This window comes from Mesoplodon bidens (genome assembly GCF_964165515.1).
Source record: "Mesoplodon bidens genome assembly, chromosome: 14".
Lineage (NCBI taxonomy): Eukaryota > Metazoa > Chordata > Mammalia > Artiodactyla > Ziphiidae > Mesoplodon > Mesoplodon bidens.
This window is the reverse complement of record NC_138170.1, coordinates 50,783,170-50,855,258: the sequence shown is the minus strand read 5'-3', so window position 1 is coordinate 50,855,258 and position 72,089 is coordinate 50,783,170. Positions and strand designations below refer to the sequence as shown.

The window sequence follows — 72,089 nt, the reverse complement described above, 5'->3', positions numbered from 1 at the left end:
CACCCACTTTTGGTTCTTTGTTGGTTTTATTTGGGCCCTGAGCAAATGTGGCCACCTGGGGAGTGATGAGAACATCATAACCTGGATTTGAATCCTGATCTGGCAAGCGACTACCCAGTCCTGTGACCTTGGCTGGGTCTCTTGGGCATTCTCAGCATCACCATCCTCACCAGTATAATGGGAATTCCAAAACTGTCTCCCAAACCATCTGCCTGGGTTGCTAAGAGATCCCCCACATCTGACCATCTTGGTAAAAGCACTTGGCAAGTGAGAAGTTCTATGGCATGGGAGTTATGAGTAAAGCAAGCTTGAGCTTGTACTGGGTCTGGTGATGTAAGGGCAGCGTGGAGGAGTCCAACACATGGTCGTAAGAGTGATGCCTGGTGTTCACATTGCGCTCTGGGGCTGCAGGAACACACAACAGATCACCAAGTGCAGATGATGACCCTTCCAGTCTGAGGACTCAGTCCACAGTGGTGTAGTCAAGGAGGTCTTCTGGGAGGCAGGGGGCTGGAGCTGAATTTTGAAGGCTGAGCAAGACTGGAATAAACTGAGAGTGGGAGGGAAGCTAAATTAGGTAGAGAGCCACTGAGAGCTGGCAAAGAACTTCCTCGGCCATTTCCCATTTAATCTTCATGACCACCCCCATTTTAAATGACTGGCCACTGAGAGATCTGGGCAGCCAGATACTGGCTTGGAACTCCTGACACCAACTGCCTGGTGCACTCTGCCCCACCCGGAGAGCAGAGAACACCAGAGATAAGAGAGGGGAAATCCAGGAGAGCGGGAAGGCGGAAGGTCTCCCAGCAGGGCTCTTCCCTCGGGATTCCTAACGCATATCCTTCTCAAAGGAAGAAAATGCACAAAAGATGCCATTTGGAGGCTGAGAGATCATGGGAGAAATTGAGGAGGGGGTACTGTGTCAGGGGCTGAGGAGAATGCAGTAGTGACAGCCTACCATCCCGGTCACAGTGGGGAGCCTGAGCTGCCCTGACAGGGGAGAAGGGTCTTTCAGGTCCCCAAGTGCTGGTGTGTGGGAGGAAACAATAGCCTCTTCTCTGAGTCCCCAGGGACAAGGAGGAGTGAGATCACATCTGGGGAGGGGGCAGAGACACAGGATGTGAGCGAGCTCCCGGGGGAGGCGGGCCTTGAGAGCGGCAGCCTCCCTCCCTGAAGTCCTCCACGGCCTCTATCCCAGTCTTCCTCCCTCCTCCAGGTTCCTGAGCCATAGTCAGGACTATCTGACCCTTCTAGGATTCTTCAAGGGTCTCGCAGACCCAACTAGACTGTCAGTGCCTCAGTGGCAGCTCCACAGCCTCACACATGTTAAGAGCTCAGGGCCTGGCATAGGGCAGCGCCTTCGTGGGCAGGTGAGGCTCCAGTCCTGCCACTTATCAGCTGTGTGATTTTAAGCTTGTCCCTTAACCTCCTTGAGATTCTCTTGTGCAATGAAGGTAAAAATAGGACCTATCTCACAAGGTCACAGTGAAAATTAAATGAGCTAATCAGAGTACGTGCTTACCAAAAATATCTTCATTTGGTGCACCCCAGGGCAGCTAGCACAGACTCAGTATTTAGTAGTGTATAACTCGATAATTAGTTGATTAGCTATAGCACTGAGGACTGGGATCGGATAGGAGGGAAAGCTCTCTGACATGGACCCATGATTCCAAACGCAGGATGGAGGTTATCTGGGGAATTTCCTTCCTTTGAGGCCTCAGGAACATGGCAGTCCCCAAGTCAGTCTGCCCTGAGCGTCTCACACCCCCATATCCTGGGCAAATCAGGAGCCCCTAGACTCTCCCTGGGATCTTCCCGGGGAGCCTTGGCCCCTGCCTCATGATTGGGGTGGGTCAGGAGACTCCAAGACAGAGCCGCCCTCCTCTGGTTGAAGCTTAGCAGGCAAGCATGGGGACGCTGGCTTCCTGGGAGCAGGGACAAGGGGAAGAGAAAGGAACCCCTAACCCAAGATTGTGCAGAGGCTGTGTGAAGATTAAGTAAGAGGTCATACATCAGTCTCTAAACCAAGGCCTCTGAAATTTTCTGTAAATGACCAACTTTGAAAAAGTCCAGTCAGTCACAGACCAATGCTTTTATAAAGTACAACAAACATGAATTACTAGAAAAAAAATGATCACACTGTTGAATACTGTGGCAATATCAAATGGCTCTAAAAATGTGTGTTTAATCTCAATTTCCGGACTTATCAGCAGCTGGTGACAAATGGTTTATACCAGACAACACACTACACTTGGTGCAGACACTCCATAAACGGTCATTTCCCACTTTTCCTTCATGCAGTCTTACCACCTCCTTGACTGGGTGGGCAAAGGGGTTCTGAGAGCCGCTCACCATGTGTTTAGAAAGCACCATCTCCCCCAGCTTCCCCTGGTCCTCATCTATGGCCATATAGCCTCTGTTTTTCTGGGACGGTCCTAATTATATATATCCTGTCTCGTGGAAATGTGTTCTGACTTTTTTTGATGTCTGCCATACAATAGACATGTTCCTGAAAGGATGAGCAGAAATTCTGTATTTATGCAAAGCAGGATGTTGAGAATTGGGTCCCAAGGCAGAAAGCCCTTCCCAGGGATGAGTGTAGAAACAGAGTGTCCGTCTGTCAGGATATAGTGCAAAGGCTTCCCCTGGGAACTAGAAGTTACTATTTTTTGAGCACCTAAAATACGCCAGACCCTGAGCTCCACCAGCAATCTATCTGTCTTCCCCAGAGATTCTACAAGATAGACATTATTTTGTCTGACTTAACAGGTGACATCTCAACTCTGTGAGTTCCTAGAAGGAGCTATGTAGGTGCTTTACAGCAGCCCAGAGGGTTTCAAAACAGCCCCTCCCAAATGCTGATCCTGAAGGGGCTTCTTAAAAATGCAGATTCTCCAGCCCCACACCCTAGGTTCTGACGCCAGACGCCTGGGTGGCACCCACGATGTCCAAGTGATTCTGAGGATGGGCCTGCTCTGGCATCACTGTTCTCACTGTTGCTTAAGGCCTGGAGGCAACCCGAGAGAGCCCATACGATGCAGTCCTCAAAAGTGAAGACTTTTTGCGCCAAGATGGCAGAGTAGAAAGACACTGAGCTCACCTCCTCTCACAAGCACACCAAAATCACAACTATCTGCAGAACAAACATCGATGAAAAAGACTGGAACCTACCAGGAAAGATCTTCTACAACTAAAGACATAAAGAAGGAACCACAATGAGACGGGTAGGAGGAGGGGTGGACTCGAGATATAATCAAATCCCATACTCCCTCCCCCACTCCGACAGGCAAACCACAAGCTGGGGAATATATTGCAGAGATTGTGAGGCTGGAGTGAAAGTGGCAGGACACAAACGCTAGATAAATGAAGAGGGGGAGCAGCTGCTGGGATGCAATAAAGACTGGCTGGAACCAGCTGAGACAAAGGTGGCTGCAAGAACAGCTGGGTCATTGACTGTTAGCTCATTATACCTTCATTGTAACACTAAAAATCACTTCCCCTTATGCCATGACAGTTCTGAGACAGATCATAAAAGGCCAAAAAGTGGGCAGTGGCCCAATTCCTGGAAAATCCTCACACTTCAGACCCGTCTCATTGTGACATCCAAACCAAAAATGGGGGTGACTACAAGCACCCCAAAGGACTCCCTGTTAGGATGCATGTTAGCTAACTGGGGTAAATTTACACAGGATGGCTTAAGAAAAAAGAAATTAATTTTCTTTTGCAACACTGCAGGGCCCCAATACAAACTAGGGGACCAAGAGATCTGGCCAGAAAATGGGTTACTGAATTAAAATACCATCTTGCAGCTGGACCTATTTTGCAAAAGGGAAGGTAAATGAGGGGAAGTCCCATATGTCCAAACGTTCATGACCCTATTCCAAGATCCAGATCTAAAAAACTCTTCCTGAATGTGCCTGGCTCACAACCCTTCAAAGTGCCTTCTTCCCCCACAGGAGCCCAGTGTTTTAGATGATCCCCTTATGAGTTCACCTCCTTGAGGTCCACAGCCAGGAACTCCTACCACCCCCTCAATTCTGAGGAAGGACAGTCTTCTGGAGTCTCCCCCTAGCGCCGCATCTGGGCTGCTGGAAACCCCACCACCTTATCCAGCCCTGTCCTATAACCTGTTACCAGTGCCATACTACACGAAACAGGGTTACCTACCGGCCTCCTACTATCAAACTCTGTCCCTTAAGGGAAGTGCCAGGAACAGAGTCCACGTCCCTTTTCCTATGGGTGACCTAACTACTTGCAAAGAGAAACCTGGACATTTTTCTGAGGACCCCAGTCGGTTCGTGGAAGAATTCACCAAGCTGACAATGTCTTAAGAACTTACTTGGGGGACCTACAGGTCCTCCTGTTTACCTGCTGCACCTTTGAAGAGAAAAGCCAGATCCCTGTTGCAGCCCAGGCACATGCTGATGAACTGGCAGCCCCAAATTAAAGACATATAACCTACCTTACAGGAGGGGATGCAATCCCCAACCAGGACCCCGACTGGGACTACCAACAGGAAGGTAGAGGGCTTGAACACAAGAACCACATGATAAATTGCCTCACAGAAGGGATGAAAAGGTGTGTTGTTAAGCCTGTTAATTATGACGAAGTCAGAGAATTAACACAGAGAAAAGATGAGAATCCAGCCCTCTTCCAGGGCCATCTGATGAAAGCCTTTAGAGAGTATACCAATATTAATCCTGACACCCCCAAAGGGCAGGTCCTAGTAAATACCGATTTTATCACTCAATCTGCCCCAGACATAAGGAGAAAATTACAGAAGGCAGCTAGGGGACCCTAAACCCCCATGAATCAGCTCATGAACTTCGCCTTTGGAGTATTTAACAATAGAGATAGGGTTGAGGAAGCAGAAAGGATTCAGGGACAACAACAAAAGGCACAATTATTGGTGGCAGCCCTGGCCCCTGCACCACCAGGGTTACCCTCCCTTGTAAAAGCCCAGGGCAGGGGCAGGATCTGGAAAATCTGGATCAGAGCCACTGCCTCACCAAGAAGGGTCCTGTTTTCAATGCAGCCAGGAGGGCCACTGGAAGGACGAATGCCCTCTGTATGGGAAAAGTCCACCAACACCCTGCCTGATAGGCAAACGAGAGGACCACTGGAAGCGGGACCGCCCCCAGTCCTGAAGAGGAATTGGGGCTCCCAAACCGAGGATGGCCAAGAGGATTGAAGAGTTATGGGGCCCGGGACCCTTTGGCTCCCAAAGGACACCCGGTCATTTCCCTGAAGGAGCCTCAGGTAACCCCTGTTGTGGCAAGTAGGAAAGTTACTTCCTCCCCATCCTGTATAGAAATGGGGATCGATGGACAGCCCAAAGCCAAACAATTCACAACCCACCCTCAGCTGCTTACTAGGAAGTTTTACCTTTGCACATCAGTTCCTGCTCATGCCTGAGTGCCCCATCCCCTTGTTGGGAAGGGATCTGCTCACTAAATTCCATATAATAGTTCAATTCAGAGACTCCCTCAGAGAAGACACCCACCAGGAGAAACAATTGCTCTTGGCCATGGAAGCCTGCCTCAGTCACGAGTCAGAGGAGGTCTCCCCTCTACCCCATATTGTTTCTCAAGTAAACCCCTCTGCCTGGGACACTGAAGTTCTGGCAAAGCTACTAATGTGCCCCCAGTTCAGATTTCATTAAAACCCAATGCTGATGACCTGTGGAAAAAACAGTACCCCTTGAGGCCCAAGGCCCAGTGAGGTATCCAGCCTTTAATAACCAAGTTTTTAAAACATGGGCTGTTACTACCCTGCCAGTCTCTGTGTAATACCCCCATTCTGCCCATACAAAGGGAAAGTGGAGAACACAGGTTTGTTCAAGACCTGAGGGCAGTTAATGAGGCAGTGATCTCAGTTCACCCGATGGTCCCTAATCCATACACCATACTGACCTAGGTTCCAGAAAAACGCAAACTGGTTCACAGTGCGAGACCTAAAGGACGCCTTCTTTTGCACTCTCCTACAGCCAGACTCCCAACATCTCTTTGCCTTTGAGTGGACAGATCCAGACACTCATAACACTTCCCAGCTAAACCAGACTGTGCTGCCCCAAGGCTTCAGGGGTAGATGCCACCTGTTTGGAAATGCATTAGCAAAGGAATTAAGAGAATTACAGTTGGTGAATGGGTCTCTCCTACAGTATGTGGATGACTTCCTAATTTCCAGTCCCACTAGGGAAGACAGATAAAAACATCATTCAGGGACTTCTCTGTTGGCACAGTGGTTAAGAATCTGCCTGCCAGTGCAGGGGACATGGGTTCAAGCCCTGGTCCAGGAAGATCCCACATGCCGTGGAGCAACTAAGCCCATGCACCACAACTACTGAGCCTGTGCTCTAGAGCCTGCAAGCCACAACTACCGAGCTCGTGTGCCACAACTACTGAAGCCTGCGTGCCAAGAGCCCATGCTCCACAACAAGAGAAGCCATTGCAATGAGAAGCCCGCACACTGCTACGAAGAATAGCCCCTGCTCACCGCAACTAGAAAAAGCCCGTGCGCAGCAATGAAGACCCAATGCAGCCAAAAATAAATAAATAAAATATAAATACATTTATTAAAAAAAACATCATTCAGATCCTTAGCTTCCTAGGGGAATGAGAATACTGAGTCTCTCCTCACAAGGCCCATATTCCACCCAACAAGTTAAGTACCCGGGACACATGCTCAACCCTGGGACAGGGACTCTAGCCCAGGACCAAAAGGAAGCCTTATGACCCCTCAACTCTCCCAGACTAAGAGGCACCTGAGGGCCTTTTGGGGGATGGCAGGATTTTACAGGATCTGGATACCTGGATTTGGGCTCATAGCAAAGCCTCTCTATGAGGCCCTAAAAGGAGGTGAACACAAACCCCTCAACTGGGATGAAAACTGCCAACAGGTGTTCCCAGCTCTAAAATAAAAATTAGGGACTGCTCCTGTGTTAGGTCTCCCAAACTTAGAAAAACCCTTTACCCTCTATATAGCTGAGAGACAACGGTAGCCCTAGGTGTCCTCACCCAAAAACTGGGGGACCTCCCTAGACCAATAGCTTATTTCTCAAAACAATTTGATCAGGTGGCCACTGGACGGCCAGGATGTCTTAGGGCAGTGGCTACCACTGCTCTGCTGGTAGAAGAAGCCAACAAGTTCACCCTGGGACAATCACTGGAAGTGCTACCTCACCAGGCACAAGGAGTCCTCGGAGCAAAAGGACGCCAGTGGCTGGCAGATGGATGACTCCTTAAATACCAAGCCCTCCTGCAAATCAAAGCTACAATGAGGTATCACCTCACACCAGCGAGAATGGCCATCATTAAAAAGCCTACAAACAATAAATGCTGGAGACAGTGTTGAGAAAAGGGAACCCTCCTACACTGTTGGTAGGAATGTAAATTGCTGCAGCCACTATAGAGAACAGTATGGAGGTTCCTTAAAAAACTCAAAATAGAGTTGCCATATGATCCAGCAATCCCACTCCTGGGGCATATATCTGGAGAAAATGACAATTCAAAAAGATACATGCACCCCTATGTTCATAGCAGCACTATTTACAATAGCTAAGACTTGGAAGCAACCTAAATGTCCATCAACAGATGAACAAATAAAGAAGATGTGGCATACATACACAATGGAATACTACTCAGCCATAAAAAAAGAATGAAATAATGCCATTTTCAGCAACATGGATGGACCTAGAGATTACCATATTAAGTCAGACAAAGACAAATATGATATCCCTTATATGTGAAATCTAAAATACAATACATATGAACTTATTTATAAAACAGACTCACAGACATAGAAAACAAACTTATGGTTACCAAAGGGGAAAGGCAGGGGGCATGGGGGGGCATAAATTAGGAGTTTGGGATTAGCAGATACAAACTACCATATATAAAACAAACAACAAGGTCCTACTGTTGTTAGCACAGGGAACTATATTCAATATCTTATAATAAATCATAATGGAAAAGAATATGAAAAATATACATGTATAAAATGACTATACATATGAATCACTTTGCTGTACACCAGAAACTAACACAACATTGTAAATCAACTAAACTTCAATAAAAATAAATAAATAAACAAACAAACCAAGCCCTCCTACTTGACATCCCATGCATAACTTTTTAAAAATTTTATTTATTTATTTTTGGCTGCATTGGGTCTTTGTTGCTGCGCACGGGTTTTCTCTAGTTGCAGCGAGTGGGGGCTACTCTTCGTTGCAGTGCGCAGGCTCTCACTGCAGTGGCTTCTCTTGTTGTGGAGCACAGGCTCTAGGTGTGTGGACTTCAGTAGTTGCGGCATGTGGGCTCAGTAGCTGTAGCTCGCGGGCCCTAGAGCGCAAGCTCAGTAGTTGTGGCACACGGGCTTAGTTGCCCCGCGGCATATGGGATCTTCCCAGACCAGGGCTTGAACCCGTGTCCCCTGCACTGCCTGGCGGATTCTTTTTTTTTTTTTTTTTTTTTGCGGTACACGGGCCTCTCACTGCTGTGGCCTCTCCCGCTGCAGAACGCAGGCTCCGGACGCGCAGGCCCAGCGGCCATGGCTCACAGGCCCAGGCGCTCCGCGGCATGTGGGATCCTCCCAGACTGGGGCATGAACCCGTGTTCCCTGCATCAGCAGGCGGACTCTCAACCACTGTGCCACCGGGGAAGCCCCTGGAGGATTCTTAACACTGTGCCACCAGGGACGCCCCCCACGTATAACTCTTAAGGTTTGCCAAGTCCTGAACCCAGCTACTCTAATGCCAAACACCCTACCCCAAGGGTTCTTGTTCACTCCTGTGTGGAGACTACTGAACAAGTTTACTAAGTAGGCCCGAACTTAAGGATGAGCCCCTGACCAATCCCAAAGCAGAATGGTTTACCAATGGAAGCAATTTCATACATGAAAGGGTTAGAAAGGCCAGCAATGTCATAGTCTGTGGACAACTGTTGAGTCTGGGGCTCTACCCTCTCACACTTGCACCCGAAAGACAGAGTTGGTTGCCTTGACCAGAGCACTCCAACTAGTAAAGGGATTAAGGATCAATATAGGGCTTCCCTGGTGGCGCAGTGGTTGAGAGTCTGCCTGCCAATGCAGGGGACATGGGTTTGAGCCCTGGTCTGGGAGGATCCCACATGCCGCGGAGCAACTAGCCCCGTGAGCCACAAATACTGAGCCTGCGCGTCTGGAGCCTGTGCTCCGCAACAAGAGGCCGCAATAGTGACAGGCCTGCGCACCGCGATGAGGAGTGGCCCCCACTTGCCGCAACTGGAGAAAGCCCTCACACAGAAATGAAGAGCCAACACAGCCATGAATAAATAAATAAATAAATAAATAAATAAATTTAAAAAAAAAAAGAATCAATATAAATACTGATTCTAAGTATGGATTCCTAGTGCTACATGCCCATGCTGCCATCTGGAAAGAATGGGGGCTACTAATAGCAAAAGGGTCTCCTATAAAACACCAGACAGAAATTCTAGAACTCCTAAAAGAGGTCCAGCTTCCTAAGGAGGTTGCAGTCATTCACTGCAGGGGTCACCAAAGGAGCCACACCTCCCTGTTGAGGGGAAATGTCCTGGCCGACAAGGCCACAAAGACTGCAGCCCAAGAACACCCAATCCTACAAGCTGTAGCTCTCAGACCCGACAGTCCACCCTTCCCAACGGTGCCATCTTATACACCTGAAGAAACTGAGTGGGTTGAACATAGGGGACTGAAAAGAGAACTCTCAGGGTGGCTGACAGAAGATAACAAGCTTCTCATTCCTGGGGCCAAACAATGGAAAATAATTAAGCACTTCCATGAATCCTCCCACTTAGGATGGGACTTCATATTCAAACTAGTACTCAGGTGTTCCTGGGCAAGGGACTGTCGCAAACCGTTAAAAATGTCACCAGGGCTTGTGAGCTTTGTAAAAAGCCATTGCAGAAAGCCACTCCATACCTCCACCCCTCACTCGGCCCGTATAACATCGGGGAACCTATCCAGGGAAAGATTGGCAAGTGGACTTGACCCAAATTCTTTCATGTAGGGGATGGAAATACCTATTGGTATTCATAGACACCTTTACAGGATGGTTAGAAGCTTTCCCTTCTAGAACTGAAAAGACAATAGAAGTATCCAAATTTCTGCTTATAGAGATAATTTCAAGATTCGGGTTACTAAAAAGCCTACAGAGTGATAACGGACCTTCCTTCACTGCCAAGGTAACCCAACAGCTTTCCTTAGCTTTGGGTATTAACTACCGCCTCCACTCTTCCTGGAGGACCCAGTTCTCAGGCAAGGTAAAAAAAAAGCAAGTCATGTTCTAAAAAGAACCCTTGCTAAGCTATGCCAAGAGTCTTCAGGAACCTGGATCTCCCTCCTGCCTGTAGCCCTTCTATGGACCGGGATGTCCCCAAAGGGAATTTTGAAACTTAGCCCATTTGAAATGACCTATGGGAGGCCCTTTTTGACTTCAGACCTCTTGTTTGATAAGGAAATCCCCAAATTGGTTGCCCACATTGTTTAGCTTAAGCCAAGTTCAAAGGGCTCAAGAATATGGAAATGAAGTCTGTTCACCCCCAGGAAAGAAAGGTCGAGGTCTCCATCCAGTCAGGGGACTTTGTCCTACTAAAATCTTGGAAGGAAGAGTCCCCTGAGGACCAGCTACAATCACAATGGAAGGGACCATATCAAGGGTTACTAAGTATCCCAACTACTGGCAAGCTATGGGGAGTTACTAGTTAGGGTACCTCTGTCTAGAATGAAACCTGTACCTTATAAGTCCCAACAGGAACCAGAAGAGACCTACTCCTGTGAGCCAGTGGAAGACCTCAGATATCAGTTCGAGAACAGATAAGTGACTTCACGTGGCTGTCATGTGGCTTCACGTGGGTTGGCCTAGTCATCCTGTGTTTCTGAATATCATGCTCTTATTCTGCTGCTTTTCAGAACCCCCTCCCCCTGGTAAACATCTTCTTTTCCCCTGCTGGGTCTGAAAGGAAAAATATAGTAATATAATGTCAAAAGCCATAATATTCCTATTAGGACTTCTGACGATGGTCTCGGCTCACAGGGAATGGGAAAACAATGCTTTAGTAAACATATCTAAAATAATCACCCGGGGAGAAAAACTAGTTAAGTGTTGGGTCTGCCATAAAAATCCTGGCTTACAACAATTTTACAGGTACAAATAGGTACATACCACAAGAGCTATACCACAGACTCACAGATTTCAAAAACAAACCTATGGTTACCAAAGGGGAAATGTAGGGGGGAGGGATAAATTAGGAGCTTGGGATGAACATACACACATTACTATATATAAAATAGATAACCAACATGGACCTACGGTATAGCACAGGGAACTCTACTCAATATTCTGTAATAACTTATATGGGTAAAGAATCTGAAAAAGAATGAATATATGTATAACAATCACTTTGCTGTATACCTGAAACTAACACAACACTGTAAATCAACTATACTCCAATAAAATTAAAAAACAAACAAACAAAAACCAAGAGCTTTATCAATTCAAACACATGGAAACAACCCCCTCACACACACACACGCACACACCCTAATACGAGCTCAATGGGCAATACCCCCGTCAGGCCTGATACCTTGCCTATGTTTAACTCTTTTTAAAAATGTGACATAACTTTTCCATTAATCATGGCTACTTTTGTCATCCAGAAAACCAGTCATGCTTCCAATGCCACATCTCTAATGGTTCTCTTGGCTATGGTGAGCCTCTTGGAATAATCCCTGGCCGCCAGATGGTAAAATTACCACAGTGTTTTGGAACCCAGACCCAAACTGCATTCTCATGAATGCCTCCATTCTGTGTGCTTATAATGAAGCCCAGGTCCAAGGTGCCTATGGGATAGGGAGGGAATGGACTAAAAATTGGGCTAAAAATTGATGGGATCTATGCAAGTGCTGGGTAAAACCCTCTTACACCACCATCTCATCCAAGCCGAGGGCATGGAATACTCCCAGACTTAACTATTTTGAATACACTAATGGGCCCTTGACCCGCATTGTTTTCCTAACTTGTCCCTTCCATGGATCTGATGGCTGCTTCCTTGCTAAATTCTTCTGTTCCCAGATCTCTTATTGCACCTTCAGGATATGTCTGGATATGTGGCACTCCCCCAAATGAGGGCCCAAATACAAGGGCACCCCAGATAAAATTTGGCCCCTGTGTAAATGCTTATCCTTATATCGATAATGTGTGGCACGAGGGGGTCTATACATTAGGACATTTGGCCCCATTCATAGTCACAGTACATAATAATACTCAATATCATCCCAGGAGGGTCACTGGATTAATAATGGTGGGAAAAGGACTGCCAGGGGGATTGGCATCTCCATGGGAAGGCTTTGCCTACCATGAGGTAACTCTAGAAAATCTAACCAACACTTTTGAGAGCCTAGCCCTGACCCCTGGAAATGCCCTAAATAGACTTTCAGCTTCTTTAAAGTCACAGGCCAATGTGGTTATGGACAATAGATTGGCCTTGGATTACTTGCTGGCCGAGCAGGGTGGTGTCTGTGCAGTCATAAACCAAACCTGCTGTACCTATCTCAGTAATTCAGGCCTGATCGAGGTGGATATCAAAAAGATTCATGAACAAGCATCATGGTTACACTGCTACAACCAGGGGTCAGATCCTAATGCCATCTGGTCCACCATTAAGGGCGCCTTCCCTAGCCTTACTTGGTTCCCGTCCCTCCTGGGCCCAGTAACGACCATATTCCTACTCCTCCTCTTTGGACCCTGCCTCTTTAACCTCTTGGTAAAGTTCATGTCTTCCAGGTTACAACAGCTCCACATCAAAATGATGGCTGTGCAGGGATTCCAACCCATACCACCTTCTGACTTCAAACAAGAAGCTGTCCTGTCCCTGGGACCCCTAGACCAGGCATCCGGAGATTTTTACTCCCTGACAGGCAGGGTCAACACCCCTGCCCAGCCCTGAAGCAGCTACAGAAGACGACCCATCGCCCTTCTGCTTCCCACAAGAATATGGGAGTAAAATCTCTGAGAGGGAAATGAGACAGGAGGGAAAGTGGCAGGACACAAACACTAGATAAATGAAGAGATGCGCAGCTGTTGGGATTCAATAAAGACCGGTTGGAACCAGCTGAAACCAACCAAGTTGAGAAGAGTCCGGTCATTGACCTAATTTAGCTCATTATACCTTTATTGTAACACTAAAAATCACTCCCCCTTTTGCCACGACAGTTCTGAGATGAACCATAAAAGGCCAAAAAGTGGGCAGTGGCCCAATTCCTGGGAAATCTCCACCTTTCCCTGAAATAACAAGAATATTCCTCCCACTAGTATGAAATTAGCCAGCCCATAAAAAAAACACGACGACCCTATGCCCTGAGGCCACTCTCGCTTTCTGAGCCAGTCCACATTCTGCCTGTGGAATGTGTATCCCTCTAAAGAAACTGGCTTTTGCTTTTCTCTGGCTCGCTCTTGACTTCTTTCCTTCGTGAAGCCAAGGACCGTCACTTGGCGGTCCATCCTAAGGACTCCTTCAGGTCCCAGGATGTGACATTTCCCTCTCCTGCAACAGTTCTTCCACAGGAATGATAGTTCTGAGCCCCATGTTGGGCTCCCCAGCCCGGGGGGGGCGGGGTCCGGCACCAGGAAGACAAGTCCCCAGAGCGTTTGGCTTTGAAGGCCAGTGGGGCTTGATTGCAGGAGCCCCACAGGACTGGGGAAAATGGAGACTTCACTTTTATTTTTTAATTTTTTTGCGGTACGCGGGCCTCTCACTGCTGTGGCCTCTCCCGTTGCGGAGCACAGGCTCCGGACGCGCAGGTTCAGCGGCCATGGCGCACGGGCCCAGCCGCTCCGCGGCACGTGGGATCCTCCCGGACCGGGGCACGAACCCGTGTGCCCTGCATTGGCAGGCAGACTCTCAACCACTGCGTCACCGGGGAAGCCCGAGACTTCACTTTTAAAAGGCACACACCAAATGTCACATTCACCGGGACCGAGACAAAAGCAGCCATTTGATAGGAGCCTGAGCGAGACCTACCTGCTGGTCTTGGAGAGTCTCCTGGAGAGGCGGAGGGCAGCTGCAGCACGTACAGGAGAGCTCCTTCTACCGCACGAAGCCCGTGCTGGCGGACGCCATTTTGGAGGCTCCTCCTCCTCGCTCGTTAGCGCCCTGACCTTGCCCCGCCCAGCAGCCTGCAGGTGCCAGTGCTGAGAGCCTCAGGCTAAATAAGTAACTGGGCGGGGCCACAGCCCCACCCATCAGCAGACAGGCTGCCTGAAGCCAACCGTACTAAGTGAAGTAATTCAGACAAACATCATATGATATCACTTATATGTGGAAGCTAAAAAGTGATACAAATGGGGCTTCCCTGGTGGCGCAGTGGTTGAGAGTCCGCCTGCTGATGCAGAGAACACGGGTTCATGCCCCGGTCTGGGAGGATCCCACATGCCGCGGAGCGCCTGGGCCTGTGAGCCATGGCCGCTGGGCCTGCGCGTCCGGAGCCTGCGTTCTGCAGCGGGAGAGGCCACAGCAGTGAGAGACCCGCGTACTGGCCGCTGGGCCTGCGCGTCCGGAGCCTGCGTTCTGCAGCGGGAGAGGCCACAGCAGTGAGAGACCCGCGTACCAAAAAAAAAAAAAAAAAAAAAAAAAAAAAAAAAAAGTGATACAAATGAACTTATTTACGAAACAGAAACAGGCTCACAGACTTAGAAAACAAACTATGGTTACCAAAGGGGAAAGGTCGGCGGGGGGAATAAATTAAGAGTTTGGGATTAGCAGATACATACTACTATCTATAAAATAAATAAACAACAAGGACCTACTGTACAGCACAGGGAACTGTACTCAATACTCTGTAATAGCCTATATGAAAAGAATCTGAAAAAAATAAACATATGTATATGTATAATGCTGTACACCTAAGACATTGTAAATCAACTATACTCCAATATAAAATAAAAACTTAAAAACAAAACACTCCCTGAGCTCACAGCCGCCCCTAGACATGGCCCTCCAGAGGGCCAAAACCCAGCTCCATCCTCCACCAGTGGGCAGGCACTGGCCCCTCCCACAAGGAAGCCCACACAGCCTCTAGACCAGGTTCACCCCCCAGGGGGCAAGATACCAGAAGCAAGAGAACTATGATCCAGCAGCCTATGGAATGAGTCCACCAACACAGGCCAGGCCCTGTCCTGGGATCAGCTGGGCCCCAACCTTGCCCACTATCAGGCCAACACAACCTTCAGGACACCCCAGATCCCATACCCAGTTGTGTCAGGAATCGGCCCCACCACCATCAATCATCTGAAACGGGCTCTAGGATCCGTGGGCCCTGCAGCCAGGCTCCAGGGAGCAGCTCTGCATGCCAGTAGTCTGGCATTAACCCCAGGATCTGGCTTCATCTGCCAGTGGTGGGGCAACAGCCCCAGAGTCTTTGGGACCCTGACTGCACCCACCAGTGGGCTAGCACCAGCCTCAGGCCCCCTAGGGTTCTGTTACCAGCTACCTTGTGACCAGGCCCCACTAAACAGCAGCCAGCAGCATCCACACAAGGCAGGGCCTGGCAACTAACCAGACTAGAGGCCAACCAAGCCTACCAGACCACCCACATGGTCAGCCCGCCACAAGAGAAGGACCCACGCAGCCTTCTTAGGGGGAACCCCAAGAGCATATACCTTGGGTGACAAGAGGGGAGTGCATTGCTGAGACACATAGGATGTCTCTTACAGAGGGCCACTTCTCCAAGGTCGAGAAACATAACAAACCTACCACATACATAAAAATACAAATAGCAACTTAGACAAAATGAGGCAGCAGAGGACTATGTTCCAGATGAAGGAACAAGATGAAACCTCAGAAGAACTAGGTGAAGTGGAGACAGGCAATCTACCCAAGGAAGAGTTCAGAGTAATGATTGTAAAGAGGATCAGAGAACTCGTGGGGGGAAAGGGAGGCACAGAGCAAGAAGTTAGAAGTCTTTACAAAGAGTTAGAAAATATAAAGAACAACCAAACAGGGATGAAGAATACAAATGGAAATCAAAAGCTTTACAGAGAAGCAAAAGCTAAAAGAATTCAGCACCACCAAACCAGCTTTACAACACATGCTAAAGAACTTCTCTAGGCAAAAAAGAAAAGGCCACAACGAGAAACAAGAAAATTACAAAGTGAAAAACTCACCAGTAAAGGCAAACATACAGTAAAGTTAGGAAGTCATTCACACACAAAGTTAGTAGGGAGGTTAAAAATGAACTTTTTAACAATGTAGGAACATATTTATGTTAAGGAACAAGGCAGGTAATAAAATTGTATGTATAGGTTTACCTTAACTGTGTAACAACTAAAAGGAAAACAGAAGGACAAACACAAAATATTGGTGCCAATGAGCTCCACATGGAGGGATTATATGTGATTTCATCTTCTTCTTTATAGTTTTCTCTATGGAACACATATACCTTTATAAGTAGAAAAGCAATAAGCACTGTTTTTAAAAGAGAAAGTCATCCATCCTCTACACCACCACACCCACAGGGGTCAACTTTGACATTCTGGGGTGAAGCAGGAACTGCTGGGGTTTTGTTTTCTCCTCTCTAAGGGCAGGAAGTAACTATTTCCCATTGGGTTTCCTGCTGGAGTTGGAGGCTGAGAAAAACTCTGGCTGAAGACTCAAGATAGGTATAAAAATAGAAGACATGCAGGCCTTTTGCGAGTGGCTTCTGCTTACCTCTCTGTCCCCCTACCTCTCCACCACCTGCTTGGGGAGTCTTTTCTAGAAAGCACCATCATTACTCTTGCCTCAAGGACTTGGGCCCCTGTTGCCTCCACAATCTGGAAGGCTCTTCCCTAAACTCACCCCCCCCACTTAACTACCACCCTCCAGGCATCATCTTAGGTGTCCTTGTTCTCTGAAGTGCTGCCCTGACCCCAGTAGCACCCCAAACACCCTGCCCTCCCCTACTGACAGATGTGTCACTTTTGACTGTCATCATGGCTTACTTCTACTCTTTCCCACTGACCTTTAACTCCATGAGTGTTGGGACCCTGTATCCCCCAGACTGCTGTAAGTACCTGCCTCTCCCGGAGCCCCTTGGAACAAAGTGGCCCCAGATAGTTCTTTCTGCATAAAGGTGTTATGGTTCATGCCATGTGCTCAGCAAACCTACCTCCCTGACCTGCTCCAGTGGATTAGACCAGGGGGTGGGACCCCAGCCAAAGGCAACCACAGAGGCTGGTGGGAGGGAGGCTGGTCTCCCCTCTGATGGTTTGCTCAGAGATTCTGCACAGTATGTGACTCTACAAGGGATGGTGGCTAGCTGGCCAACCAGATAGCTTCCTGGGAAGAGAGTCGTTGGCACGGGAGCATTTCCCTCAAAGCCACTGACTTTCATTCATGCTCGACAGCCCAGTCTGGAACCCCTGGCGGCAGAGCCCGCTTCATCTTCCCATGCCTCAGAACTGAAGGGATCTCCATCTGTCTCTTCCACAAAAACTGGAGCCTGTGTCACAGGAGAGGGCAGCCAGCCATGCTGTCACTCTCTCTCCCTCTGGCTGCTCATGGGCCACCCTGTGGCCACTCCTCTGGGTGCCCCTCCTTCTCGAGCTGGGCAGAGTTCCGGGGGTTGCTCCTTGTTCCAGGGGCCTGGCCCAGCTGGCCACGTGCAGGGAATGGCTGGCATGCTTGCTGGACCAAACCCAGACTGGCAGGTTTGCAATTGCTTGATGATTTCGGGGCTCTGCTGTCCTGTCCCCCCAGCCTCCACCCTGCCCGGGGCACTGGGGCCGAGGAAAATGTGACCCCCCTTCCCTCCCACACACTCTCTCTTGACAGAGCTAGGGGAGGCATTTGGCCCATAGGCTCACTCTGGTGCGGTGGAATGAGCTGCACCAGGGAGATGGGTAAAAAATAGAAACATGTTGCTGAGGCTGTAGGAAGCGTGCTGGGAGCAGGGGTCCCGAGAAGACGAGAAGGAGAGGCTTCCAGGGTCTAGGAGGGGTGACCTGCTCGTCTGCAGGCAGCATCCTTCCCAGGCCAGCCCTTAGTAGGTTGGACGTTGTGCTAGGTTGGTCTTGTCCCTCCCCACCACCTCCCCACCCTTTCAACACTTTCTCCTCACTTCCCCTCCCCCTCTTTGGGAAACCAGTGCCCTCCTGGTTCTGGAAACCACATGTTCCCGACTCTGAAGGATAACTCAGATTTAAAATATTCTCATCCCACATCAGAGCGTGTGTCACTGTGCTGTGGCTGCCCCAAAGCCTCATGTCCAGATTAGTGGCTGACACACTCATCCACACTGAGGAACTGGGGTGGCCGGGGCAGAGGGTGAGGAACACGGATGGATTAAAAAGAGAAGCCCCTGGGAAACAAGGCTCCATCAAAGAAATGAACCTCTTAGACTGGGATGGACCCATTTGGCCAGGGATGCCAAATGTGGGCTTGCCGTCTCCACCAACGCAGGACTTCCTTGCTCAAGGCAGGAAGGTGGGGAGGGAAGTCTAATGGTCAGTGTGACACAGGCTGCCCCCCTCCCCCTGACCTTGGAAGATAAGCTGCCTTCTCACAACAGAGGGGGAAAGAGCACTGGGCTGGGAGTCCAGGGCACTCTCAGTTCTGATCCCTGAATGAGCGTTGGGACTTTGGACAAGTCACCCACCTGGCCTCAGTTTCCCTACTGGTAAAATGGGAATAATCCTACCTACATCTCAGGGCTGTTGTGTGCACCACTGAGATAAAAGACCTGAAAGATGCAGGCAAGTTAGACGCAGGACACCGTGAGGAGGTGGAAGAATAGTGAACAGGGCATGTAAAGATGAGTCTGGCTGTGTGGCCTCGGGCAAGTTGCTGCCCCTCTCTGTGCACTGAGAGAGTTGACCAGCCAATCTCAACTGCAGTTTGGCTCCTCTCATCTTCATTTATGAAGAATAACACCTTTATCTTCACCCTTCTTAAGGGATCCTTTCCCAGGAGATGCTGCCAGCAGTTTCCATGGTGTCCCTCATGACACCTCAGAGCCACTGGCCAGGGCCTTGTTCTGGACACCAACCTTTCTGAGGACGTTTTGTTGGGGGAGCCCAGGGCAGAGTGAGGGAGACAGGCCCTACCCTTGTCCTGCCTGGGAATGATCTGCTGCTTCCCTTCTCTCCACACCCTCTGGCTCCCTGGGTGGGTTCTCCTGCCTGGTCTCTGTGATCCCCTGACAGCCAGCTCCCCCCCACACACACAAGCTGGCCCTCAGGGGTCACTTCTGGCCAAGCCTGGTCTTGGGTCCTGAGCCAAACTCCTATAGTCTGGGGCTCTCCAGTGGGTTCTGGGAGAAGCAACTAGAAACTCAGTTCTAGGAAAGCTGCCTCCTCACCAGACTGAGGCCTGGCCTGCGGGGATGTGTTGTCAGGGAAGGGTCTGGCCGTGGACCTGCTCTGGGGACAAGCATGACTCACAGCCATCCAGTTCAGGAAGACCACACTCTCCGGAAAGGAAGGCGACTCATAGCCGATGATGCAAATGTGTGATTTTCTCTCTCTTCACCTTCCCCCATCAACCCTGGGTCTTGATTTCCTCTCGCTCTCAACAGCAACACAGTGACTGAGAAAGGAGTAACGTAAAATGCTGGTGACGGCCCTCGGTTGTCCCGTGGGCCCTGGGGCTAAGAGGGGCTTCCCAGGTCACATCCCTATCCCCGGCCTCTAGGCCTGGCCACACTCGACCCATCAGAACAGCCACCCTGTCAGCTCAGACCCCAAGGTCCTCAAACCTCCCCCTCTAGGCCTGACCTCCTCATTTGGAGGTGAGGGCTTGGACCAGAGGAGAGAGGGCAGCCTGGTGAGACTGAGGGGGCACCCTGATGCCCAATGAGCTACACAGTGCTGGACGGGGTGGGGGATGAGGGCTGAGAAGGACCCCTCTGTCTGCCACCCACCCCCAGGCCCCTTCCTCCTTCAGGCTTTTCTCCCACCCCAGCTCACCTGCCTTAGGTACTCTCTGTATCTGCTAACTGACCCCATCTCCCTTGTGTGTGTCTCTGGACCTTTGTCACTTTGTCCCTGTTTTCTCTCTGTCTCTGGCTCCCTGTTCTCCTCTGTCTTTGCCTGTCCCCATCTCTCCCGATGGCTTCACAATGTTCTCTGCTGTCTCTCCCACAGTGTCTCTCTGTCCTGTTGTGTCTCCCTCCGACCATTTCTCTGACCCCCCTTCCCTTCCCCAGCCCTCCCATCTGCATTCATTGCTATGGGCTTTATAACCCACTTGGCAGCAATCTTATGAAAAAGAAGAAAAAGGAAAGAAGAGGCACCAGTTGGTTTTCTTCAGTGCAATGAAACCCTGATGACCTTAGAATTTGGCTACAGGGCCTGCCCACCTCCCTGCTACGGCTTTCCCTCACTTCCTCCTGGACCACCTGTGCTGGAGGAACATCCTTGTGCACCAGCCTGAGACACCAACTCCAGTGCAGCTCCTACCTGACTGGTCCTTATCAGGCTAGAACAGAAACATGTCAGCCACGATGCATACCCTGAAGGCACAGCCAAGTATAGGGACAGAACAGGACTCCACAGGAGCCAGGCCATGTTTCCAAGTTCCAAGTGGAGTTAAGTGTTCATTATAGACCAAATATTTGTGTTCCCTCCAAATTCATATACTGAAGCCCTAACTCCCTTGCCACAGTATTTGGAGGGGGTGCCTTTGGGAGGTTAGTAGGCTTAGGTGGGGTCATGTGGGTGGGGCCCCATGATGGGACTAGTGCCCTTACAAGAAAAGGAAGAGAGACCAGAGCTCTTTCTCTCTGCCACGTGAGGATAGAGCAAGAAGATAGCTGTCTGCAAGCCAGGGAGATAACCCTCACCAGGAATGGAATCAGCCAGCATCTGAATCTTGGACTTCCCAGCCTCCAGAACTGTGCGAAATAAATGTCTGTTGTTTCTACTAGTCCACAGTATTTTGCTATGGCAGCCAGAGCCTACTAAGACACTGCTTTATCCTGTTGAGCCCTCTCTCGGGAGGCAGCAGCCTGGTCAGGTCTCCAGGACCTACCTAGACCAAGGCCAACCCCACCCTGCATCCTCCACCCTCACCTCAGGCTTCTGCCACAGGTGCTCCTTTAGGGATGTGAATGAGGCCCCTGACCCCAGGGCTGGCCTCCAACCCAGGAGCCTGGAGATCTCTCTGGCTTGACTACAGTGGGCATGGGAGGCCCAGGACTAGCTCCTGGGTCAGCACGTGGATATTGACCCACTCTGCTCCTTTTGTGAGGGAGAGAAACGGGAAAAGGCCCTAGGGCAGTGCAGCCCTGCCCCACCCCTGCCATTCACCCGTCACTGTCTTGCATCCTAGGAGCATCTGTTTGCCTTGTCCGTGCCCCACCAAGGGCTCCTGTCCTCCTGTCTGCCCACATGTCCCCACTCATCACCCACATCCCCCATCCACAGGAGGGAATCACAAGTGGGGAACCCCCTGGAGGGTGGAGTGCAGATTCCTCCCCCTCCCTATCCAAGCCTGGGCCCATGTCATGATGACAGCGGCTGTTGTTTTTTGAACATCTAAAGTGTTCAGGAACCTACAGTTTACAAAGGGCTTCCTCCTGCTGCATTTCACTGAGTCCTCACAACAGGATCGACTCTGTGTATGAATTACAGAGGAGGAAACCAGACTCTGGGGGTTAAATGACCCCCTGCTGATTACACAGTCAACACAGGGTTGACCTCCTGCTCCCAGGGCTGTGACCCAGCTAACTAGCCAGGCTCCTGACACAAAGCCCTTTCTGGCCAAGACAACTCTATTAACCCACAGGCACACCTAGTACGTTCCTGCCTTTGGGTCTTTGTTTGGTCATTCCTCTGCCGGAAATGCTCTTGCCCATCCTTTCTGATCATTTAATCATACTCACCTTTCACAGCCCAGCTCCTGCCCAACTCCACCTGAAAATCTTCCATTACCGTCACAGAACAAGCCTTCCTGGAACCCTATGTTGCACTTGTAATCAGCACCATGGAGGTTAGTTAATAAGTGTGGCAGAGCCTGCTACTTGTCCCTCAACATTCATTTTCCCCTTCTTCCTCAGTAATGGAACCCATGAACTTTAGTAGGGTACACGGCTGCCTAGATGAAAGCCTGTATTTCCCAGTCTCCATATGGTTAGATGTAGTCAGATTCTAGCCAATAGATATAAGCAGGGTGTCCTTTATGACCTTGGGGAAGTATTCATAAAAGGAGAGATGCCTGTTTTCTTCCCTCCTTTCCTACCTCCTGCAGGCTGAAATGTGAACATGATGGCTGGAGCTCGAGCAGCCATTTTGGGCCATAAGTTGGACGCCATGTTTGAGGATGGCAGAGCAACATGATCAAAGGAACCTAAGACCCTGATGGTCATGGAGCTGCACTACAGTCCCTGGTATATTTACTTCCACACTGTTTACCTACAGGGTTAATCAACTTCCATCTTGTTTAAGCCATCGTTATTTTGGGTGTTCTATCACTTTAGCCAAACGCAGTCCTACATGTTGGTACAAAACAACCACCAACAAGTTTTCTTATCGAGCACAGGACAAGACAGGATTTTTTTTTTAACTTTTAATTTTATATTGGAGTATAGTTGATTAACAATGTTGTGTTAGTTTCAGGTATACAGCAAAGTGATTCAGTTATACATATACATGTATCTATTCTTTTTCAAATTCTTTTCCCATTTAGCTTGTTACATAATATTGAGCAGAGTTCCCTGTGCTACACAGTAGGTCCTTTTTGGTTATCTATATTAAAAATAGCAGTGTGTACATGTCAACCCCAACCTCCCTAACTATCCCTTCCCCCCACCCTTCCCCTCTGGTAAGCATAAGTTCATTCTCTAAGTCTGTGAGTCTGTTTCTGTTTTGTAAATAAGTTCATCTGCATCATTTTTTTCAGATTCCACATATAAGCTATATCATATGATATTTCTCTTTCTCTAAGACAGGATTTTTTAATGCTGTTTTTCTGTTTAATTTTCACAGCAACCATAAGCTGAGTGTAAATACCAATTAATTAGAGTTTCATCTCCCAAATGAGTTTTGTTCATCCTATATCATTTGTTCATTCTTACTACATACCAGACACTGGGCGAGGCATTGAGGATTCAGTAGTGAGTAAGACGAACTCCTTTTCTTCAATACATTGACAGTCTAGTGGAGGAAACATACAAGTAAATGAAAATAACAATGCAATGTGATGATGATAATACTGAATCACCATTTTAAGATACCATCATTTGTAAGACATACTGCTTGTACCATCAAGAAAAATAATACTGCCATTAAACGGAGACAGGATGCCTTAATAATTGTCCCATGTGACACACGAACCAGTCACACCAATCTCCCATTACTTTGAAATTTTTTTATTATCTATGCCAAGGAATTTCATAACATCCTCAGCCTTCAGTTGCCTTGCTTCAAATGTGATAAGCCATCTTTTTAGACATATCTCATTAACAAAATATAACACAGCTTCCTCTATTTGTATCTGCCTTTCCTGTCTCATAAAGCACTTGGTTGTTGCTTTGGAAGAAGCATAGAATGGTGATTCCTCTGATGATGAATATTTGTTTCATTAATATCAAATTTATGCCCTGCCACTCTGTTTTGTGTCTTTCCACATACTTAACTTTTTATTCCTTTGCTGAATCATAGCATTCTTGAAGGCAGTTTGAACGGCAGTTAAACTCAAGAAATAAAATTTTAAGAATGCACAAAACTCTACTGAAGAAGGATGGCCAAGTTCATGCTCATGCAAGCAGTGACGATGATGTGGGGCTGCCACCTGAGAAACAGTGATCATAAGATGCTTTTGATTGTAAGCACAGCTCCAACTCAGAGATGTGAAGATGTAGGGTGGGGGTGGGGGAATGTACATCCTCCAGAGGCTGGAAGAGGGGGAAATGAGGAATAACGCTTACTCTGTATGGGGTTTCCTTTCAGGGTGATGAAAGTGTTCTAGAGATAGATAATGATGACGGCTGCATATCTTGTGAATGGACTAAATGCCAGTGGATTGGTGCATTTTTAAATGATTAAAATGATAAGGTTTATGTTATGTGTATTTTACCACAATAAAAAAAAGTATGTCTTAGATTTGATGAAAATGGTAGTTGCTTTTATTTAAAAATTATCAAGTTCCACGCACGGTTCTCAGTAAATTACAGCCATAAGCAACTGCAATCCTGGCAATAACCCTCTACCTTAGCTAATAATAATCACTAACATCGATTGACTATGGACCGGCCAGTGACTCAGGCCCTTACAGGCACCAGTTCACTTTCCCCTCACAACAACCCTATAAAGTTCAGTCACTTCTGCCATAATGTTTGTTTTAAAAATACAAATCTGTTCCCATACGACTGGGATATGAGGGGAAAATGTGAGCGTAATGCAAGTTTCACTTTTGCTCACGTGCGATTTCGTCCATGAGAAACACTAGGTCCGGGGCTGGCAACCACAGCCCTCTGGCCAGTGGCTTGTTTTTGTAAATAAAGCTTTATTGGACCCAGGACACTCATCTGTTTATGTCTGGTCCATGGCTGCCTCCACACCATAACAGTAGAGTTGGATCATTTCAACAGAGACCATACGGCATTGCAAACCTGGAAGTATTTATCATCTGGATTTTTAAGAAAAGTTTGCTGAGCCCTGTGTTCTGTGACCCCAGAAAACTGCACCCAACTGAACCAAGCTACAGAGACAAAGCACACTGTCTCTCCAGTAGGAAAGATGGTCAGTAACCAGATAGCCGCAGCGCAGGGACAGTGGGGACTGTGATGCACAGAGGAGGGCTGAGAGGATCAGGAAAGGCTTCCCGAGGCGCTCAACCACCCTAAATGCCGGGGTTAGATTCCAGAGTCAGGCGAGGGGCAGAGGCCCAGTGGCAGGAGAGCCTCCAGAGTCCTTTGGGTCCCACCTCTGCCCACCTGGGGCTGCATTTCCCTGTGGCCCTGCCCCTGAATGGGGGGGCACCAGTCATCACTCTGGGTCCTGGTTGATCCTCTGAGCCCCCATGCCCAGCCTTCCTTGGAGTCAGCCCTGGGTCCCAGCAGAAAGCAGCCCAATGACAGATGAGACTATTTGGATTTGGAAAGCAAGAGTGTTCCAACCTCTCCTGGCTGCCTCCACCCTCGGCCAGGCTCTAATTTCCCCACATGAGGTAAGCCCCTTTTCTCGTTTCTTTAGACACCAGGAACTGAGACCAAAGAGAAAGACTGCTGCTAAAAGAGACGAGAAATGAGTACTAATTTCCCTCGTGGTCTTAACCTTCTGTGATTCAACTAAGCTCATCCAGTTAGAAAGAAGAATCTCCTGAGCAGCAGCTGAGGGTCCAGCCCTGTGCTGGGCTCTATGCGGGCACTTAGGGGACACCTTGCAGCATCAACATGAGGAAACGTGCAGCAGGGGCAGGGCCCGAGCTGTGGAGTCAGGCAGACCTGGGTTCACATCTTTCCTTTGCCACCTACTTTGTGATCTTGGGCAAGTCATTTGATCTCTCAGAACCTCAGTTCCCTCATCCATAGAATGGGGATCCAGCGTTCCTCTGAGGGTTAGGTGAGATGACCCTTGCCTCCCGGTGAGCCCTGGGAGCCACGTCTTTGCCGGTAGCAGCCCCTCCTCTCCACTCCTGCTTCAGATGGAACTGTTACGCTGAGCAGACACAACTCAGGGCTGAAATTACAAAGCACCTTTATTTTTTTCGCCTTTATTCAATGGGAGAAGTTCTTCTTCCATCCCATGACCTTTCTGTTCATTTCTAGACAACACAGACTCATAAAATGCTGTTTTAATTAAGATACTTGCAATATCCTATTCCCATGAAAGAGCCCATGAATTTAATTCAAAATTACAGTTCCTGGGGCCTCCCTGGTGGCGCAGTGGTTGAGAGTCCGCCTGCCGATGCAGGGGATACGGGTTCGTGCCCCGGTCCGGGAGGATCCCATATGCCGCGGAGCGGCTGGGCCCGTGAGCCATGGCCGCTGAGCCTGCGTATCCGGAGCCTGTACTCCGCAACGGGAGAGGCCACAACAGTGAGAGGCCCGCATACCGCAAAAAAAAAAAAAAAAAAAAAAAAAAATTACAGTTCCTCTCTCCCAGCTAGCTACCTGCCAGCCATCTGAGGAGGGGATTGACTTCCTCTTTCTTCTTTACTTCCTCTCCAGCTCTTTGGCTATTATTTCTGACTCCACTGGGGGTGGGCAGGGGATGAACAAGAAAGAGAGGGAAGGGATCTCGTGGTCCTCTCCAGTTCCGTAGGCTGTGGCTGCCTTAGTTCGCTGGGCAGCCTCTTTAGACAGAGCATCATAGGACCCCACATGGACCTTGTATTTGTTTCCTGCGGACGCGTAACAAATTACCACAAACTGGGTGGCTTAAAACAACAGGAATTTATTCTCTCAGTTCTGGAGGTTAGAAATCTGAAATCAGGTAAATAGCAGCTCCCTTCGAAGGCTCTAGGCAAGAATCCTTCCTTGCCTCTTCCCAGCTGCTGTTGGTTGCCGGCATTCCTTGGCTTGTAGCTGCATCCCTCCAATCTCTGCCTCCATGAGGACATGGCCTTCTCCCCTGTCTCCTGTGTCCTTGTATCTCTGTGTCTCAGAGTCTCACTCTCTTTATAAGGATCATAAGGTCATTGGATTTAGGGCCTGCCCTGCTCCATCATGACTTTGTCTTAACTTGATTACATCTCCGAAGACCCTGTTTCTAAATAAGGTCACATTCACAGGCACTGGGGTTTAGGTCTTGAATGTATCTTTTTTTGGGGGGGAGGGGGGAGCACAATTCAACCCTCTCTGCTCTGTCCCATGGGATACATCCATGCATCCTTTCTCCCAGAAAACTCAGGAACTTTAGGTTAATCTCAACTCAGCCGCCTCTCCTTCAGCTCGTCTATTGATCAGCTGGCTAACCATCTCTAGCCCTTCAGGTTTCTCAGGTGCGAGTCAAGTGCCAGTCCGCTGGCCCCATCATGCAGGGATCCCATCCTCACCTCCCTGAGAAGCTCTGACGAAGCCCTCTTATCGGTTGATATGAGAGGCAGGCACCTTCCACTCCTCTTCCCTGAAAGGGGAGGAACATGGGATTCAATAAACTAATCATTTCCCCCAAATTCTCCTCATTAATCTCCAAGAACCTGACCCTCAACCACAAGAAGAGCTGTAAGATTTGTAAAGTTTTAAAATATCTCTTTTAAATTTGCATTTTGCTGCAGTGACTCTGGGAACTGATACCTATCATCTTCAGATCTCAGCAGACACTTCCATTGCAACATTCCATTTCACCCCCTCCCGAAGCCTGAGGAATTGCAGACCAGACAGCCCTTCACAGAAGACCTCTCCGACTGGCCAGTTAGGCCTTCTGCAGGGGACAGAGGTCTCTAGGCTTGGACCCCAGCCAGGTCCTGCCTGCTCTGGGGCCACCCCTACTATTAGCAGAACCCTAACAGTGTGTCAGAAAAGAAGCCCGGTGGACCTGTTGTATTACTACTTCCTCCATCTGTGACCTTATACAAACTATTCACTGACCTGCATTTTCCTCAGCATAAAATGGAGAGAAAAATACTAATAATACAGTCCCAATCTCTCAGAGCCATTGTCAGAATTAAATGTGTTGAGTGTGATCCCAGTGGATCCAGTGGATTCATTCAGCTCCTGACAACAAGTCGTAATTGCAGCCTCCTGAGCAGCACAGGAATCCAGGGAGGGAGAGTATGGGGGTCTTGCTTTCAGAGAGCTTACCTTCTAGTGGAGCAGCGAATGGGCACAGGACTGAAGACAGAAATAACAGCCCACATCACGTACCAGCCACAGGGAAGATTCAAGGCAGGCCATGGATCCCTAATCAAATCAGCAGCACAGTATGACTCCATAGGAATTTGGAGGAAATACAGAGGGCTGATTTGGGACCGCCTCTTAGAGGGGTAGGCCTTGGGCAGGACCTTGACAGGAAGGAAGATTGGACTGGGGGTGGCGATGGGGAAGAGGCGTAAAATCTCTCCCCATGGTCTACCTGTGAAGAAGGCCCCACAAGCGTGCATGATAAACAGAATTCCCCATATGCCTCACGTGCTTATATACTTTCACAAATTAGCTGGCAAAGTAATGCAGGGACTGGTGCTTTCCAACCTTGGCTGCTCACTAGAATCACCTGGGGGGCTTTAAGAACTACTAATGCCCCAGCCCAACCCCAGAGACTCCCATATAATTGGTTTGGGGGTTGGTCTGGGCACTGGGATTTTAAAAATATCCCAGGAGATTCTAATTTGCAGCCAGGGTTGAGAACCATTGCTAGCCTCTCAAATCTCAGCGGGAATGATATGGTTTCTGTTAAAAAAAAAAAAAATTGCTTAAAGAGAAAGCAACTTTATTTTTAAATGCCAAACTGCCAGCGTTGGGTGGTGGTGGTGTCAGATTTCCGCACTACCTTTGCCTTCCTCCAGCCACTGCCCCCATATTCTTGCAGCTGCTCCAATAAAGCCAAGCTCCTGCTCAAAATGCTTCTTTCCCTTCCTGGAAAATTCTATTCCCAGGAAACTCCCTCCTGACTGTGGCGGCATCTTGTTCTCAGTACTGCGCTGTGCTTGTCAAAGTGCTCGGATCCCCCAACATCAGGCGGTTTTGCTCGGATGTCATCAGATAATACAGAATTTTCCAGAAGGGTGGGAGGAGCCCTTCCTGAGGAGACCACTGCTGCAGCAGAGGACAAGTGCAAAGCGTGCTGGATTTGGGAGCCAGGATCCCCCCCCAACCAAGTTCTGACACTGCCACTAACTGGCTCCTCCCTCTGAGCCTCAACTTCCACCTCTGTGAAATGGGGGTGGCCCCGGTGACCCTGAGGGCCCTCCTCACCCAGGCCCTCTGAGACCTCAGAAGCTGCTTCAAGCTGAATACAGCTGGACCTGAGTGCAGCCACCTCCAGGCTCTGCTTCCTGGGGCCTCAGCCAAGCCCTGGGTTTCCTGCCTGGTGAGCCGCGGGCACAAGGGGCCTTCACAGAGACTCCGCGTGGTTTTCCTGGGGAGCGGGGCAAGGAGGCGGGGAGCCTTGCAGAACTAACACAAGGCTTCTTCTGTGTGCAAGCAGAAGGAGGGTGGACTGAGCAGCCCACAGGGACTCTACCTTGCCTCTGGATTTTTCCGTGGCCTTTTTCAGGACCTTTCATTTGATCATCAAATAACCCCGCAGCAGTAGAAACCAATAAGGACAATTAGCTCCATTTCACACCTGAGGAAGCTGAGGAGCTGAGGTGCAGTGAGGCAAAGTGATGCTGGAGGACGCAGTACATCGGAGCAGTCAAGAGTATCTGCTACACTACCACTTGATCTTTCTAAGCCTCAATTTTCTCACCCAAGAAAGTAAATACTCTTAACTGCTCTGGTAGACCTGCCCATGCTCTGTGGTGAGGGAAGCTCCAGGTCACCTTTGGGCAGGAGGTGGGGCCCAAGAGCCAAGTCAATGCAAAAGCAGGACCCAGAGATCTATGATGGTCCAGGTGGTGTTCTAGAACTTTCTCAACTTCATCTCCTATCATCCTCACAGCTGCCCTGTCAGTCAGGCATCCTTTGCCCCGTTTTGCAGAGAGAGGAGAGGCTGAGGGTACACACACAGCCAGGGGTCAAACTCAGGTTGCAAGTCCTGTTTTTCCACCACCCTCTGCTGCTCCCTTGGAGGTGGGTTTAGCTCAAGAGGCAAGGGCTGATTCTGATTTATCCCCTCCCTCCCTGCAGACAGATGGCCCCAGGCATCTGGGTTTCCAGGAAACCAGGAAACGAAACCGTCGGAGTCTGAGAAACTTGTGCTTTGAGATCATCCCTTTCTTCAGGCCAGCGGGAGTTTTTACAAAGAAATTTTACAGGATTAAAGAGTTACATACTTTTTTAAAAACCTAGAATAACTAGAAGAGAAACAAACTTTCAACAAATCTCTGGAGGGAGAGTGTCTTTTTTATACTTGGAATCATCGATGAAATCGCAAAGGAAAGATTAGCAGGTTTGACTACAGAAAAATTACATTTTCTGCACTTAAAAAAAAGACTGAGAAGGGGCAAGTGGGGAGAAAAATAGCAAATAAGGGAGATAAAGTGTTGTCTCTTTTTATTTATTTATACTCTGCCTCCTTCCTAAAGAGTTTTGAGGAGGGAATATTTTATAAAAAGCACATACAAACTGACAGTTTAAAAATAAACAAAGGGTCTTATATACAAATAGGCAAGGAGCATGAAGAAGCAATTTACATAAAACAAATTATGACTAGTAAACGGATGTGTAGAAAAACGTCCAACCTAGTTAACCGTCAAGGAAATGCAAAGTTAAATAGAAAAAAATTTCAACTAACATCCAGCGCTCATGCATGGGTGATAACAATTACACCTTACAATTCTTAAAGAAAATATAGTGATAGATACTGAGAACTATAAAAATATTTGTTCTCTTCAACAGAGTAATCTTACTACTAGGGACTTATGCCAAAGATTCTAAAATGTGGAAAGAGGTACATGAAGATGCTCACTGCAGAATAAAAAAACAAACCCCAAAAAGCTGAAAGTTGAAACTGACCTAAATGTCCTAAAGGTGAGAAATGCTTAACTAAAGCTTGCCCCATCCACTCAATGAAATGCAATGCAGCTTCTTTTTTTAAATTTTTATTTATTTATTTATTTTTCGCTGTGTCGGGTCTTAGTTGCAACACGTGGCATCTTCATTGCAGCATGTGGGATCTTTCGCTGTGGCGTGTGGGCTTCTCTCTAGTTGTGGCGCACGGGCTCCAGAGCGTGGGCTCTGTAGTTTGCGACACGTGGCCTTTGTTGCCCCCGTGGCATGTGGGATCTTAGTTCCCCAGCCAGGGATCAAAACTGTGTCCCCTGCATTGGGAGAAGGATTCTTTACTACTGGACCACCAGGGAAGCCGACAATGCAGCTTTTATAAAAGAAGTTCATAGAGGCTTATGGTAAATAAAAACGCCTACAACAAAATGTTAAGTTTAAAAAGCAGGATATGGAATTGTAGCATTCATAATATATAATTCATAGTATGAATACAGTTATGTATGCATACAGATATGAGACAGGTGTGCACCCAGCATGTGCAGGGCCTGGGGCAGGGATACAAATGGAGACCACATGCCAAATGACTAAATATTAAATAATTATTATTTATTAAATATTTATTCAATCAATTTAATAATTAATAATGTAATAATTATGGATTAAATAACTATTAAATTAATAATTAGTCATTTAATTTACTATACGTTAAATATTTAAATATTAAAATAAAATTACTTATTACATATTAAACTTAAATAATTCATGCTGACAAATTGTCAAATAAAATGTCAAATATTCTGCTACCTTGTGATAAGCTAAGATGCCTGTGGTAATCCTTAAAGCAACCACTAAGAAAATAATTCAACAACTCCAAACTAGAAATAACCCAAATGTCCGTCAACTAATGAATGGATAAACAATGGAATACTAGTCAGCAATTAAAAAGAAATGAGCTACTGACACACATTATAACATGAATAAACCCCAAAACCTTTATGCTAATTGAAAGAAGCCAAACACAAAAGAACACATATTGCATGATTCCATTTATACTGACATATCCAAAACAGCCAAATCTACAGTGGCTAGCTAGGGTTGGCAGTTTAACAGCAATTAACTGCAAATGGCCCAAGAGCTTTTTGGGGGGTGATAGAAGTGTTCTAACACTAAATTATGATGATGGTTATGGAGATGCACAACTCTATAAATTTACTAAAAATCATTGAATTGCACACTTAAAATGGGTGAAATTTATGGTACATAAATTATACCTCAATAAAGCTATTTTTAAAAATATGCTAAAATTTTAAAAATTGTGCTGCAAATGATACCATCAAGAAAATGAAAAGACCACTCAAAGAACGGGATACAATATGTGCAAATCATATATCTGATAAGGGACTTGTATCCAGACTATATAAAGAACACTTACAATTCAATAATAAAAAAGATAAATAACCCAAAATAAAAATGGGCAAAGGGGGCCTCCCTGGTGGCGCAGTGGTTGAGAGTCCGCCTGCCGATGCAGGGGACACGGGTTCGTGCCCCGGTCTGGGAGGATCCCACATGCCGCGGAGCGGCTGGGCCCGTGAGCCATGGCCTCTGGGCCTGCGCGTCCGGAGCCTGTGCTCCGCAACGGGAGAGGCCACAACAGTGAGAGGCCCGCATACCGCAAAAAGAAAAAAAAAAAAAAATGGGCAAAGGATCAAAGCAGACATTTCTCCAAAGAAGATATGCAACTGGACAATGATCACATGAAAAGATGCTCAGTATCATTAGGTATTAGGGACATGCAAATCAAAACCACAAAGCCACATGAGCTACCACTTCATACCCACTAGGAAGGGTATAATGAAAAAGATGGATAAACAAGTGTTAGCAAAAATGTGGAACCCTCATATACAGCTGGAGAGAATGTAAAATGGTGCAGTCACTTTAGAAAACTGTTTGGCAGTTCCTCAAATTTTTAACATGAAGTTCCCTTATGACCCAGAAATTCCACTTCAGTATAATACTCAAGAGAAATGAAAACATATGTCCACATACAAAGTTGTACATGAATGTTCATAACTGCAGTATTCATAACATCCCCAAAATGGAAACAACCCAAATGTCTGTCAATGGATAAATGAATAAATTAAATGTAGTACACCCATATAGTGGACTATTATTCATCAATAAAAAGGATTGAAGTACTGACTCACTACAACATGGATGAACCTTGAATATATTATGCTAACTGCAAGCAGCCACTCACCAAGGACCAAATATTGATTAGGCAAATCTATAGAGAGGGAAAGTAGCCTAGTAGTTGCCTAGGACTGCGGGGGTTTGGAGGAAAATGGGGAATGAGTACTAATGGGAATAGTGTTTCTTTTGAGGGTAAGTAAAATGTTCTAAAATTGATTGTGGTGATGGTTGCAGAACTTTGTGGACATAGTGAATCCTGTTGAATTGTACACTTCAAGTGGATTATATGGTATGTGAATTATATCTCAGTAGAGGTGTAAAAACAAAACAACAGTGTAGGGCTTCCCTGGTGGCGCAGTGGTCGAGAGTCCGCCTGCCGATGCAGGGGACACGGGTTTGTGCCCCGGTCCGGGAAGATCCCACATGCCGCGGAGTGGCTGCACCCGTGAGCCATGGCCGCTGAGCCTGCGCGTCCGGAGCCTGTGCTCCGCAACGGGAGAGGCCACAACAGTGAGAGGCCCGCGTACCGCAAAAAAACAAAAACAAAACAACAGTGTATGCTACTGTCGCTAATATCACTGCTATGCTCCCAGAATCCTCGTGTCATTGTTTCCTTGGTGTCTCCACAGTTCTTCCCAGAACGGCCCTTTGGCCCTTTTTGCAGCCCTCCCCTCACGCAGTGGCAAAGAGTCAGTAGACAGGTACGAGTCCCAACTCTAGTAGCCTGGCTTGGGAAACTCCCGTATCCTCTTTGGGGTCCAGTTTCCATGACTCTCTATTGATTTGTTTTCTCATTCATTCAACAGACGTTTCACTCATTCATCAGAGCAAACATTTGCTGAGAGCTCACTGTGTCCCAGGCACTGTTCTAGGTGCTAGGGATACAGCTGTGAACCAAAGTTGCTGCCCTCCTGGAGCTGGTGGGAGGAGGGAGTACAAACAAGTACAATTAATTCTGCAAATACATTACAGAAAGCATGTGTGTCTGGCTCCTTGAGGACAGAAACATGCCTGGCTTCTCCTTCTGCTAAGGCTATCTCAGTCTCATACAGGAAGGCACCTATAGGTTGTAACTAGACTTGGTGCTTTAACTGGATAATTCCTTGAATAGATCTGCCCAAATAACACTGTGAGATTTGATTCCCAAAGGAGTGTTCCTATAGTAGGAGGGGAGAGACCTTTAGTCACCAACTCATTCATTCATTCATTCATACAAGTGGTTTGAGCATCTTACAGTGGTTAAATCATTGTGTCTGCCAGTAATAGAAACCTAATTTAGGCAGTTCCGAGAAGATGGCGGAAGAGTAAGACGCGGAGATCACCTTCCTCCCCACGGATACACCAGAAATACAGCTACACGTGGAACAACTCCTACAGAACACCTACTGAATGCTGGCAGAAGACCCCAGACCTCCCAAAAGGCAAGAAACTCCCCACATACCTGGGTAGGGCAAAGCGGAGAGATTCCCGCACAGAGGATCGGTGCTGAGCGGCACTCACCCGCCCGAGAGGCTTGTCTGCTCACCCGCCAGGGCGGGCGGTGCTGGAAGCTGAGGCTCGGGCTTCGGTCAGAGCGCAGGGAAAGGACTGGGGCTGGCTGCGAGAACTCAGCCTGAGGGGGGCTAATGTGCCACGGCTAGCCGGCAGAGAGTCCGGGAAAACTCTGGAGCTGCCGGAGAGGCAAGAGACTTTTTCTTCCCTCTTGGTTTCCTGGTGCGCGAGGAGAGGGGATTGAGAGCGCTGCTTGAAGGGGCTCCACAGACGGGCGCGGGTCGCGACTGAAAGCGCGGAGCCCGGTGACGGGCGTGGGACGCTGGGGCTGCTGCTGCCGCCGCCAGGAAGCCTGTGTGCGAGCGCAGGTCACTGTCCACACCGCCCTTCCGGGAGCCTGTGCAGCCCGCCACTGCCGGGGTCCCGGGATCCAGGGGCGGCTTCCCTGGGAGAACGCACGGCGCGCCTCGGGCTGGTGCAACGTCACGCCGAACTCTGCCGCTGCAGGCTCGCCCCGCACTCCGTGCCCCTCCCTCCCGCCCGGCCTGAGTGAGCCAGAGTCCCCGAAGAGGCTGCTCCTTTAACCCTGTCCTGTCTGAGCGAAGAACAGACGCCCTGCGGCGACCTACACGCAGAGGCGGGGCCAAATCCAAAGCTGAGACCCAGGAGCTGTGAGAACAAAGAAGAGAAAGGGAAACCTCTCCAGCAGCCTCAGAAGCAGCGGATTAAAGCTCCACGATCAACTTGATGTACCCTGCATCTGTGGAATACATGAATAGACAACAAATCATCCCAAATTGAGGAGCCAGGAGTCAGTGCTGTGCCTCTGAGGTGGGAGAGCCAACTTCAGGACACTGGTCCACAAGAGACCTCCCAGCTCCACATAATATCAAACGGCGAAAATCTTCCAGAGATCTCCATCTCAACACCAGCACCCAGCTTCACTCAACGACCAGCAAGCTACAGTGCTGGACACCCTATGCCAAACAACTAGCAAGACAGAAACACAACGCCACCCATTAGCAGAGAGGTGGCCTAAAATCATAAAAAGTCCGCAGACACCCCAAAACACACCACCAGACGTGGACCTGCACACCAGAAAGACAAGATCCAGCCTCATTCACCAGAACACAGGCACTAGTACCTTCCACCAGGAAGCCTACACAACCCACTAAACCAACCTTAGCCACTGGGGACAGACACCAAAAACAACGGGAACTACGAACCTGCAGCCTGCAAAAAGGAGACCCCAAACACAGTAACATAAGCAAAATGAGAAGACAGAAAAACACACAGCAGGAGAAGGAACAAGATAAAAACCCACCAGACCTAACAAATGAAGATGTAATAGGCAGTCTACCTGAAAAAGAATTCAGAATAATGATGGTAAAGATGATCCAAGATTCTATCTCCCAGATCCAAAATCTTGGGAATAGAATAGACAAAATGCAAGAAACAGTTAACAAGGACCTAGAAGAACTAAAGATGAATCAAGCATCGATTAAAAACACAATGCATGAAATAAAAAATACTCTAGATGGGATCAATAGCAGAATAACTGAGGCAGAAGAACGGATAAGTGAGGTGGAAGATAAAATAGTGGAAATAGCTGCTGCAGAGCAAAATAAAGAAAAAAGAATGAAAAGAACAGAGGACAGTCTCAGAGACCTCTGGGACAACATTAAACGCACCAACATTCGAATTATAGGGGTCCCAGAAGAAGAAGAGAAAAAGAAAGGGACTGAGAAAATATTTGAAGAGATTATAGTTGAAAACTTCCCTAATATGGGAAAGGAAATAGTTAATCAAGTCCAGGAGGCACAGAGAGTCCCATACAGAATAAATCCAAGGAGAAATACGCCAAGACACATATTAATCAAACTGACAAAAATTAAACACAAAGAAATCATATTAAAAGCAGCAAGGCAAAAACAACAAATAACACACAAGGGAATCCCCATCAGGATAACAGCTGATCTCTCAGCAGAAACTCTACAAGCCAGAAGGGAGTGGCAGGACATAATTAAAGTGATGAAGGAGAAAAACCTGCAACCAAGATTACTCTACCCAGCAAGGATCTCATTCAGATTTGATGGAGAAATTAAAACCTTTACAGACAAGCAAAAGCTGAGAGAGTTCAGCACCACCAAACCAGCTTTACAACAAATGCTAAAGGAACTTCTCTAGGCAAGAAACACAACAGAAGGAAAAGACCTACAATAACGAACCCAAAACAATTAAGAAAATGGGAATAGGAACATACATATCGATAGTTACCTTAAATGTAAATGGACTAAATGCTCCCACCAAAAGACACAGATTGGCTGAATGGATACAAAAACAAGACCCATATATATGCTGTCTACAAGAGACCCACTTCAGACCTAGAGACACATACAGACTGAAAGTAAGGGGATGGAAAAAGATATTCCATGCAAATGGAAACCAAAAGAAAGCTGGAGTAGCAATTCTCATATCAGACAAAATAGACTTTAAAATAAAGACTACTAGAAGAGACAAAGAAGGACACTACCTAATGATCAAGGGATCGATCCAAGAAGAAGATATAACAATTGTAAATATTTATGCACCAAACATAGGAGCACCTCAATACATAAGGCAAATACTAACAGCCATAAAAGGAGAAATCGACAGTAACACAATCATAGTAGGGGACTTTAACACCCCACTTTCACCAATGGACAGATCTTCCAAAATGAAAATAAATAAGGAAACACAAGCTTTAAATGATACATTAAACAAGATGGACTTAATTGATATTTATAGGACATTCCATCCAAAAACAACAGAATACACATTTTTCTCAAGTGCTCATGGAACATTCTCCAGGATAGATCATATCTTGGGTCACAAATCAAGCCTTGGTAAATTTAAGAAAATTGAAATTGTATCAAGTGTCTTTTCTGACCACAATGCTATGAGACTAGATATCAATTACAGGAAAAGAGCTGTAAAAAATACAAACACATGGAGGCTAAACAATACACTACTTAATAACGAAGTGATCACTGAAGAAATCAAAGAGGAAATTAAAAAATACCTAGAAACAAATGACAATGGAGACACGACGACCCAAAACCTATGGGATGCAGCAAAAGCAGTTCTAAGAGGGAAGTTTATAGCAATACAATCCCACCTTAAGAAACAGGAAACATCTCGAATAAACAACCTAACCTTGCACCTAAAGCAATTAGAGAAAGAAGAACAAAAACACCCCAAAGTTAGCAGAAGGAAAGAAATCATAAAAATCAGGTCAGAAATAAATGAAAAAGAAATGAAGGAAACGATAGCAAAGATCAATAAAACTAAAAGCTGGTTCTTTGAGAAGATAAACAAAATTGATAAACCATTAGCCAGACTCATCAAGAAAAGAAGGGAGAAGACTCAAATCAATAGAATTAGAAATGAAAAAGGAGAAGTAACAACTGACACTGCAGAAATACAAAAGATCATGAGAGATTACTACAAGCAACTCTATGCCCATAAAATGGACAACCTAGAAGAGATGGACAAATTCTTAGAAATGCACAACCTGCCAAGACTGACTCAGGAAGAAATAGAAAATATGAATAGACCAATCACAAGCACTGAAATTGAAACTGTGATTAAAAATCTTCCATCAAACAAAAGCCCAGGACCAGATGGCTTCACAGGCGAATTCTATCAAACATTTAGAGAAGAGCTAACACCCATCCTTCTCAAACTCTTCCAAACAATATCAGAGGAAGGAACACTCCCAAACTCATTCTACGAGGCCACCATCACCTTGATACCAAAACCAGGCAAGGATGTCACAAAGAAAGAAAACTACAGGCCAATATCACTGGTGAACATAGATGCAAAAATCCTCAACAAAATACTAGCAAACAGAATCCAACAGCACATTAAAACAATCATACACCATGATCAAGTGGGGTTTATTCCAGGAATGCAAGGATTCTTCAATATACGCAAATCAATCAATGTGATACACCATATTAACAAGTTGAAGGAGAAAAACCATATGATCATCTCAATAGATGCAGAGAAAGCTTTCGACAAAATTCAACATCCATTTATGATAAAAACCCTGCAGAAAGTAGGCATAGAGGGAACTTTCCTCAACATCATAAAGGCCATATATGACAAACCCACAGCCAACATTGTCCTCAATGGTGAAAAACTGAAACCATTCCCACTAAGATCAGGAACAAGACAAGGATGCCCACTCTCACCACTCTTATTCAACATAGTTTTGGAAGTTTTAGCCACAGCAATCAGAGAAGAAAAGGAAATAAAAGGAATCCAAATTGGAAAAGAAGAAGTAAAGCTGTCACTGTTTGCAGATGACATGATACTATACATAGAGAATCCTAAAGATGCTACCAAAAAACTACTAGAACTAATCAATGAATTTGGTAAAGTAGCAGGATACAAAATTAATGTACAGAAATCTCTGGCATTCCTGTACACTAATGATGAAAAATCTGAAAATGAAATCAAGAAAACACTCCCATTTACCATTGCAACAAAAAGAATAAAATATCTAGGAATAAACCTACCTAAGGAGACAAAAGACCTGTATGCAGAAAATTATAAGACACTGATGAAAGAAATTAAAGATGATACAAATAGATGGAGAGATATACCATGCTCCTGGATTGGAAGAATCAATATTGTGAAAATGACTCTACTACCCAAAGCAATCTACAGATTCAATGCAATCCCTATCAAACTACCACTGGCATTTTTCACAGAACTAGAACAAAAAGTTTCAAAATTTGTTTGGAAAAACAAAAGACCCCGAATAGCCAAAGCAATCTTGAGAACGAAAAACGGAGCTGGAGGAATCAGGCTCCCTGACTTCAGACTATACTACAAAGCTACAGTAATCAAGACAGTGTGGTACTGGCATAAAAACAGAAAGATAGATCAGTGGATCAGGATAGAAAGCCCAGAGATAAACCCACGCACATATGGCCAACTTATCTTTGATAAAGGAGGCAGGAATGTACAGTGGAGAAAGGACAGCCTCTTCAATAAGTGGTGCTGGGAAAACTGGACAGGGACATGTAAAAGTTTGAGATTAGATCATTCCCTAACACCATACACAAAAATAAGCTCAAAATGGATTAAAGACTTAAATGTAAGGCCAGAAACTATCAAACTCTTAGAGGAAAACATAGGTAGAACACTCTATGACATAAATCACAGCAAGATCCTTTTGGACCCACCTCCTAGAGAAATGGAAATAAAAACAAAGATAAACAAATGGGACCTAATGAAACTTCAAAGCTTTTGCACAGCAAAGGAAACCATAAACAAGACCAAAAGACAACCCTCAGAATGGGAGAAAATATTTGCAAATGAAGCGACTGACAAAGGATTAATCTCCAAAATTTATAAACAGCTCATGCAGCTCAATAGCAAAAAAACAAACAACCCAATCCAAAAATGGGCAGAAGACTTAAATAGGCATTTCTCCAAAGAAGATATACAGACTGCCAACAAACACATGAAAGAATGCTCAACATCATTAATCATTAGAGAAATGCAAATCAAAGCTACAATGAGATATCATCTCACACCAGTCAGAATGGCCATCATCAAGAAATCTAGAAACAATAAATGCTGGAGAGGGTGTGGAAAAAAGGGAACACTCTTGCACTGCTGGTGGGAATGTGAATTGGTACAGCCACTATGGAGAACAGTATGGAGGTTCCTTAAAAAACTAAAAATAGAACTACCATATGACCCAGCAATCCCACTACTAGGCATATACCCTGAGAAAACCATAATTCCAAAAGAGACATGTACCAAAATGTTCATTGCAGCTCTATTCACAATAGCCCGGAGCTGGAAACAACCTAAATGTCCATCATCGGACGAATGGATAAAGAAGATGTGGCACATATATACAATGGAATATTACTCAGCCATAAAAAGAAACGAAACTGAGCTATTTGTAATGAGGTGGATAGACCTAGAGTCTGTCATACAGAGTGAAGTAAGTCAGAAAGAGAAAGACAAATACCGTATGCTAACACATATATACGGAATTTAAAAAAAAAAAAAAAAAAGTCATGAAGGACCTAGGGGCAAAACAGGAATAAAGACACAGACCTACTTGAGAATGGACTTGAGGATATGGGGAGGGGGAAGGGTAAGCTGTGACAAAGCGAAAGAGAGGCATGGACATATATACACTACCAAACGTAAGGTAGATAGATAGTGGGAAGCAGCCACAGAGCACAGGGAGATCAGCTCGGTGCTTTGTGACCGCCTGGAGGGGTGGGATGGGGAGGGTGGGAGGGAGGGAGATGCATGAGGGAAGGGATGTGGGAACAGATGTATATGTATGACTGATTCACTTTGTTATAAAGCAGAAACTAATTAAAAAATTAAAAAAAAAAAATCTGCAAAAAAAAAAAAAAAAAAAAAAGAAACCTAATTTAAACTGGCTTAAACATAAAAGGGAATTTGTTGGCTAAAGTAACTAAAAAAGGACAAGGGTGGCTTGATCCTGGTGTGCACACAGCATCATCAAGAACACCTCTCAGCCCAGTTTTCCTCTGATTGGCTCCATTCCTGAGCTAGTGCTCCCTTGGTGGAGGCAAAATGACTGCAGACTGTCCCAGAATCTCATCTTCCAGTTCCAGACCCCAAGGATAGTGAGCTCTTCCTCTCCCGTCCTAAATTCCCTTTCTAAGGCTCCCTCTGCCCTTTTCCACAAAAGTCCTGCCTGGGGCCCTATTGAATTGAGTTCAGGCTTGAACTAATCACTGTAGTCAGCGAGTGAAATGAGCTAATTCCTAGCTCATCAGGGCCTGGGCATTTGCCAAGGGCAGGAGCAGTCAGGCCTGTCCGAAGCACAAGGGCTGAGAGCAGGGGAGGGGGTGGCTCCCAAAGGAGAACTGGGATGCTGTTACCAGAAACTGGAGAACAGATGCTTCATAAACAAACAAAAATAACCCGTGACCCCACATACTTCATATGTAATGAATATAGGACATGGGAGAGAGGTGACAGGGGTTTAGAGAAGATGCTGTGGAAATTCAGAATCAAGGATCACCTCATACAGGAGGTACCATATGAACCTGACTTTGAAGGTTGAGTGGAATTTGTCATATGTATCCATGAGAGAGGGCACTCCAGGCTGGGAGGACTGTGTGACCTAAGGTATGGGGGATGGGGACCATAAATGGGGAAACTGAGTGATTCAGTGTGGCCAGAACACAGGCCCAGGAAGAGGTGGTGTAGCCTATGAGGGAGGAGGTGGAAGCAGGGATCAGATCTTAGGGGGCCTCAGGTGCCAGGAGAAAGAGCTTGGAAGACAGTCTAGAGAAAGCAGGAAACCACTGATCATGGCAATGATATCACCTGGGACATTAACCTGCTCAGATAATTTAACTTAAAAAGGGGAAAACATGGAGAGCAACCAGTTAAGAGACTCCAGATATGGTTTAAGCAAAAAGCAAAGAGAATCTAAATGTCCCATTGACACCTCCAGCCCAACATGTCTGAGACAGAAGCCAGCCAGCTTGGTTTCCCCATGCCACTTCTCTACCTGTGTTTTCTGTCCTGATGAATGGCATCAGCATCCCCATGAGTCATCCCGGACTCCCACCTCTCCCATGTCCCCCACAACAAACTCATCCACGAATCTGGTCCATTTTTCCTCCTGTTTCTTGAATGTACTTGTCTTGTACCTCTGCACCACCTTACTCCTCAGGCCTTCATCATCTGTTGCTTGGATGGCTCCAACAGCCTCTTAACTGGCCTCCCGGCCTCCAGCCTTATCCCCTTTCAATCCTCCATACAGCAGCCAGAGTCATCTATTTAAATTACAGCCAGCTGGGGACTCCCCACTGACCAACCCCTTTCAGGATGTGGTTTCCAGCCTCACATCTTCCTGCACCCCCAGCCATTCTGAGCTGCGTTCAACTCACCAAATGTTGCTGATCTCTTTCCCCTCTGGACACTTGTATGTGCTGCTTCCTCTGCTCTCCCCCGCACTACCCTCCCGCCTCCTCTGTTCCTAGTGTAGGAGCTGGAGGGCTGTTCCTGGTGGGAACGTGTTTAGGAGGCTGGGAGACAAGAGAAAAGAGTAGGGGGAGGGCTGGGAGCTTCCTGTGGTGGACATGTTCCTTGTCTGCCCGGCACTTGCCTCCTCCTGGGAACCGCAGTGCCTCTCCCCACATTTTGTGTGAGCTGCTCCCCACATGCAGGTGTGTGGTCCAATGGGAGCCGCCACCTTACATGGTCTTGCCTCCCTGTCATAGGGATTCACTGTGAGGCGGATGACCCAACCAGGCTGGTCCCCAAAAGTTTTCTAACCAGAGCTATGGAGAAATGGCCTCTTCCCTTTTTGGTTGAGGCTGAAAAGCTAGATTGTGGAGTTCCTTGCTGCCAGGTGCCCCGCCTTGTGGCAAAAGGTGACATTCAGAGAGAAATGGAAATGACAGGCTGAGGGGAGGGTCCTGACAGGGTTCTGGTCACTTCTAAGATCCAGGGCGACTTGTTAACTTGCTGTCCTGTAGAGCAGTGCTTCTCAGACTCTCTGTGGGGAAGGGCCAGATTTTTTTCCCAATCTACTATAAATCACTACACAATAAAAAAAACTTTAAAAAAATACCCTAAACACATTTTTTAAACGCCTCATTTTTTTTTACTGTTGTATTCAACAGACCTAACATTAATTCGTCAATTTGTTATAAAAATTTGTCAACACTTGATCCTAATTTCTGTACTCACCTCATCACGGGCTGTATCAAGCAGCCAGTCAGTGGCACACTCTTTGAGTAGCCCTGCCCCAGAGGCCTTTGTCCACCCTTGCTGGCCCCAGCTCTGCATTCCAGCCTGAAGGAAGGGGGAAACAGAGGAAGTGTAGGGCAAGCAAGTTCTTTTTAAAGAAGTAATGCTGCCCAAGGGGGAAGTGGGGAGGGGGAGGGATGGAGTGGGAGTTTAGGGTTAGCAGATGCAAACTATTATATACAGAATGGATAAACAATAAGGTCCTACTGTATAGCACAAGGAACTATATTCAATATCCTGTGATAACCCCTCATGGAAAAAAATATAAAAAAGAATGCATATATATATGTGTAACTGAATCCTTTTGCTGTACAGCAGAAATTAACACAACATTGTAAATCAACTATACTTCAATTTTTAAAAAAAGAGGTAACATAGAAGTTTCACACATCCCTTTCATTCCATTCCACTGGTGAAAAACATGGTCACACTTAGTTGCAAGGAAGACGGGAAAAGATAGCCTCTAGTTGACTGGACTTGTGCCGTTACTAAGAAGTTCCATTACTAAAAAGAAAAAGGGGAGGACGATTATGGGAGACCACGGCTTTTGCCACATGCTGCTGAGAGCCACTAGGGGGCTGTCCCCAGGGCCTGACCCTATGCTTGGGAGTGTGGGAGGCTTGGCTACCTGGGGACTATATTGGTATCTGCTGCTTTGCAGCAAACCACCCCAAATTTAGTGGCTTAAAATAACAACCATTTTCTGTGGCTGGGTTCAGTTGGTGGCTCTGCCGGTGGTCTTGCCTGGGGTCGCTCATGCAGTTGTTGTCATCTCGTGGTTTGATGAGGGCTGGATGGGCTAAGATGTCCTCACACACACATCCAGCAGTCAGCAATCTTGAAGCTGGGGTTCCTCGGTTCTCCATGTGGCCTCTTCAGCAGGCTAAGCTCAGGCTCACTCACGTCCTGGTCTCTGTTCCAACCACAACCAGAGAGAGGGCAAACCTCATGCACAGGTGTGCTTCAAGCCTCTGCTTGCATCACATTTGCAAACGGGCCATCGGCCAAAATAAGCCATATTGCCAAGCTTGGGTTCAAGGGGAAGAGAGGAAATCACTTCTTGATGGGAAGAGCAGTAAAGTAACGTTGTTGAGAAGCACAGGAGGAATGTTTCATAACATCTTCACAAAGAGCCTTCCATGGTGACCTCAGCTTCCACCTATAAGACAAGGAATGTCTGTCCTTGTTCAGGCTCTTGTGGCCCTAAGAAAAAAAATCCCCCAGTGCCCCAAGGAGTGAGTTCTCTTTTTCAGGGTACATATGGCCTTGCCCTGCATCTGAAGGGCTGCCAGGAACCAAAGCAGTCCCTGGAGGCCGAAGCTCTTCCTCTGTCTCACGGCTGAGCTGCAAGGTCTTCCTCATGACGCCTCTTCCCCCTCTGTCTGCTCCATTCTCCTCTCTGCTGATTGTTTTATTTCTGTTTACTTCCGACACCTGCTCCCTCACAATTTCTGCTTGCCCTGGGCACCAACCTATGGCACCCTTTCACCTTCTGGCCCTGTGGCTAGTTGGCTCAGCCTCTCCATGTTTCCCCCATTCCTGTTCCAGAAATCATCACCTTGACTGGCTGGCTCATATCCTCAATCTGGACCACTTTGTGGTGGGCAGGCCAGCCTATGGATAGGCTGTCTGGAGCTCAGGTGTCCACATTTCCTCCATCACCTGGAGAAGTAGAGGAGGACTATTGTAGGTTGAATGGTGGCCCCCAAAAGATATTCCATGTCCTAATCCTCAGAAGCTGCGAACATGACTTTATTTGGGAAAAGGGTCTTTGTAGACATGATTGAGATGAAATTATCCTGGATTATTCAAATAGGCCCTAAATTTAAAAACAAGTGTCCTTCTAAGGAAAAGACAGACACAGAAGAGGCCATGCAGAGATGGAGGCAGAGGTTGGCATTATTCAACCACAAGCCAGGAAATACCTGGCACCACCAGAAGCTAGAAGACTCAAGGAAGGATTCTCCCCTAGAGCATCTGGAGGGAGTGTGGCCCTGACAATACCTTTTCAGACTTCCAGCCTCCAGAACTATGAGAAAATAAATTTCTGTTATTTTAAGCCACCAAGTTTGTGGTCATTTATTACAGCAGCTCTAGGAAACTAATATAGACACACTGCTCAAAATAGAGTCTTCTGAGCAGCAGGACCCATTGGTAAGGCAATTTCCCGGCACAGACATATAGGTCACATAAGCACATACCTCATTCCCCGACCAGTGAGTGAACACTTCTGCTCTATCCTTCCAAGGCCTGAGACCTGCAAGTCAAGACAGATCATACCCCAGTGTCCTACTCCTCAGCATCCACAAACATGATGCTTTCAAGAGGTCTCAAGAATAAAAGGATGTGAGAGACATATATATATAGACTTACAAATATATTGGAATATTACTATATATATATATACACACACACACGACACACACATTGGAATATTACTCAGCCATAAAAAAGAATGAAATCTTGCCATTTGTGACAACATGGGTGGACCTAGAGGGTATTATGCTAAGTGAAATAAGTCAAACAGAGAAAAACAAATACCGTATGACTTCACTTATGTGTGGAATCTAAAAAACAAATGAACAAATACAACAAAACAGAAACAGATTCATAGATACAGAGAAGAAACAGATGGTTGCCAGAGGGGAGAGGGATGGGGGAAATGAATGAAATAGGTGAGGGAGATTAAGAGGTACAAACTGCCAGTTACAAAATAAATGAGTCACAGGAATGAAATCTATAGCATGGGGAATATAGTCAATGATATTGTAACATCTTTGTATGTTGACAGATGGTAACTAGATTTGTCATCATGATCATTTTGTTATGCATAGAAATATTGAATTACTACATTGTGCACCTGGGACTAACATAGTGTTGTAGGTCAACTTTACTTCAATTAAAAAATTGTTTTCTGGGCTTCCCTGGTGGCTCAGTGGTTGAGAGTCCGCCTGCCGTTGCAGGGGATACGGGTTTGTGCCCTGGTCTGGGAAGATCCCACATGCCACGGAGCGGCTGGGCCCGTGAGCCATGGCCGCTGAGCCTGCGCATCCGGAGCCTGTGCTCCTCAACGCGAGAGGCCACAACAGTGAGAGTCCCGCGTACCGTGAAAAAAAAAAAAAAAAGAAAAAAGAAAAAAGTTTTTTCCATTCCCTCTGAAAAAAAGAGTGAAAGTAAAGCGTAAGATGGAACAGTATTTTAAGAGAGAATTAATTATAAGATCATGGGAAGTGTTTTCTTTGGTTGTCTGTCTCTGAAGGACACAGAGTCCTGTGCCACAGCATCCTTTTAGAGGCAGAGGGAAGAATCCAGGGAAGCAGAAGAGGAGATAGGAAGAGTCACATCCGGATGCCAAGCACATCATATTTCTGTTCACACAAATCAGAGCGTCATGGGAGGTTAGGACAGAAAGGGACTTTCACATTTAGCCCTTTTGCTTTATGGATGAAAAAGCAGAGGTCCGAGAGAAGAGTGACTTACCCAGGGCCACAGCTGTTTGCTCCCCACATCCAATCCTTTCCTTTTCCTGTGCGGCCAGGACTTCACAGTGTGCCCTTGGCAAAGATGACTATTTTTTTAACTGACTTTATTCATGTCTCTACCCGTTGTAAAACGCCTCTTCTACTTCTCTATTCCTGTGCCCTTTCCCTGCTTCCCTGAACAGAGTGGCTCATGAACCCCTTGCTCCTGCCAAGTGCAGCTGAGGAAATAGGAGCGGCCGCTTGGCTGAGCAGACAGGAAAGGATACACCGAAGGGGTGCTGGTCCTCCAGCCTGGCCGGGACCGCAGCATCTCCACCTAACTCTGCACGTTCCTCTGCCTCCAGTGGAGAGCCCTGGGGTCTTCGGTTCCTGGCATTCCTTGCCAGCATGGTTCTAAGTAAGATCCTGACAATAGAGTCACTTGCACAAGATTCGATAAACCAAAGATAGGAGAGCCCACCTTCTCTGAATTGGCATGGACAGGCGTGAGGTTGGCCATGGCCTCCAGGCGAGCTCCTGCAAGCTGCCCACATTGGTGCTGGGGCGATCCCGGCATCTTCTCTGCAGTCCTGGCACTTCCCGATTTTGTGCAGTCTGACGGGAGCTTCCCTGACCAGCCCTCCCATCAGTTAGGTAAGCCTCTAAATCCCCAGTGTTGTGTATTTGGGGTATATAGAGTGGCTTCTGTTTCTCTGACCAAACCCCAACTGGCACAAGTAACGAAGCTGTGTAAAAGGATGTGTGAGGTGGGGGAGGATCCCTTTGGAATGTAAAAGGTCCCTCCTAGAAAGTGAAATTTTTTATATAAAGTGACAAACCGGCTCCTAGGTTTGTTTTTGTTTGTTTGGTAGGAGCCATCGTGGGTGTGTGACCTTGGAACCACGAGGTTAACATCAAAGCTCTCCTCTGAGACGTGTTCCAGGCAGGAGAGCTCCTCTGTTCCGCCCTCGCCCATCACAAGATCCAAGAGAATCACGGTCAACACGGCCAGCTCAAGGGTGAGTCTTCCTTCCCTCCAGGACTGATGACACATAGGGAAAAACCCAGAAGCCACAAGGAAGTCCAGAGCAATCTCTTTGAGTATGGCCATTCTATTTTATACGAGCAAGGAGAAAAACAAGTTTACGTTACCTGATTTCCATGAAGAATGGGAACAAAAGTTAATCAAGTACAACTAATCTTTTAAGACACACTTCCATTGATATTTGGGCTAAATCATAGTACTTCCTGCCTTTTATTGACACTTTTCTATGTACTGCCTGAAGCTGTTTTATATATTATCCTATTTAATCTTCCCAACAATGCCAAAGTGAGGACAGCATTTTCCCAGGTTCATAGAAGCCTGAGGCTCAAACGGGTCAAAACTGCCTGACTCTTGAGCCATCCTCTTTCCCCTGAGTCAGTCGGCTTCTTTTACTAGAAAGGAGGAAGGAAGAACAAGAGGGAAAGAGAAAGGCAGCAGGAAGAGGAAACAAGAGAGACGGACAAAGGGAGAAGTGAGGGGAGACACGTGTATAAGAAGAAAGGAGAGAGAGGAGAGAGAAGGCCCAGAGTTGTGCGAAGGTGGAGAAACTCATCTCCTCACCACCTCTACTCAGACCGTGTGCTTCAGAATGTCACCTCTGCTCTCCACTGTACTTATTAGCCAGGTAGCCACTGTTCACAGCCCTTCAACTGCTCCTTATTCTCAGGCTTTCTGAGCCTCCAGTGTGAATGGAAAAAGCCACAACAATCCACCGGGTAAAGAATTCTTTGGGCTGCCCCATCAGGGCTCAGAATAATGTTACACCAGAGGGTAGATTAAATCAAGCAGAGCAACAGCCCCAGCTTCTGGGCTAATAGGGGATGGGAATCAGGTTTGCCCTTGTGCCATAGGGTGTCTCATGAAGACTGCCTTGGATACTCTTCTGCTTCTCCTTCCAGGCCCTTCTCTAAGCACCCTCAATCCCACCCTGGTATCCTATACCCCCAGCTACCCCTGGGCTTACCATCATGAGATAAAGACATCCTCAACCCCCGGTGACTCAGCGAGCCCGTCCTTGCTCTGTGTCCTGTGAGAAAGCATCTAGGCTGAGGAGGCGGGGCAGTGGCAGGTCTTCCTGGAGCCCTCCAGCCACACCCTGGCCATGGTCCCTTTCTGTGTACATGTAAGGCAAGGCCAGGCCAGGGCTGGGAGGACCAAAGAGGGCACTTGAGAGCTGGTCCATATCTCCTGAGATCTTAGAGTCTCAGAGGTCCTGTGAGCCAGTCCTTTCATTTTATCAGTGGGCAAACTGAGGGTCAGAGAGGTAAGGGGAGGAGCCCAAGGCCACACTGTCTGCACACTGCTCACAGCCCCGACACCCAGCCCAGCGCCCTTCCCTCTGGCAGCTCCCAGGACCCCAGCGGCCAGTGAGCCAGCAAGAGCCTCACATGTGATTACAATTACCGTGGGCTTGGCCTGAGCCCAGCCACACCACAAGCACAGCCAGGCCTGGTCACTGGCCAAGTTTCCATCTCAGTAGAAAAATGAATAGGTTCAAGGGATACATGTTAATCTCAAACACACGAGTGGGAAGGAGTGGGGTGAGAGGGAGAGGCCAGCCAGGATTTCTCGGGCAATGTCAGTCCGCCAATAGCTCCTGAGTCCCCCCCCAGGAGGCAGAATGCCCCTGGCCAACAGAGAAAAAACAGGCTGTGTGCCTGCTAGGGGACCAGGACTGCCCACCTGTTGGGCACTATGGTTCAAGAACCATCTCGGGATTGTTTGTGGTTATAAACCCTGCCGGCTCCTGGGCCCAAGATGGAATTCAGCTGGTAAGACTTGGCCGGGGGTCCCCATAGCAGTCACCCCTCCTCAGTAGGCTCCTTTCTTGCAGTAAGCATTTTCCACAGCCCTTGTGTTTCTATCTTTCCTTCAACATCACCATCCCCTGCCACAGATAAAGAAACTGAGGTGCAAGGATGAAGGATGGCCCGAGGCCGGGTAGCCAGAGGAGTTGGGATGGGCTAGGACACAGGCCAGTCTGGCCCACAGCCTCCCTCTGATGCTCCTGAGCTGCCCTGTGGCAGCCTGGGCTGTGCCTGGGACTCTCCTGCTTTCTCCTGCCCAGCGCCATGCCCAGCATCTGAAGACTTACTTCATGAGCTGTCGTCTTCATCTGCCCTACCTCAGCGGCATGGCCCTGGTGGGGCCCCAAATTCCACCCTAGCTGCCAACTTTTGCCCCCCTAATAATGACGTCTCACATCCTTGAGGCTTCTACACTGTTTCTGCAGCCCTTCCACCCTCGAGACTAAAGTTCCTTCTTTCCCCCCAGACTTGAAGCAGTCATGAGCAGCACACTGCTCCCAGTCTACCTCAACTCCCAGAACACCCATCTGCAAGCTGTGCTCAGTTCTGGCCTCAGAGAAGGCAGGACATTTGAATTTTTGACCTATGATATATGTGCATCTACCCTTTGGGGACTTATAACAGGTTCAATAGATATTAGGAGAACCACCACTCTCTGCCCTGGGGGCAAAGGAGTTAACACTTTGCTGGAACTGTACTAACACCATGTGATATGCTAAAAACTCTATGGAGGACAGCAGCCATCAATTAAATATCAACTGTCAAGTGGGGAAGATCTGTGGCCCCCAAAGGGAACAATGGACTTTTTGATTAGTGATGCCTCTGAGGGAATACGATTCCTCAGAAAATGAGGTCTGCCTCAGAGAAATGTGCTTATTTACACTGACTTCTAGACTGGCTGAGGACAGCCCAGGGCCTGCAGCCAGGCATCTGAGTGAAGGGGCGAGCAAGCTCGAGTGCGGTTTCTTGCCGACTGGGGGATTTACGGGCTTCCTGGATGGGCCAAGCAGCTCGGGTTTGAGGCCAGCAGCTGGGCCAGGAGGTTGGCCAAGGTTTTCTTAGAGGCTTTGCAAGCAGTTGGGCCCTTGGGGAAAATGTCTTGGACACATGGCGGGGCGGAGGGGGGAGGTTACCTGGTCTTCCATCTCCTCCAGAGGCGAGGCCTCAGCAGGGGCATTTTTTCCTGATGAGGCAGGGGCGGGAGCCATGGGGGTGGGATGGGGAAACGGAGCACAGAAATGAAGCATTATTCTCAAAAGGCCATCTCTCTCTTTTTTCTGCTTTCAAAAAGCTCCCGTGATCACTTTGTATTTAAGCCAATCTTGCTTTTTCAAAGAAATGAAGAAAGAAAAGGAAGTTTTTCCAGGTCTAATTATAAAAACCGTAAGTCTGGAAAGATATGGAGGAAACTTCTGTCTCCTGGTTCTGCCTCCACCAGGTACCAGCGAGGCCCACAGGGAGGTGCTGGTCTGTGAACACCTTGCCAGGGGTGGGGAGAGCTCCATCAGCAGCCCCAGGGCCCCCAGTCTCAAGACACCCCACCCCCGTTCTAGTTATATCTCCACTGCTGGAATTAAAGTCCATTTCTTTCCTTTCAATTGTCGTGAGAACTGGACAATGACCAAGAGACTAGAAGAGCTGGTGATTTGAGTCCTTCTAGGCTCTGAGGGAAAGCAGGCTGGGGGTCTCTGTCACCCCAGGGCACCTAGTTCTTAAAATCTGTGCCATCCCCTGAAAGGGCAAGCCCCAGATCCAGGGCTGCCCCAGTAGGACAACTGTCTGAACCACATGGCCAGGGCGGCATCCTCCTAAGCAGATGGCATCAGTCTCCTGGTCTTGCGCTGACCAAGAAAAACAGAGGGGGTGGCCCTTGATTTCCTGTTTGAAGATATGCTAGTGGGTAGGGGGAAGATGGGGGAGAGAGAAAGCATCTCATTCTCTCCCTCATCTATCAAATCTACCAATCCCGACTTCCCAAGGTGAGGTAGAGGTGGGCTGTCGGGGCCCAGGGAGGAGGCATCTGGCAGGAGCGGCCGGTCTCTCGCAGCTCCTCCAACTCTGACAAGCTTTGAGCTCTGAAACCAGGCCCTGGGGGACCCCCATCACCCCGCAGCAAACCTCTCCTTGCTCCCAGAGCCCCTCACAGCCCTGGCCACTCAAGATGACATTTTCTAAACACTGGAGAAAGAAGCAGACGGGAGGAGAGTCCTGGGAGCTGGAGACGGCCCCAGGAGGAAAGCAGGTTCCCTGCTGAGAAAGGCCGAGGCACCCAGATCCCACAGGGGACTGGACGAGGCCGGAACACGGCTCTCACCCTGGCTCTGACACCACGCTGAGTGGGAGCCACACAGCGGCTGGAGCCAGAGCCCTTGGCCTGGCCAGTAGTTCTGTGGTCATAACTCGTGCTCCCCTGAGCAGCCCGAACACAGGCACTGCCCCCCACCAGCACCCCGTGCCCCAGGAGCTCCTGCAGAGCTGCCCAGAGGGGCGATGGCAGAGCTAATCCTATCAGCGGGTTTGAACGAAGCACTGTTCCCTCTGTGCTTCAGTTACAGGACCAGATCTGGCTCGTGGCCTTGTGGTGCTCAATATATATCTGGGGAAAGAAAGACTTGCTGTATTACTCCACCTGGAAGGAGCTGGCGTTTTTGCTGGGACAAATTCCCCAGGGATGGAATCTCAGAGGCAGAAAGGATAACCGGGGTCCCTTAAAGCAAACGCGGAGGGGCTTGGTTAAGTGTAGGTGGCCTGCATGGGGGAATCTGGATGACCTGAGCTCTTGACCCACCTGGGGTGTTTTTAGGTGTTTGTAGGAAAGTCATCCAACAATAACAACAATAAGAGTAATGATGGGTGCTACAGCGCAGAGGTGGCGGGGTGGGGGGGAATCTGACGGGCTCCAGAGTGTAGTTTCAAGGTCACTTCCGGCCCCCCTTGAAACCTTCAGAATAACTGGAGCAGCCCAGCCTGCTGCCCTGTAACCCGAGAACCCCTGAAAAGTGGGCTGTTTGGGGCTCTGGGTTGGCCACTCATTGAATCCCTACCCCCTTAAACTCTCACCTCCAAAGACAGTCATGCAGCCAATGCTTCAAGGGAGATCTGCACACCTCACACATCCCATGGATGATCTTTGGTTCCCCTCCAGCCTGGACAGGGTGAAATATAGCCCGTCGCCACTACCCAGCCCAGCGTGCTGATGTCTCAGGGCAGAAGCCTTGAGAGGAATCTCAGCTTCGGCCAAGGTAAACAGAGGAGTCGAGACTGGCTAAGCCAGGTGGCTTCTTTCTCCCCACCTTCCGTCCCCCTGCCTACCATCCCCTGGAGCCAGGGAGGTGTTTGGGTAACCCCAAGATCCCTCTCCACACTGTCTACAGCCAGCACCGGTGTTCCGGCAGCATTCCAGAACTGTGGCCTGGCTGTGGGTCGCTGCCTTTGAAAGGGTGAGAAGTATGGGGCTCTGGCTCCCAGGAGAGAGACTACCTCAACCGGCCTGCCTCCTGCCTGCTTGGCCTTCCCTGAGCAGGAACCCCTTTTGGGGAGGGGTGATTGTCCTCTGAGCAGGGGTCCACTCCCTGCCCCCTGCCAGAAGCAGCACAGAGTCCCTATTCTACAGGTAAAGGAAGAAATTTCCCGATCTCTCTTGCCATCCCATCCAAGGTCCTCCACGCTCCTCCAGGCCTAAACTCATGCTGAAATGCTGACATGTCCTCGTCTGCTGGGCTTTGTGAAAAAACCTTTCCTACCTTTGTGACTTCGGGTTCCAAAGCTTCACCACTTTCTCTTCTCCAGATGAAGAACCCCAGCATCTGACACAGTGTTTCCTTCACTCTGCAACACCACTGTACCACAGAAATAAAACGCAAGCCATAAATGAGAGTTGTATCTGTAATTTAATGTTTTCTAACAGCCACATTTTTAAAAAAGAAAGGTGATATTTGTTTGAATGATACGTTTTATTTAACCCAATATATTTATATTAACTCAAATGAAACTTATCATTTCAACCTTTAATTAACATAAAACATTATCGATGAGATAGTTTACATTCTTTTTTTTCATGCTAAGTGTATTCGCTTCCTAGGGCAGCTAGAAAAAAGTGCCACAAACAGGGTGGGTTAAAATAATAAAAATTGGGCTTCCCCGGTAGCGCGGTGGTTGAGAATCCACCTGCTGATGCAGGGGATGCGGGTTCGTGCCCCAGTCTGGGAAGATCCCACATGCCGCGGAGCGGCTGGGCCCGTGAGCCATAGCCACTGAGCCTGCGCGTCCAGAGCCTGTGCTCCGCAACGGGAGAGGCCACAACAGTGAGAGGCCCGCGTACCGCAAAAAAAATAATAATAAATAAAATAATAATAATAAAAATTTATTCTCTCATAATTCTGGAGGGTGGAAGTCTAAAATCAAGGTGTGGGCAGGGCCGTGCTCCCTCTGAAGGCTCTAGGGAAGAATCCTTCCTTGCCTCTTGTTAACTTCTGTTGGTTAGTCCTTGGCGTTCCTTGGTGTTCCTTGGTATTCGGCTGTCTCCCTCCAGTCTCTGCTGCCCTCACCACACCACCTTTCCTTTCTGTGTCTTGATCTTCACATGGCCTCCTTATAAGGATACCAGTCACTGGATTTAGGGCTCACCTTAATCCAGTAAAATGTCATTTTAACTTAAACAATTACAAAGATTCTATTTCCAGTTAAGGTCACGTTCTGAAGTTCCAGGTGGACATGAATTTTAGAGGGCGCACCATTCAACCCAGTGCAATGTCAGATTCAACTTGATCTGGTCAATAAAGTCCATGACTCCTCCCCCATCTGATTTTTGGCTCCTAAGTTTCTGTGACTGTCGTCTGTTCTGTTGTCTTTGTCCCTTTGTTTCCACTCTGGTGGTGCTTGGGGCAGGACCCCAGGTAAAAAGAAACAAGTGAGATTAATTTTAATAAGATTAATTTTAATTAACTTTAACCCAGTATCTCCAAAATATTATCTCAACATCTAATCAATACGGAAAATGATCAACGAGATATTTTACATTCTTTTCTTCACACTAAGTCTTCAAAATCATGTATGTGATGCTTACAGCACATCTCAATCCAGATGAGCTACGTTTCAAGTGCTCCACAGCCGCAGGTGGCCAGTGGTACCTTGTTGGACAGCGCGGTTCAAGAAATTAGAAAAACAGAGTGAGGCCTATGGTGATGCAGGGGACGCCCCTGGGGAGGTCGGGGTCGGGCCAGGAGTGGCATTTCCCCAGTGGCTCCACCACCTCCAGGTTCTAGGTCTCTCCTGATTATCTTTCATCTGTGTCTCCTGGTGGTGGAGACGGGATGAGGAATCTCTGAAGTTAATTCAGAGTTACTGCCAGTCTCTTAAAGCTGCAAATGACATCTCTCTCCTCTCTCTCTTTCACACAAATGCACACATACGCACATACTCACATATCCTGAGAGCCTTCCAATTTTCTTCTGCTGTGCACGGACGTCACAAAAAGTGACTCAACCTCACGTAAGATCGGAGGGGGCCCCGGAGTGTGACTCACTGCCTTGAAATTTCCAATGGGTTACACACGTCTTCTTAGATGATTTTTAAAATTTTATCTTTAATGGTTGTCACAAGGAAACAATTTGGTGTGGGAGTCAGATTGGGACGAGAATCCCACCTCAGGGCGGGAAAGGATAGTTGTGATGGACGGGAGGGGACTGGGCCCCTCGAAGTGTCAGGATTCAAACGGTTCTGGTGAGAAAGGAGGATGCTTCCTCTCAGGACCTCAGGGCATTTCAAGATACTTTAGCGTTACAATCACCTCAAATAGCAAGAGTCAGCCCCTGGGGTCTCCAGGAAGTACTTTGATTTAGGGAGGTTTGAACAACTTCAGTGTCACTGCTGCCTAAAAAGCTGCAGAACGCTGCAGGGCAGGGGTTCCCAGCTATTGCCACACACTAGAATCCTCTGGGGAGCTTTTTAAAATCCCTACTCCCAGTCACACCCCAGACCAACTCGATCAGGACCTCTGGAGATGGGGCCCAGGCACCAGTATTTTTTGTAGGTTTCCCAGGTGATTGCAACATGCAGCCCATGAGGAGACGCTGCTGGTGGGAGGGCCTGGGGCCCTTTTACACCAGGTGGATAATTCCAGTCCTTGATGCCTAATGAGGCCCTAATGCACAAGGGGGAATTGTTAGTTTACAGGTGATGGCGACTTCCCCCAGAGAACAAGAGCCTCAGTTTGGCCAGGACTAGGAGGTGTCTTTGGGTGTGAAACGTGCAGCCCCCAGGGAATGGCCTGCACAGGCTGAAAGTGTGGAGGAGGGCTACCGAATTGCCTCATGTGAAAGAAATACCAGGAATTGGAGAGTTGGGGCTGGCAGCTGGAGGAGAGAGGCACTGCCAAGGAGAACATTCAGGCATTCAGCTGGTATCTGTGTGAAGGAATAGCCATCGACAGTCTTAGGAGTGTGTGACAGGGACTTCTCTGGTGGTCCAGTGGTTATGACCAGGCGCTTCCACTGCAGGGGGCGCGGGTTTGATACCTGGTCAGGGAACTAAGATCCTGCACGTTGTGTGGCCAAAAAAAAAAAAAGTGTGACATTCTGTTTTAAGGTCTTTGCTATGTCATGGCATGGGGTCACCTCCCTCTCCACCCTCGTGCCTTTAGTAAGTGACAGGACAGACTATTCCAATGCCAAGGAGACAGGACAGCTGTTCCAGGCTGGTTCCCACCCCACCGCACAGGTGCCCTCAGAGCTGCCAGGAGTGCTGCTGGGTCTACCACCGTACCTGGTGTATCAGGCAGGGGCCCAGCAGGAAACAGATGACGCGCTCAAAACGGATAATGTGAGGGAGTTGAAAGAAGGGACTGTTTACAGAGCTGTGGGAAGCTTTGTGTGTGTGTGGATACCATGGAGCTGGTAACAGCCCAGCACCGTTAACTCCACTAGGCCTGTGGGGACGGAGACAGAACAGGCTGTGGGCCGCATGACGAGAGTTGTGACCTTCTGTTTGAGGGGCACAGAGGGCTCTCAGTGACCCCACAGGGAGGGAGTAGGGGGAATGATGTTATGGGTTGAATTTCATCCCCCCAAATTCCTGTTGAAGCCATAACCCCCAGTGTCTCAGAATGGGACTGTATTTGGAGACAGGCCTTCACAGAAGTGCTTAACTTTAGACAAAGTCGTTAGGATGGGCCTTAATCCAATCTGGCTGGGATCCTTATAAGAAGAGGAAGTTTGGTCACACAAAGTGACCCCAGGAACAGAAGTACAGAGAGGAAAGACTGAGTGAGAAGACAGTGGAAAAGTGGCCATCTGCAAGCGAAAGGGAGAGGCCTCAGAAGAAACCCACCCTGCTGAAACCTTGATCTTGGACTTCTAACCTCCAGAACTGGGAGAAATAAATTTCTGTTGTTTAAGCTACCCAGCCTATGGTACTCTGTTATGGCAGCCCTAGCAAAGGAATATAGATGAATACCCCAAATTTACCCTCGTCCCTCTTTACAAGCTCTGGTTTGTGCCTCACCCCCACTGGCCAAACCCCACCAAAAGCAGGGGGGCATGAGAGCAAGTGGGCATGGTCCATATAAGTCAGGCCCCAGGGAGGAGAAGGTGGAGCCTGGACCTGGAACTACAGACAGAGGGTGTCCGTCTACTTGGGAGGGGTGTTGAGCCAACTTAATGTATCAAAGGACGGGCGACCAGGCATCTGACACCAAATTTACAGGTAGGACACAGGATGGTGTGGTGAAAGTAGGCCACCACTTGGACCAAGACTGGGAGAAAACAGAAAAAAATGATGATGTTTGGCAAGATGGTAGCTGACTTTTTTGTCAAACTTTTCTTTACCAATATGGTTAGCTTTTTTAGCCTAAAAAGAGAAAATCCAGAGGCAGACTTTTCAGAAGAAGCAACTCAGTCTAGCTTGGGGGACAGCTATTAGGGGGCAGGGAGGCGGCAGGGGTATAGTGGATGAGGGCAGGCAACTCCCTTGAAAAATTACAAGCACCACTGGAAGAAAGGTGTCCAGGTATCTTGGGCACGAGAGCCCCCTTCTTGCATAGGACAGGTGATTCCCCAGCCCTGGACTCCATCTCAACATGGGGCACACCCAGGGCACAGTTCAGAGAGGAGCTGCCCTAAATGCCCCTCACCCCTCACTTCTGCCCCCAGAGTCCCTGGGGACCTGCCATTCTAGACTTGGTCCGGTGTCCCCACCTTAGGTCTCTGAGCACCGTGCGTGTCCTCCTACTGGGTGGGACAGGCCAGGCTGCCAGCTGCCCACCCCAGCCCTTCTCCCTCTCCACGCTGGAGCCCTCGTGTCAGTGTCCCAGGACTGCTTACCAGCCTGCCCTCCCTGCCAGCCCCTTCCCTGGCTCAGCCTCTGGCCCCGCAAGCCTGGGTTTTCCAGATTAGAAGATGCCGGTTGTCCTCATAGGTTCTCCTCCTGGGGACCTCAGGCTGGGCCAGGTGGAGGGGCTCTGAGGATATAGCTGTCTTCCTTACCCAGAGCTGACATGTACTCAGCTGCTCTCCGAGCCTCCTTAACTTACAGGAATCGATAAGAGGAAACCAATAACGCAGGATCACCTACCTCACCAAGCCAATGTGAGGGCTGCTTGAAAATCAGGACTGGGGTTCAGAGTGTGTGGCATACAGACGTTTCTGACAAACGAGATTACAACCAGATTACAGAGGCCTCTGGGAGGGAACACAGCTGGTTGCCTCCCTTTCTGGCTGGCCGGAGTTCACGGTAAGAACTCCCACGTGCAGGGCACCACCACGTGCTGATCTGGGAGCTCTCCGCGTCCTACCTCTTATAACACTCCTGATCATTCGCTGGGGGTGGGCGAGGGGGAGAGGGAGGCTGTGATTCTCCCCGTTGTGAGCCTGAGGCAAGCGGGACAGAGTGGTCGTGTAACCAGCACTCAGCCAGGCATACAGCAATGACACAGCCAGGATTTGAACCCTGGTAGATTCAGGGGCTACTCTCTGAGTCACTGGCTCAGTTTCCTTGTAGCTGAAGGTAGGCAGAAAGGCACTCACTGCTTCCAGAAGAATAAGAAGAGGCCCCACCTGAAGACAACTGGTCCTGTGAAGTCCAAAGGAGCTCCCTGCCTCCTACTGGCTGAGGTCCACCTCTGTCCCCAGGCTATGGAGGTTGTCCCTGGAGAGACCAGCTCTTTCTTACCTCACTGGGGCTCAGCTGGGCTCAGAGTTCCTGCAGTCCTGCCCCTCCCCCCACTCCCCCTCCCCTCCCCTCCTTAGTATCGACCCACAGATTCAACCAGGGATTTACAGATCTCCACAGGAGGAATGAACTATGGGTAACAGTAGGAACAGCTCCAGTCTTCTGAGTCCAACCTGGGGATTGCTTGACTTGAGCACTTGACCCCCAAGATATTAAGCAGAGGTCTACATGTTTAGGATGCATTAGTCAAATATGGGACAGGGGCTGGGAGTCCTCTCGGGGGGAAGTGAACTCCTCCCTAACCACTGCCTGGCCCCCCCAGCATTGGAATGGCCCCAGCTATCTGGTTTAGAAGTGTTGGGGGAGGGAGAGATGTAGGCCTTTAATCTTCCTCTTCTTGACACCAGAAAGAATTGATGGTCCTACGTTAATCAGCTTCTCCCTCCAGGCAAAGCACTGAGCAGGGAGACGCAGGTGGGGCAGTTCTGACATTATCCCTTGTTAGAAAGCCAGAGACCTCCAACAGGCATCTGTGGAGTTTTCAGTCCTCAATTCATATACATTCAGAAAACGCAAGACATTCTGATACTAATACTAGACAGTGGGTGCTTAATAATCACCAAGATCGCCCAACGCAAGCTTGCAATGTAAAATATCTCATAATTCTAATTAATAGCACATACTATGTGAGGGACGTTTATGGAACAGGCACTTCCTAAGATCATTTTATGTCCGCCTAAGAGAATACACCTGCCGTAATGAGCACTGTCTAGCAAAATGGCTTGAGAGTTGCAGGGGCAAAGTGGTTGTTACTTGAAGCCACACAACCTGACACCCTAGGGATATGTTTGCACCTGAGGGAGTGACTTGTCACATGAAAAGCTAAAAGAATGACACCACAGGGACCAAACAATGCAGCTAGGGACCCTCCAACGTGGGGAAGAGAACATACTTCTACCCATTTTTCAGTGAAGCAACAAGTGGTAGGGACACATAACTACCTTTAGCAGGAAACCCAACTCAAAGTAGCTTAAACCATCTCACATAACAAGAAATCACAGTTAGGCTGGCTCCAGCAAGGGTTAATTTAGCAGCTCAATGTCATCACAAAGGACCCAGGTTCTTTCCACATTTCTGCTCGGCTATCCTTGGTGCTCTTGTCAGCCTCGGGTTGGTAACTACACGCTTACAGTGGTTCCAGGCACAATATCCAGAGGTGTAAGAGAGATCTCCTCCTATGAGAATGAGAAATCTTCTTCTGAAGCACCCCTAATAGACTTCCCCCTTTTATCTCACTGGCCAGAATGGGGTCACATGTCCATGCCTAAGCCAATCACAGACAAGAGGGATGGAACCTTCATGATTGGCTTGAACCAATCGGGACCCAACTTGTGAAGCTAAAGATAGGCTCAGCCTGGGCTGAGGCACAAGGCTGGCTGGGGGAGAGTGGGTGCTTGGATTAAGTCAGGTTCCATTACTGAGGAAGAAACTACATGCCAGCTGAGGCCAATTCCAGGAGTTGGCACATAGCAGGCACCAAATACTTATAGTCATTTCCCTCTAAGCATCTTGCCAAAGGGCACAGAGCTATAAGTGGCCTGGCCAGAACTCAAATCCACAGAGAGGAGAACAAGAGGGCTAAAGATAAGCTGGGCTTGTTCACAGTTGTCCCCCAGGACAGCTCCCACGATGAAAGGCCTCGTTCTCTGGGGAGCTGGCCATTTTGTCATCCTGCAAGTGAGGACTGCAGCAATAGCTTTCTGGAGCAGGGGTCTCCCCTCCACTCCATGGTGACCCCGTGAGTCCCACCTCTGCCAATATCCAGCCAGCCCAGCTCTCACACCACAGCTGCATTTTTCCACCCCTTCTGTACAGAATAACTCCCCAAAGTCTGACAGTTTTTCCTCTGTCTGCACTTGATTTATGGCTACAATTACAAGCTTTCCTTCACACAGTCCGCATGCCAGCAGATATCTTTTGCAAATCAGCAGCGTTGCCCTCCCAGCTCCTGGCTCAAATCCCCAGCATGAGTGCTGCGGAGGACCCTTCCCTCCACATTCTGAGATACCAGGCACTGCTCCCCTCCCACCCCCCGCCCCATCCCCAGATGGCTGGGCTGCCTGGGATACATCAGAGTTGGGTAAGAGGTTAGGTGATGTCTTTCAACAGAGACCCGAACAGACAGGAAAGGCGGCTCTCCGCACCAAACAGCCACCTGGGATGGCTCAGAGAGCAGCGTCTACAGTCGAGGGGGCTGGCTACCTCCCTAATGAGATCTTTACCATATGTTTCAGAGGGTTCCCATCTTCAAGAACAGAAAAAACCCTGGGCCATGTTTGATGGGTACCCCAGCCTCACTTCTGCCCCTTTGGCCGCCTCTTCCTAAAGTAACCACTCTGGAGTCCAGGTCTCTGGTTTGAATCCTAACTCTGCTTCTTCAACAAGTTATTTACCTCTTTGTATCCCAAGTTCCTTCTGTAAAATGGGAATAGTGATAGTACCTACCCCATAGAGCTATTCTTGGATTAAATAGGATTAGATTTAAGTCCTTAGCATAGTATCTGGCATGTAGTAAGTGTCCTCTCAATGTCCTTTTTTTTATCCTTACCATCATGGGTGTTTATTTGCTAATCCAGCGTGACTGTTGGGTACCACTGAGCATCTCATCCCACCAGGCACGATGCAGGTTGTCTCTGAGTGGGATCCCCGTGGTCCTCACAGCCTCCCTGGAAGACAGCATCCCCATCCTGCAGTTGAGCAAACCCAAGTCCGAGGGGCTAGGAACTGGTCCCAGTTCTCACAGCCAGAAAGTGGGAAAACAGAGATTGCATCCCAGGTCTGGCTGGGTCCACTTTTTCACTACAGCAACTGCCTTGCAACTCCATTTTATCTGAGGGAAGTTTTTGGAGGATTTGGGGGCAACTGGAGAAATCTGAGAGGTGGGAAAGGGACGTCGCCCAATTAGGAAACAATGCCACAATCCCAGAGGTCACCAGGCATCCTGGGGCTCCTGAGAAAAGAAGGCAGGGTCTGCAAAACCCTCACAACCTCCCACGTCTGTGACTTTTGTTGTCTGCCACCCAATGCTCCACAGCGATCCTAGGAAACTTGATAAAAGGAGAATGGCCTCCAGGGTCACTTCATGGAAGCAGGCTGAAAAAAATAAAAAAGAAAGCCAGGCATGTCAGGGCAGGGAGGTGCAGGTGTGGCCCTCTGCCTGGAGAGGAAAAAAGTTCTCTCTGTCCCTTCCCACCGCCCCCCTGGCCCAATTCAAGGATGTCGATGGGGCCTATGGGCTAGTGGGTGGGGTCACTGTGCACTAGGGTGTGGCCCCTTGCAGGGCAAGCCAGAGCAGTGCCCAGCTGGGGGCTGAGACTAGAGACAAAGGCACAGGGGTCGCTTTCCCTTAGAACAGATGTTTCTCCATGCGTCTCCCTCTCCCCACTTGTTGCAAGAAGCCCTAGACGGCTCTTCCTGCCCCACCCCAAGCCTGCTCCATTCAGAAAATGTGAGCCTGAGTCTGATCCCAGGAAGGCCACCTGGGCCATGCAGGCCCACATGTCAGGCCCTTGCTGCTTCTGTGTTGGCCTCTGCTTGCCTGAAACCCGGGTGTGGCCTTGTGGGGTTAAGAGGCCCTTTGGTCCAAGGCTCTGGGCCCCTATTCTGAGGAAAAAGGTAGTCCTGTGTTGGTTCCTAGGTTTAGGGTCAAGGCCCCAGCTAGTAAAAAAGTATCCTATTACTTTGCTTGACCTTTTTCTGAGAGGGGCTGGGAGGATGGTAAAGATCTGAGTACTTCTGAGTCCTCTGATCTGACATCCATCTTATGGCCACCTCAGTCTCACTGTGATATCGACAGCGGGAGGTGGCAGCTATACTGAAAAAAGAAAGATGGGATTAGACCCCTTCTGGTCCCATAATACAAGCTCTCACGACACCAAGGCAGCTCTGACAAACTGCCCTGTGTCCCTCACACCAGAGCAGGTTTCAGGCCTTTGGGGTGAGGATGGGATAGCCAAGGCCAAGGTCCAGCTGGCCAATGGGAAGGTGGGGTGGGAGGGGGGTTCTCAGGAGGGTGGCTGCAGGTTCGGAAGCAGAGGCTGAACCTGCAGTAATGGGTGACTGGGTGAGGTGGGGTGGAGTGGATAGGGCTGTGCAGGGAGCAGGGGGGAGGCCCCTGGGAGCACAGTGTTCTCAGGAAGCAGCAGTTCCTGTTGTAAATCCTGGCCCGTCGCCTCCGACAGACTTCCCGATTCTGAACTGCCTGGCCTCGGTGCTGGCACCTTCCCCACACAGAGCAGGAGGGGAGACTGGCCCCTGTGAAGGTCTGCCGTGTGGCATGGGCTGCAGGACGCCCACCCTGACTCCCTGGGGGGCGGGGGCCGTTCCCACTGTGCAGAGGCTGAGCCTCACCCCATAGCGAGTCACTCAGGGCTACTCAGAGCGGTCACAGTCCCCAAACTGGGGCTGCAGGGACTGCATTCTCATTCCAGTTGATGTGCTACGGAAGGGCATGTCACTTCTTTGTGCCTCCATTTCCTTGCCTGTAAATAAGAATGCTGGATCTTGGAGACCCCTTTCAACTTCAAGGTTCTAGATTCCTCTTTTGGAACCAGTGGTGCCACATTAATGACTTGCCGTGTATTCCTAAATTGGTTTATATTTGGGTGTCCTCAAAGCTCCCATGGTAAGAAAGGCAGCCTTTCTCTCTTGGCATGTCTGGGCCTTCTAGGGGAGAGGCTTCTGCCTTGCTAACAGGGGCTGAATCTCCCTCTGCCTCTGAATTAAATTCCACTCAACAAATATTGACTGGGCCATGCCATGTGCCTGTCTCGGGGCTGGGCATCATTGAGCTTAAGGAACTTCCCTCCAGGAGTTCTTAATCTAGTAGGGGAGACGGTCAATAAAACCTCGCTGACATGGGGTAGGAGAGCAGGTCGGGGAAGGAAACAAACAGCTCAGTCAGGGAGGTCAGGGAAAGTTTCACAGAGGAGATGGGTCCTAAACTGGGTTTTAAAGGGTGAATAGGAGTTCAATAAACTAAAGCACAAAAATACGCTAAAAAAAAAAATACTCCAGGCAGAAGGAATAGAATGTGCAAAGGCACAGAGGTATGAAACAGCATGGCATAAGGGAGAACTGCAAGGGTCTAAAATGGGATGAATGTGAAGAGGAGGGGAACGCCAGGGATGAGGGTGAGGCTGTGAGTGGGGGCAAAGCGAAAGGCCTAGTGGGCAGCCTGAAGAGCTTGAGCTTTATCCTGAGGGCCATAGGGAGCCATTGAAGGGTTTAGACAGGAGAAGATGATATGAAGATCTGTTTCTCAGAAAAAAGCACTATAGTGTGGAGGGCAGATCATGGGCGAGGGTGGATGAGGGGGTAGTGAAGGCAGGGAAAGCTACTGGGAGGTATTGCAACAGCCCAGTAAGAAGCAAGGAGGACTGGACGCGGTACGGTGGGCATGGAATCAACAGCCACCCAGGGGAGGGAGGCAGCGGGAGCAGAAACCATCAGAAGTGGCTGGGAGGAAGAAGGTCCAGAAACCAGTTAGGTGTGTTTCATGCTACAGGCGGGCATGATTTTTGTGCACCCAGTGAAGCTGTTCTCAAAGGAAACAAACCTGGGCTCCCAGCCACCTTCCCTGACCACGTGACGTGCCTCTCTCCTCGTGCTCTCCGGGTGGGGGTGGGGTAGAGTCTGTGACCCCAGCCTGGCCAGCCCAACTTAAAAACACCTTTCTGGGTCCCAAACAACCTCCCACCTTCCTCTGTCTCAAGGCCCAGAGTTCTGGTTCCCATGACAAGAGGCAGAAATTCGAGGACTGGGGAGAGATGAAGGGACCCACCCAAGGTCCCACTAGTCCAGCAACTGCCGGTCCCAAGGCTCCTCCGGACCTGAGCCCTCCCCTTAGACCTGTGGTTTTCAATGGGCACAATTTGTCAAAGTCCTGAGACATTTTGGGTTGAAGGGACGGGGGTGCTACTGGCATCTAACGGGTAGAAGGGGGGTGTGCTGCTACACACCCTGAAATGCACAGGCTGGGCCCTCACAACAAAGAATTATCCAGCCCCCAAAGTCAGTCGTGCCGAGGCTGAGAAACCCCGTTTTAGACAAGGGTGTCAGGGGTGCCCCTGCTCACAGAAGCCAGCAGGAGCCTAGATACTCAAGCAGGGCTCCCAGGAACATGTCCCAGTGATAAGAATAATCCTGCCAAGAGCAAGAGTCTGTGTTTCCAGGGACTGATGTGCTCAGAGGGGCTGCGACCAGCCCTATGTGCCCCAGGGGCAGGGGCAGGGCCGGGCCTGGAGCCCACCTCTGCGGCTTCCTCGGTCAAGTCCCAGAAGACCCCCTGTGCCCTCTCTGAAGGGCAGCACCTGCCTGAGTCTGAGGGGCTCCTCCCCTCCCCCTCCCAGCACCCTCACTCCAGCCGGCTAGGGGAATTTTTTCTTCTTTGGAGCTTACAGCGTGTTCAGCCGTCTCTGACACTGTGGGCTACAGGGGCCCAGCTGGGCGTCCATCAGGAGCTGCCCAGAGCCCACCCTCCACCAGCCTGGCTCAGTGTTTTGGCAACTCACTCAGAACACACACACGCCAAACGAAAGCAGGGCTGTCTCCAGGACATGTGTCTGCCCCACTGTGGCTCACTTTTATTTGTTTATAGACCAAACTGGCCTGCATTTGCTGTCGGTTTAACCCAGCGCTCCCCATTCCCCACCCCCCACCCCGCTGTGGGCCCATGCCCTGTCCACACTTCGGACCCCCAAGGTCCCTCTGCCCGGCTGGCCCTCCCCTCCTGAGCCTGGGACACAGATGCCAGAGGCCCCCACGGCACCCAGCCTGAGTTTGGCAGCATCTGCTGCCAAGTCAGGACACTCTAAGCGGAAGTGTGCCATCAGACCAGTTGGGGTTGAGGTTGGAGAACAGGCCCAAGAGAGTGGGATTGTCAGGCTTGGAGTCCGGCTGCTCCCCGTCTGCCCTGTGACCTCGGGCAAGTCCCTTCAGCTCTCTGTGCCTGCCTTCACATCTGTAAAATGGGGGCGGTAACAGCAGGGCTGTGGTGAGGACTCCCAGGTGCAAAGTATCACTACGTAGAGCAGGGCCAAGCGCTGGATAACGATGAAGAGCTATTATTATTATCATGTGCCTTGGTGCTCCTTTGTGAAGCCTGAGCCCTAGAGTCCTGGTCTTTGGCCCACCAGGGGCTCTACACAGGGGTGAAGACCAGCCCCCTTCCTGGCCAGATCCAAGGCCAGGATGCTGACTGGGCGAGGTAAGGTAGGGGACATTTTTTCGGGCAGAGGCTGTCATCTTCCTTCTCCCTCAATGGGCACCACCCTGAGGCAGAGTGTACGGTTCATTGGCGGCGGAGAGAGCAAAGCCTGGCCCTTGCGTCTGGTCTACAGAGAGACTGTGGACCTCACTTCCAAAGCCTGGATCCCCCTCCCTGTTCCTCAGGCCAACCCCTCTCCCCATGCCAGCCCCGCCTTCCCAACTGCCACATCCACAGACCCCCAGGACTTTTCTGGGCAGAGGGGCAGGGGTACCCCTGGTCCTGAGGCTGAGGAGGTCAGCCTTCTGCCCCTGGCTTTCATGTTCTCCATTTCTTTTCTGTGTGTCTGTGTGTATCTGAAATGTACACATTGCTATACAAGTTCAGTCTCCTGCCACAGTCCTCATGGGTCAATATACAAGATTTCTACCCCCTGATACCATAAGTTTGTTCCATCGCTTCCCACCCTCGGACACGTACTGGGCCCCCTTCCATCAACTTCACCCCAGAAGGCACTGTACCCTTTTCTCTTTCCCAATTCCCAGGCTTCCTCTGCACCCCCTCCCAACCCTCCCTAACCCCAGCACAACAGTCCCGCTGCCTTTTTTTTTTAATTCCTCACCTCTTTATTCCTCTGCCCTGTGGTCCTGTTTCCTCCCCCAAGCTGGCCCTGCAGGAGACTGCCTGTTCCCAGGGCGACCCCTCTAGGGGGAGGGAAAGTTCCAGTCTTTAGAACACCTTTAGGGCCTTGACTTCCAGCTAACACATCTGTAGGCCCTGGTTTTCAAATGATCTGTAATTAATGTGGTTTTGTTATTTAGCACTCTCTCATCAAAGGACTCATTTATTCTTTGCAACAATCTGACAGATAAGGCCACGCTTCTTGTGAGTAGCCCCAGTGAGATGAATGGAAGTCCCAGACTCCTCTGCCCACCTTGAGTTCCCGTTGCCAATGTTAATTAATTGCTATGAAGGATGGGAAACAGGAAGGGGAGAAATTCCATCTTCCCTTTCAGACCAGGGATGCCCTGAAAGCATCACCTATGGTTATCTCAAAGGTAAAGGCCCCGTCTCCTCCAAACGGGGACATCCCCAAGCTACTGACCTACTGATCTGGGTATCTGGTTGCCCAGAACTGTGGAAGCCTGCTCTAGAATGCAGCAACATCTCCTCTGAACTGGCCCCCAAATGGCAGTCTTTCTGTACACCTCCACCCCAGGATAAGAATTTAAAGCCCCCCTTCCCTAAGCACACCACATGGGACTCTTGGCTAAATAGCTGGCCTCTTGCATCTCCCCTCCCCCCCCTCCCCCATTACCCTAGAACGTGGGAGATCCACAGTGAATGCTTGATAAACACTGGTGGCAGGGGAAGGAATCTGATCCTCTGACACAGTGTTCTCAGGAGCGGCTGAAGAGAATCAAGCTGCCATCAAGGACCAGGACAGCCTCTCCTCTCAGTCTCCAGCCCTGAGCGCAGGGCCAGATGATGGGGAGGGGGGGCAGCTGGAGGGGGGTAAAGGTGATGACAGGGGATCAAGGTAGTGGGAGGAAGTGGCCCCAATGGTCCAAGGCCCCCTCTGACTTTTCAACTGGGAATTTCTGCTCCCCGCCCCCCCAAATTCCTCACCTCCAACACTCCAACCTCACTTTGCACAATCAGTGGATTCCTGAAAAGATGCCAGGAAATCGGTTTTTTTGGGAAATCATACCCTGTTCTGAATGCCCAGTGGGGAACGCTGTGTTGAAATACATCTTCTGTAAATCCTTTTGTAAAGTAACACCCCCTCCCATGACCCCCATTGCCCAGACCGGGTGAGTTTCTCTAGGATGCTCCCCCACTTCCTACGTTAATGAGCTGTCCCCCCCACCCCAGACTCACTGGGTCTGGAGCTGGAGGCCAGGCTGGGGGGACCCTCCATCTCAGAGGACAGAAAGGACAAATAATGAGATGTTTGCCCTGTGCCTGCGGGACCTTAGCCCCGCAGCGCTGTGAGTCACAAGCGATGAGTCACCCCTGCATTGTTTGTGTGGATGATCCTTGGAGAGATCAGTCAGACTGCAGGGGAAGTTGACTTTTCTCATCCCCCTTTGGGCTTGTGAGTTTGAGTGTGTGCGTGCCTGTGTGTGCATATGTGTGTGTGTATGCGCACATGGGGCAGCATGTCCCTGGAAAATCACTGTTTCTTAACACGTCTGGGGTAAAAATGACTACCCTTCAATCACAAGCTTGTGTCTTAAAGATAACAGGGTCAAGGCTGTGCAGCATCAGCCTTTGGAAGCATCCCTTAGGGGTGCAGTGGGGAAGTACCACTCCCTGCTCCCCTAAGCAGGGCACCCCTTCCTCCTCTGGCTCACCTCTCCCCTCTCACTAGTCACAGCGAGGTTGATTTTTGTTTCCTCTCCCAGACTGAGCTCCTTAAGGGCAACAGCTGTGGCTCATTCATCTTTGCACACTTGGCACAGTGCGTTACACATAATGTATGTTCCTTAAATAATTTTGGGCCAATGTCCCAAGCCCGGTGTTGACCTTGACCCCCGCTGTTCCGTACACTGTTAATGAACAGAGCCTCTCTCGCCTCTGTGGAAGCCTGAATTCACCTGGGCTGACAGGGCTGAGAGCAGCTGGTCTCTACATGCCTCTAAGACCCCATCCTGGGGAAACCGAAGCAGGAGGTACGTGTTTTCTGATACAGGGAGCATTCTGAAGAACACGAACCCTGAAAAGAGGAGAGCTTGTTTCTGAATTGGTTGGGATGTGTTTGGCCACCAGGAACTAACGCCCCCTGGAGCTGGCCTCAGGCAACTCAGTTTAAGAAGTAGAGGGTGTCTTAAACCAAGGATGAGGGCCTTAGAAATCATCCCAAACATTTTCCATACAAATGTGGATACAAGTATAAGTTTTTACAAATATGAAATCAAACTGTACATGCATTATTTTGTTATTTTCGTTCAACAACATATCACAAACATTTTTTCATGTTAAACCTAGACTTAAAACTTCATTCATTACTGGTAGTGTTTCCGTTGTAAGGACATGTCAGGGTTAGATGCACGTACCTTGTTGTTTGATAGTTAGCTTATTTGTCATTTTAACATGGAAAACAACATTATGAAAGAACGCCATTGTACATGCATCTTGAGTGATCAGACAGTTATTTAAGTAGCATCGCTGGACTACGGGGTAGGCATTGGGGTTTTCAAGTGTTTCGAGGCATATCACCTACCTCTCTCCAAGGAAAGATTGTATCAATGAAACCCCCCTCTCCAGCAGCCTGTGAGACTGTATATCCCCTCACGCCTCACCAGCACTGGGTCCTATGAGCCTGCAAATGATTATCAAAGAATCAATCAGTCATAAATAAATTTTCCCCTCCCTTGCTTAAAATACAGCTTCACAAGGGATGATCCAAACTCGCTGGGGAGGGACTGACATTACTGAACAGCTTCTACCATGTGCCAGGCATGAGACAGGTTCGCTCTCATTTAACCCCATGAGGTAGATACTATTGTTCCCATCTTACAGATGAGCAAGTAAAGGTTCAGAGAAGTTGAGTGACTTGTCCAAGGTCACACAACTAGGAAGTGGACAAAATTAGGCTTTGATCCCAGGTATGAGAACAAGGTCCATGACCTTTCTCCATATAGATCCTGGCGACACAAAATAATCTGGCCTTAATCCACACCTTCCAGCCTCATGCCTTCCAAGCCACACTTTAGCCACACTTCAAAGGGTATACAGCCTGTGTTAGCACAGCCACTGCTAGGTGCTGGAATCGGAGATGATTTTTTTTCTTGCTTATTTGTACTTTCTATCACAGCAATGTTTTACTTATTTAATAAAGAAACAGAAAGGGGGTTTAATTTTTTTTTAATTCATTGTCAAGATTCTCTTGGAGAAAAGAGTCCCCTCCAGTGTGTCCCAATGTCCCCAGACACACACACACACACACACACACACACACACACCATGACAACCTGGCTGTAGGCAGGAGGGAGCAGAGCATCTCAAAGAACATCCTGTGACCTTCTGAGGCCATGAAGAAAGGCTGGGGCCAAGCTCACCCACACTCAATTCTCCCACAACAGGCCACCGGCCTTTGAGGATGTCCTAGAGCTACTGCTGGCCTCCTTCTCCCCCAGGGACCTGACCTCCCCTGACTCAGGCAGGCTGGCTGTCTCTGGCATAGACCCTCGACCAGCCAGGCCCTGGGGAAACAGCTGGAACCAAATGACTCCAGCGGCTGTAGTTAAATGGCCAGATCTTCCAAAATAAGTAAAGGGAAGCTGAGGAAGACAGAACTGCCAGAATCAACGAGGGAGTCAGCTGAGGGCAGTGGAAGGGTGGGGTGGGGGTGGAGGGAGGCAGAGCCTGAGAACATATGGCTCAGGGGGAGCCAGGGCAGCAGCAGGGGCTGATCCAGGAAAAGGGTAGAAACTGGGGGACAGGATGGAGGGCAGGGGAGGGACTTCCCCCACTACACCCACATCCACACACACCTACCAGAATGCACGCTCGTTTGGGACTTCTGCAATATATTTAAGGCTTAGAGGACATGCAGTATACATTGGATGGATGGATGGATGGATGGATGGATGGATGGATAGATGGATGTGTGGATGTGTGGATGGATGGATGGATGGATGGATGGGTGGATGGGTGGATGGGTGGGTGGATGGATGGATGGATGGGTGGATAGATGGATGGGTGGATAGATGGATGGGTGGATGGATGGATGGGTGGATAGATGGATGGGTGGATAGATGGATGGGTGGATGTGTGGATGGATGGGTGGATGGATGGATGGATGGATGGGTGGACAGAGGGATGGGTGGACAGATGGATGGGTGGATGGATGGATGGATGGGTGGATAGATGGATGGGTGGATGGATAACTGACTAAACAAAACAAAGAATACATACATTGATGGATAACTAATAAACAGGCTTGGTTCCTTTAGAGGTCAGTGATACCAAGGTGAATCAAGAGTCATAAAAATGTTCTTTCCATTAAATACCTTTCCACCTGATTTTTAACATAGCTCTACAGACTTACACATTTTAAATTCTTTTATTACTTAATATTATTTCAGAAATAGTGTTACCTTTTTTTACAACCTCATTCTGGTTATCATTTGAATGGCTGCATAATATAACATTTTACCATAATTTACTCATCAGCCCCAGGTCATCGCTCATTTAGGACATTCTGGTGCTGCTGTATTAGAAGTAATGCTACCATGACCTTTTGGGGCCAGAGCAGTTTTCTGCCTCTGAATTATTTCCATAGAGTGAATTCACAAGAATGGGATTAAGGACTCAATGAGTGTGAACATTTTTATGACTCTTGATTCACCTTGGTATCATTGACCTCTAAAGGAACCAAGCCTATTTATTAGTTATCCATCAATGTATGCATTTTTGTTTTGTTTAGTCAGTTATCCATCCACCCATCCATCTATCCAACCATCCATCCATCCATCCAATGTATACTGCATGTCCACTAAGCCTTACATATATTGCAGAAGTCCCAAACGAGCGTGCATTCTGGTAGGTGTGTGTGGATGTGGGTGTAGTGGGGGAAGTCCCTGCCCTGCCCTCCATCCTGTCCTCTGCTCCCTGGAAAAAGACCAATAAATTCAGATTCACTGAGCTTGGAGTACCTGCTGTGTGTTGGTGTCTTCAAGGACACTTTAGGATGATAGCAGACACGAACATAGTGTTTGCTCTGGGCCAGGAACTTTAAGAGAGCTTTCTTTGTGTTAACTCAATTAATCCTTGTAACAGCCCACTGAGATAGATACTATTTTGCACACTTTAGAGAGTGGACATTGAGGCCTGGAGAGTTTAGCTGGGCCCAAGACCACATGCTGGTGACCAGAGAACCAGGGTTAGGAGCCCTCAGCACCTCTCACACACTCTCGCTGACACGCGTGCTGCAGTCTCCTGAGATCACCATCCTAACAGTTCCAGACCTGGAGTCACAAGGTAGGCGTCTCTAGCTCCACTGCAGGGCTCTTTCCAGAGGACAAACCTGCTGGTCAGTCAGCAGTTGGCCATTTTTTCCTTGTGAGTTGGTGCCTTTGCTGCACTGACGCAGCAGACCCGGCCTGGACCAACCCCAGGTCCTCATGCCCCATCCTTCCTCTTCCCAGGCACTCTGCTTCCCCATCTCCAGTCCTTGGATTTCTCAGTTCAGTACCCTGACCCTGGGGAGGGGGCTCCCAATGCCAGAGTTCTCTCTCTCTGAGACTCCACTCCCAGGAGAACCCAGGGGGCGCCCTCACCCCCAAGTCCAGAGGGCAGGA

At 48.6% G+C, this 72,089-nt stretch overlaps 1 long non-coding RNA gene across 1 annotated transcript; it reads right to left on the bottom strand.

Annotated features, from left to right (window-relative positions):
- Positions 1-30,335: 30,335 nt before the first annotated feature.
- On the bottom strand, positions 30,336-46,714 carry LOC308627796. Its single transcript, XR_014017443.1, has 4 exons — positions 46,516-46,714; positions 45,237-45,292; positions 42,976-43,080; positions 30,336-30,854 (listed from the first exon to the last, which is right to left on the bottom strand). It is a non-coding gene; the product is annotated as an uncharacterized lncRNA (long non-coding RNA).
- Between the last annotated feature and the right edge of the window lie 25,375 nt (positions 46,715-72,089).